Below are 59,451 nucleotides of genomic sequence, written 5' to 3' on the forward strand. Positions count from 1 at the left end.
GAAATTTTTAACATTTGCCTGTATGTCCAGAGCTCGAAGGCATCGATCCGTTTCTTTGTTTTTTGTGACATTGTCCAAGTTTCAGAATTGTATGAAAGGGTTGACCAAATATAGCATTTTAATATGCTTTGACGAATTGAAACAATGAAAACTATTAATACTACAAAAAGTGCTCAATGCTAGGCAAAAAGGCAAAGCAGAGCGAATTAAAATCTGAAGCCTTTACAAATTGTTTCACCTAACGGATCATCAGAAGGTCTTAATTTGAATAAGACCTTCTGATGATCCGTTAGGTGAAACAATTTGTAAAGGCTTCAGATAGTAATAACTAGGGCCATTTTTATATGACCTTAAAAAATCAATAATATGACTTTATTTTTTGAAAAATATGACTTTATATGACTTTATGTGAAAATCGTTTATTTTTACATGCGAATAACGTCACTCACCGAACTAAAGAGTAAAACATACGCAACATAACAGTAATACACATCCATTTTTATTTTAAACCACTGTTGTAGTACAGTTTCATGTAGTGTGGAATGTTAGAGTCTTTGAAGTTACGATTTGGACGTGAAATGACTTTAGTAAGGAAAATGAGCGCTCCACAGACGCTGACGTGGGTTGACACTTCTGCAGTTTTGCATAAAGCGCTGGTGAAATGTCTTGTCATTGTAGCTCCATAATTTGTTTCACATCGTTTTTGTCCAATCGCTTCTTAATGTAATTTTTGAGCTCAAGCGGATCTTTTCAGAAATCAAGGGCATTTAGATCAGCATGGGCCTCTTTGATGGTGTAGCCTACGTACAACTTTCCATTTTGAGTATTAAGTTTGAAATATTGTTGTAGTGGAGGCATATTTCTGTTAACTGACTACTGACTAGTCAACTTTGGATCGTTGACAGAATTTTTGACGCTCTTTACAGTGACTCTTTACTTTCTTAGTGGTTAATTGCTTCACTGCTTAAATTGGTACTTTTTATTTAAAGTATACAACGGTATGACTTTATAACTCAAAAATATGACTATATAACTTAAAAAGCTGATTTATGACCTAACCAGGAAAATATGACTTTATATGACTTCATAACTTTCTTATTATACCTCGTAGGGATGCGGTTTTTGCGTTAAAATTGATTTCACGACTTACTGATGCATAGAAAAAAATATGACTTTAATGACTTTAAATGGCCCTAGTAATAACTATATTTGATTTAATTCGCTCTGCTTTGACGAATTGATATATTTAAACGTTGATTGATTAAAATATTTTTCATTTTTCCAAATGTAGTTCTTGCAATTTCTATCCGTCTTAGAATTTCATGTTCACACCTCCCATCTTCAGTTATTAATGTCTAAGATATAAAAAAGATTTTGCTTTTTGTATAAATTCATTGTCAATTATAATTTGTAGTACTGGAGTGTCTTTGATGGTCAAATATTTTTCCTCTTTGATGGTCAAATGTTAGTAGCTGCATCATTTAAGGTTTCTTTAATTTCATTCCAACTTCTATCTATAGTTTCTTGTGTAATTACTTGAGGAATTTCTGTTTGCTGTAATAATTCAAACTTATTGTTTAGTGTAATACTGCATTTCTCTCGATATTGTTCATTTTTATGCATGGTCATTAGGGTGAATCGTTTTTTAACTTTTTTTCTTAATTGCTTATTAATAGTGCGAAGTTGTGCACGGAAAAGTTGTGCACTGAGATTGTAAGCACAACACAAAATTTTTTTTTTTAAATTGTGATATCTTGGAATGCCCCAAAAAAGTTGAAATATTAGAAAAAGTGGAAAATTTCCAAAAATTTTATTTTTCGTTTTAGTTTTTAATCGCTTCAGAAAATTTCCGAAAATCAATATTTACTTCGCATTGCTGATTTCATGGTTGTCTGTATCCTGTTCAATAACATGAATATTCACCAACGTTTGCTGCCTTCCCCCTTAGTGCGGGCTTTTTGTATGTTATGTAGGTAACACAGCACACACTTGACTTACTGCAGGTTTCAAGCTGTATCTCTCTCACTCAGCTACACGGATCGCAAATCGATCTCATGACGACGACCATAACTCTAATTTCGTACCACGATACCAGACTTGTGGCGATGCGTTCGATGGCACTTATGTGTGATCGCTATGCCATCACTGATCAAGCAGCGGCCGCTGTAGCGTCTGCTGCATTGCACGACGTAGGTATGGTAACGGTTATAATAATCATTCGCTATCTCCGCTTGCAGCAGATTGCGCATCAACATGGGTTACTTGATAGGGTTCCATGTGATTTTATGAGCCGTACTTCTTCCATGCTGGCTCAAGACAGATTGAAAGAGGGTGATATGTCACCAGATTATTACCCGATTTATCCTCACTGCGTTATGCAAGAAAGAACAAAATCGGTACCCTTTGTAAAGTCTTTGGTATGACCCGACCTGGAATCGAACCCAGGGCTACCAGCACCAGAGCCGAAGGCGATAACCACTGAGCCACGGGTGCTGGTTACGGTTACGGTTAGTGCTGATAAAACTGGCAGCCTATTATTGATAGAAACAAAGTTCGGGGATCAAGAAGTAGAAATCGAGAAGAATTGCAAGAGTCGGGGTCGGATGTTTTACACGGTTTGTATTTAGATGGCAGAAAAGACAAGACATCAAAGATTAAAGTAGACGATCATGGGGTGTCTCACAGAAGATCTGTTGTTGAAGAGCATGTGATTGTGTAGCGATCCATTATTTCAACATATAAGTTTTCCTGCCTTTTACTAAAGTTTCTGTAATTTTCCATGCAACTGCTCCCAAAGAAAATAGAAAAAAGGGCGCACACAATAAAATGGTTTGTTCGTCCTTTGACGAGAGCTCTATCACATCAAACCAGCTCAATTAGACAAAGAGCTCTATCACATCAAACCAGCTCAATTAGACAAAGAGCTTGATCACATTAAACCAGCCCAGTTAGACCAGTTCAGCTCTCAGAAAACATTAAATTGTTTGTTTACTTAAAATGTAATAATTCGTGATAATGTTTTACTGTTCTGCAATTTCACTATTCTGTACTGTATAAATTTAATTTGTGTTAGAGACCTACAATATTATACGAACACCTTCTGATAACTTAAAATTATAATTCGAATAACAATTGTGTGGAAATTAGATAATGGAGTCAGATAGCCAAACTAGCTAAATTAAATAAATAGAAATTTCATCAGGCAGTTAGACAGCCTTCATCTTAATTCAATTTATAAACAAACCATTCTCATACTTAAATATAAACTATCCTTACACTTAAATAACCTAAATATAATATTACCACATTTTTATAAGTTACGCTAAATAAAATATAACCACAATTGCACCATACCGCAGATACACAGAACATCTACAGTCAAATTATTTTAATGATAATTTTAATGCTTGGTTGATTGTTTATTATTCTATAATTCTACAGCTATTAAGCTTCTTTTTTCACTTCACGTTTCACTGTGTATCAAATTTAAAAGAATGCAAAGGCAACCTAAAGGCAACCTAAAGGAAACCTAAAGGCAACCTAAAGGCAACCTAAAGGCAACCTAAAGGCAACCTAAAGGAAACCTAAAGGCAACCTAAAGGCAACCTAAAGGCAACCTAAAGGCAACCTAAAGGCAACCTAAAGGCAACCTAAAGGCAACCTAAAGGCAACCTAAAGGCAACCTAAAGGCAGCCTAAAGGCAACCTAAAGGCAACCTAAGGCAGCCTAAAGGAAACCTAAACCGACAACAAAACAAACGAAGACGTTTCAAAACAAGTAGAACAAAATGGTTCACTCTTGAGACAATAAAGAAACAACAATTATAATTTTTTTACACATCATTTCATCTCAACAACTGGAAAAAGTTATTTGTGGCAAGATTATAGGCAATAGAAAACGTGCATGAAAAAGCAAAACATATACAGAGCAACTTACAAACTAAATATAAATAGTTAAATATAAATAATAAAAATCATTAAATATATCTGCCAAATAAGACAGCATTTCGTAGTTAAAGATCAAGGTTTCATTAAATTTGCTAGCTCAAACTAAAATAAGCTCGTTTTTGCATCAATCATACTGTAGATGAATTTTTCGTCGTCTCCAGGCTAATGCTGGGTGGTTGAAGATTTATATTAAGTGCATCTTCATCGCCATCTTGAAGCATTGTGTCGCCAATGATAGAGCCGAATGCCCTTGATGAAACCTGAACCCACGCCCTTCCGAACGTCGTGAGAAGTTCTCAATACTCAGCTACGTACATCAATCATACAATGAAACAAACAAATTCTCGAATACAGCATTGTGTGAACGGACAATGAATAGCCATTCAATATTTAATGCATAAAAATGACAGCATTTGGCAATGGATGATGACGCAAAGTTGTCAGTGTTTGTCCTTTGAATTACTTTTTTGCATGAATCAATTTCGCATGTTCATCTAAAATTGCTATATGGATCGAACGTTGCAATATGATCTTTCATTGTTGCGTAGCAAAGTCTATAAAGCTCCTGTGAAAGCACAACATTAAGTTTAGAACGACAACAAATTCTATCGTTTCTAGCACTATAGTTGCAACATTCATCAGATGAACGTTGCAACTAGTGCTAGAAACAATAATTGTCCTGAGGGGCACCCAAACTTTTCAGTATTCAACAAATTATATCACGAAACTTTTATCTTAATAGTGTTAGCTCAAACATCAGCTGTTGTTGTAAAATAAATATTTAACAAATATTTAAAAAATATCTTACAAAGGAAAACAGGTTTCTAGAAATTTAAGACAATCATAGACCTTTAGATTGATGCATAAAGCAACCTTGTAAAGGCTTTTGACTTCCATCTAACCGGAGGAAAAATCTCTGATAAAGAGTTCCTTCCAAACTGGGAGCCACTTTCAAGCCAGTAAAGTTTTCTTTTTTATATTTTTTCAACGTCTACCGATGTCAAAACGATGTAAAAAGACAACTTCTACTTGCTGGGTCATTTTATTGCGACTAGAATCCATAAAACCATGTAATTATTTTACCAAAGAAGGCACAATATTGGGCCTCATGTCTCGCAAGTCCTTGACAGCACGAAAGACATCCAACCTTTGTTCGTTGTTCCATCTTTCAATCAAGTTAAACAAGGCACAGAACACTCCAGTTTGCTTCAATCCGTCACTGAAAGTTTTGAAACAAAATTTTAGTCAACATATAAACACATAAAGTAATGTCAAAAAATAAGTGTTGGACGGTGTCCTAGCTGCAATGGAAAGACAACACAGCTTTAAACTCAAGACTGAGTTGGGCCACCCTGAGTGCACTAGCTTTCCGCTTTTCATGGATGAAGCGGACCTAGAATTTGGAAACGTACCAAAGAAATAACACATAGAATAAATCGAAAGTATAATAACAAACCCTCGCCCAAAGTAGATCTAAGGTCTTATTGCCAACCTTGAATTCTATTTCGATTTCAGTGTAAGTTTAGCACAAAATTATGCTACAGCAGTTTAGTGGTGGAGGGATGGGTGACTTCTGCTTTAATGTTGGTAGGTGTGAGTTCGATTCCAGGTCGGGTCATGCCCAAGACGGTTATTGGTGTTGATTCTGCTCTTTTTTGGTATACCAGGAACGATAACTCCGGGAATGATGCGATTGCATCACAAACAACAATAAATTGAAAAAGTACAATCACTAAAGATCATGGGCTGCCAGTTGTGGAGTGACAACAGATAAACAATGACATCATCTTCAATCTAGAACTATAAATTAGGGATTGTAGGGATGCGAAATTATATCCGCTTTCGGCTTATCCGCAACACTAGAAGGGTTACGTTTTCTTCTGATTTACAAAATAATGTACTTTTTATGGGTTATATAAGAAGAGTGAAGTTAGTTTTAAAGTAATTTAAGGTTTTTAGTTGAAAGCAAGCCAGCAGAAAAGCATAAAAAAATGTCAAATTGGCAATTGACTCTTGTAATGTTGGCGGAACAACGGAGTTGCACATCCCGTAATGTATTGTCCCTACTATAAACCATAACCTGCCAGTTCTTATCCACAAATATCCACTTGTGGATAAGAACTTCAGCTGCATGGAAACATGGGCCCAAGAATGGAACGAGCTGCCACATATCCCTCCCCAGTTTTCAGTTATGCCAGCACTCCCCATCCCTCCTGGAGCAGACCTCTCAAGAAAGGCATGGGTCACATTGAACAGGATCAGATGTGACGTTGGCTGTACTGGAGCTAATCTGTTTAGGTGGGGGTTGCATAATTCGCCGATATGTGTCTGCGAGCGGTAGAACAAACAATGCAACACATACTCCACGAATGTTCCATCTTACGACCCCCAAGTGGAATCACTGGTATTCGACAACTGGACCCAACTACCGTATCTTGGCTGCACGAGGAGGCATTGCCAATCTAAGCTACTACAAGTCAAACGAGAGAAGAAGAAGACCTGCCAGTTCTATTGAGAAGCGAAATAACAAAAAGTCAATTAGAAACACATGAGCAAGCTTCTGCTTCTTGCTTATGAGGCAGCAGTTCAGGCAACATCTCCTAATTGTTGTAACCAGAGTAATGTCTTCATATCAGGGTCTATGAGATCCACATGTTCTGCAGGTCGAAACACTGGACAGTGATTAATGATGTGCTGTGCTGTTTGATGGTCACCACAAACACAGGCTGGTGAGTCACACAATCCCCAGGTAAACATATTGTGCTTGAAGCGACCAACACCAGTACGGAGGCGATTCAGAGTCACCCATTCTTATCTTGGCAGGTCTGAGCCAGGTGGTACCGTAGTGTCTGGTGTGACTTGGAACTGGTTGGGCCGTGAGATGGTTTCCCAGCGGTCTCTCCATGACTTCATCAGGTCAAAGTGACCTTCATGAAGCGCCACAACGTGTCGAGAAAAAGGGTGCCTGGAAAGCAGGCGTTGACGTGTGAGCTGTTGTGCGTCAAGGACTACATTGTGGAGGAGATGGCAATCATTGACCTCTGTCTTTAATGCGAGCCGTACGATGGAGTTCTCTCTGCGTAGTTTTGGTGGGGCGATGCCTGAAAGCACTGGTAGTAAGTCTGTGGGAGTTGGACGCAGGCATCCAGTGATTATAGTGATTATTAGCAAGCTCACCTGCAGTGAATCAGTATGTTTCCTTCGCTGGTATCATTGCTCAGCGCTTTCACTGTATTTACTAAATGCAAAATGTCGCTGCGTCTCGGAGGCTTACCAAAGTTAGACCAGTTTTCGTAATGGACTTGAGTGACTCGCGCCTGAGCAAAATATATTATTCGATCAGTAAATACGGAATTTCAATTGGGTTGCAGGTAAGTTACTAGAACTCTGATCTTTAAATAAAAAACTTTCTGATATAAGTCAGAAAATTTTTGTAGTAGAAAGTTTTCAAATATTTTTCTACGACCAAAAAGTGGCTAGAAGAATTCTTAAGCTGGTGAAAATGGAATTCACTTCATATGCGGGCAATATGTGGCTAGGTCAGGAGCGAATCCAGCCGGTTACACACAAGAGCGATTTCAATAATGTTTAAAAGTAGTAAACCCAAGTTTAATTTTTGACCAGTAAAAGACTAAAATGTATATCGTACATTAAACCTTAAAAGTTCAGGCAAAACTAAAAAAACACAAAAAGCAATATAAGCTATGTTAAAACCTGCAAAGTAGGGTTGTCTACACCTAAAAATGAAAAGCAATAGCAATTAATAAAATTGCATTCTTCCTAAAATTAATTTAGGAGAAAAAAAGTTGTGTTTAGGGAATCGCCCCTAACCCTTTGTATCTGTTCCTGGGCTGAATTGTCCTATTCAGTATTGCAATTTGCAACCGCTAGCGTCAGACTTAACATCGGATTTTGTGAAGCGTGTAGCAATTATAATAACCGCCATTGCAAAATTACATGTAGCCTATAGTTCAGTTTGGTTTGTTTTTATTTCTGGCGATCACAGCGACAAACGATATATACCAAACTCCCAAACATAGGTCTAGAAAAAGATAGAAAAGTAAAGGAAAGTGAGGTTGTATTGACTTCACTTCTGTGTGAAAATGTCGGCACATGGCCTATTCAAAAGTATCAAGGACCCATACGTACGGTTACTGTTCGGAAAGTCAAATCAAACGTCCGAAGTGTGTAGTTTTCTAATTTCGTTTCTTTTATCAGCTTAATAGTCATTTTTCCGATCAATATATCAGATCCCAAAGGTCCAGAAGGCCAGTAACAGCTGCACATTTCCTAATGAACAAAAACAAGTATTTTTTGTAAAACAACAAAAATGAATTCGTTTCAAAAGATAATGCGAGTGAGAGAAAGAAATATCTTTATTTGCCAATCAGATTCTACAAAATAAGCTTACATCACAATAACATACAATTCCAAACAAATTACATCACAATAACAACTGTTGAATCATTCAATCTGATCAGCCAGGAGCAGCGAAAGACCATTTGGTCATCGACTCAGCTGCTCCCAGTTTTTTGGAAATTGGCAAATAAACATTTGCAAGTCAATTCAAATATTTCAATACCCAGAAATTTAAGTTCATATTATGCTTTTTGCTTGTATTTAACCTTTCATGTTCTGACGGTAGACTAGACTCCGACACCCTGTCAAGTCATATGTAACCCATATAAAAACAAAACTAAATTTTTTCTCTGATTGGTCGTAGCCTATATGTGAAGTAATAACGTACTCAGAGTCCGATGCGCCTACACCGTGTTCCGCTGAAACTATCTGCTTTAAAACCCCTGAAAACTGTGCTTACTCGCAATGGATGCTGTACATATACATTACTATTATTATTACTATTTATTATTTACTTGATCGCTTTCATCCAGGGGAGTGAGCATAACAATAATCTTCACGCTGTATTCAATAATCATCTTCCAAAAGTTTTCAGTTGTATTGGGCATTGGTCCTTGCGCAGCAATCATTTTCCCATCTGATGTGTAGTTCTAGAAATGTGAAGTGAAAAAAAAATACAACTCTTATACAGACAGGCCTATCTACAGTATAGGAGCCCACTCTTGCAACAGAGCGAGAGTACAGGCAAAGTACAGGCCCAGAGCCAGATCCGATCGGCTTCCTTTGTTATTTCTGGCCGTCAAACAATTCGACAAATGAGGTTTGCAGCTAATGATGAAAAGCACTGGTGTATCGATTGGGCAATCATCTGAGCATTCACAAAGAATCGAACACTTTTGATGCTAAATAAGTCAACGTGTCGTAAAGGTTTTGACTCGCATTACAAAACCCCTACCTACACACTTAAATCCAGCTACCATAAGCAGAGCACAAGAATTAGTGTTGACGGCTCAAGCTGAAGAAAATTTTATTTTATTGAAAAAATTTATAATTACACTGCAATTATTTAAACTTTGGTAGAGAGTTTGCCTTGTTGAATCATAGAGATATAAAACAAAGTAACTTCAGCGGGTTTAACATGATGTATTACTGTACATAGCCTACACAAATATAACATAATTAAAAATAAACTCTAACGTTTTCGACACGTACGTGTGTCCTCATCAGGAATTACATATCTGCAATATACATAAAATGAAAATTGTAAGGTAAATTTGACTTTGCACCATAACTGTAATTGTATACTAACGACACTCCAGACTGAAAAGCACAAATTGAGCGAGTGACACAGGAATGATTACAAGTAAATTATACGGTGGAAAACAGATCACATGAGGTGTAAACTACAGACATTTGACAAGCAATTAAAACACACACAAGAAAAACGATGAGCCACAGGCGAATAACTGCCGGTTGAGAGACAGATTATTACGTTTGATTCTTAAGGCTTTCATGATCTTAGTCTGAAATTCAGATCTGCCTCGAGTTTAGCAAATATTTTTAATTATGTCATATTTGTGTATGTAATACATCCTGTTAAACCCGGTGAAGTTACTTTGTTTTATTTCTCAATTAATTAAACTGTAAATAATTAAACTCTATATTTTTTGCTTTTGACATAAACTTTTTCTGGTTTAATATACTGCTAGGGTGCTTTTTTAATAATTGCTTTTTATTTATCATATTTATTTGGGCGGTACATTACAAAATAAAAGTAGAAAAACCTTCACCAGTGACACCACTCACCGCAACAAACGATGCATTGATGTATGGAGTGACGTCATCACTCCCGCCAGCTGTGAGAACGACTCTGGAGTGGTTGACTAAACAAACAATAATTTGTTGCGTTATAAACAGAATACTGGTCACTTGTCTTCATACGTCTTTGCTTATGATCAAAAAAGTGTTAAAAACACGGAAACCTTTAGATTTCCAATAATCTTTGTTAATTCACTTACATGGTATATTCTTGTCCGATCTATTTTGGTCCATATATTCCTCCCTTGAACCAAACTTACAAGACGTTTTTGTAGGCGATATCAGCTTCAGCATATCGAATTCTTCCGCCGAGCTGCAAAGCAAGTTTTGCAAATAAAAACATTTTTTTTTTATATTAAATCAAATATAGTTATTAAACCCTTGACAGCCTGTTTCACCTAAAAGAAGGATCATCAGAAGGTCCTTATTCAAATAGAATCTTTACAATTCTTAATTATTAATTATTCTTCACAATTAGTCTTTTATTTTAGTAATCGAAAGGAAAGTCATTTTATCACTACAAAGATAAAAGCAAATGTTGCTATTCCCATTATTATGCAAGCATGGAAATGTTCCCAAGGATGGGTTGAAATGACCTACTCATTCACACAACTACGCGGAGATGTAAATGTAAACACACTACAAGACTAAACTGAACGTCAACAGGGTAATGCAAAAGATGTTACAATTGTATTAGTAATGTGCAAATGTTTACTTTAAAAAACGTAATATTTTTCAAGACCAGTAGCCTATGACTAGTTGTTTGTATCAAGGTCCCCACACACGACGTTAAGTGTTGATGGAGGATTAAGTTAGAAATCATAGCTTTACTATCTTTACACTTAAAAAAAAACAAACTTTCTTGTGAGTCTATTCATATTGCCCTGTAGCTTATGACTTTTTAGTTTCTTTAACGAATATGCCTATAGTTAAATTATAGGCCTACTATGAAAATTTGATTTATGGAAATCTATTTTATTTGTTCCGAATAAAAGTGGTTTGCTGGCAACAATTTCTTTTGACAAAGTTTAAATAAAAAAAAACTGAATAACTGAATAATCATTTGCGTCTTGATGATGACATAATTCTTATATCCGCACAGCCTAACCAACTTCAAACAATGCTAAAAGAACTTAACCCTCTGTCTACCGTGGGGTCCAATGGACCCCAAAACAAATTTTGTTCTGCGATTTCTCAGGACATATAGCAGATACGATATTGATATACCTTGACTTTTCACAGCTTTGCTTGATCTTTAGGACAATATAATAATTATTGATCTGAAGCAAAAATTGGTAGCCTAGAAAAAAATAATAGCGTCTTGTACCGTGGGGTCCAATGGACCCCAAGCCTGCTGCATTCGAAGTAATCTTGTATTACAACAGCACTAAAAGTGTAGTCGACACTATATTGACAGAATGTTTAGGAAATATACTTCCAAAAGAATGACGAAAAGATGGCCGATAGCTCTATTTTACAATATAATCGATGTCACTGCTGTCAATGCTTTGTGATATGGCATCAACTGCAAGGCCAAAATAGCAGCACAACATTCAGCATGAAAGAGAAGAAACTTTTAGATCCAACTAGGAAAAGAGCTTGCTGGATTACTAGCTTCGACTTCAATATCAACAAGACATCTAAATCCGCAATATAATAAAAGAAACAGCTGTTGAAGATCAGGCGCTAAAATCAAAAAAGGCTAGGTGCTATCTTTGCGAAAGACGCAAACATCAAAAGTGCAGACAATTCTGTGCTACTTGCAAACTCAACGTTTGCCAAGAACACTAGCAATTCATTTGTAATAAATGCGATAATATATAAATTCACAATATTTCTTGTGAACTAATATGTAGGCCTAGGCCTAATATGCGTTTTTTAGCCAAATCACTCAGTAGTGTGGCCATTGCTCAAGAATAGACTAATTCCGTATCAGTTTGCTTTGTGCAAGGGCTACTGTATGATTTGTTTGTTAAATTTCGAGTATTTTTGATTTTACTACAGTGTTTATAAGTTATGATTTTTGTCGTCGGTTACGTCCTTTCCTATTGAGCTTTAATTTCACCATCAGAGCTGATGTTTTTTCTTCAAAACAAGTAGCCTACTTTGAAATTTGGGGTCCAATGGACCCCAACGGTAAAACTTGTATATTTTTTTTTCGGTAGACAGAGGGTTAATATGGAAAACAAAAAGGTTGGTCTTCAAATAAACATGAACAAAACAATAACCAAGATTAATACATTGGCAGAAACAAGTAGTAGGCTAATATTACAATTGATGGAATAACAATCGAAAGAGTTGATCAATGTATTTCCCTTGTTTAAAAAATTACAACTAACTTCAGCAAAAAAGGGGCGATTTCAGCAAAACACAATGCTGTATAAGTTTACATATACCGCCTGCAAATACACCATAAATAAAGTTACTTGTTGTGTTTTATGGGGGCAATCACCCCAATCATCCCCACCTCTGGTTCTGGACCCGCCACTGTGTGACATCATTCAAAAATCAGTCCATCTGACAAGGCATCATGCTTACCGGGCTGTGTAGTCTTTCAACGTGGCCACGCAATTGTTGACGTCACAGTCTGTCCATCCAAGGAGGTAAGTTTCCGCCACCATTTTGTGAATAAAATTGTATTGCACCTATAGAAGTGTTCTTGTAATTTAGTCAATAAAAAAGGTAAATATTAAATCAGTATTTTCAAATTTATTTATCGCAGTTTATGTAAGTAGTGGGCTATTCTATTGATTGATTGAATCTTTATCCTCGAACTGGGAAAGCTTCTTGCAGAGCTTAATCCTGGTAGTTTCACTTAAATGTAGAGGCTTGGATCACTGACGCAGGCCCGGCCGCGAAATTTCTTTTTTCCATGAGATTTCTGTCTCATTGATTCTAGTCACTCTCAAAGTGAGATTTTCCGAAAGTGTTTTGAGAGATTGGTTGATTCAGATTGCGAAATAACTATTTTCCAATGAAATTCTGCAATGATAGTAAAATAGAAACTTTCCCTAACCCTACTTTTTTGAAAAGCTCTTGTGCAACGCAAAAATTAATTTAAAGAAAAACAAAAGTTTAACTTCGACGGGCGTCGAACCCTCGTTCTCACGAACACTATTTTGTTTCTTTTCTTTTTTTCTTTCGCGCAACAAAATAGGCAGAGGATGAAACCAACGAACACTAGGCAGAGGATGAAACCACTGAACCAACCGTGCCAACGAGAAAATGTTGCATTCACACGGTTTTAATACAAACTTTTACCAAAATATGCAAATGAGACAGAAATCTCGTGGGAAAAAAATTTCGCGGCCCGGCCACGGAGAGTAAAGTCTCCGATTGTTGAAGTGTTGCTGCCGAGAAATTATTCCATCCATTAGATGCCGCTGAATGGAGAGTAGTCCCCCGTGTGTTGTTCAAGCGAACACCCCGAGAGTCGAACCTGCGCCGCTTGATCTTGAAGCTTCTTCGTTCCAGAAGTCATGTGCTAACCAACTGAGCTATCACGACGGACACTGAGCTATCATCAGCTTATGCACATGAGCAAAATAAATGTATTTTAACAAAATAGAAAAATGTAATAATTTATTGACTAGATTTACTAGAAATCAATCAATAGTTAATTGCTAAAATAAATCAAAATTTAAAACAAAACAAGGTGGAATCTTTATAGACTTCTCGTCAACAATACAAGTAAAAACTAAACTTTATTTACCTTTCAAGGTTACTTTCACCTTGAAAGTAACCTTGAAAGTAATGCTTTCATTTTAGCCATCCACGCAAACAGAAACCATTGCCTTTTATACCCTAATTTCTTAAAAAAGCGTCAGACAAATGATTGAGTAGAATTTTTTAATTGATTTATGAAATAAAGGCTAATGTGTTGTCAATGAATTATAGCAATATTTAACATCTTACTGATGTCTGAACCATATTGCAGCGATCCTTTCTCATTTCCATAACAGCTGCATGTACGTCAATAGAGTATTTTGTTTCCATTTCTCTCAGGAGGTGATCAATTGCTATGAAGGTTCCTGTTCTTCCAGCACCAGCGCTGAAAGTACGTATGAGGTTACAATGTAAACTCCAACCATACATTGTTTGGAAACATGTAGGCCTATTTTTTGCGTTTGGGGTTCAGGTAGTACTTGGTTGTTTTGGTTGGTTGGTTTTGAATCTTTATCCTCGGACAGATAAAGCCTTGATAGGTTATTCTTGGTAGTTTCGCATACTTTTAGGGGCTCTTGACGCAGGGCCGGTTACCGAGATTGGCAGGGTGAAGTTTTCCAATTGTTGAAGTGTTGTTGCCAGGGAATTATTCCATTCACTAGGTGCTGCTGAATGGAGAGCAGTCCTAAAATGCGTTGCTCAAGCGCACACTCCGAGAGTCGAACTTGCGCCGCGTGATCTTGAGCCGGGCGCGTAACCACTGAGCCAACGGGACTTTTGGGCCCGGGCCTGGAATCATTTCAGGGAAGAGGAATTTTCCACGAAAACCCTAGTGTGAAGAAACACCGCGTTCCTTTGGAGTTCCATTGTCTTCGTTAGAAGTCTCTTGCTTGGTGGTACGGTTAGTTGGTTATTCAACGGCCCAAGTCTCACTCCACCAACCCAATTATGAAAAATTTCAAAAGAACGTAGGCTAGCAATTTTTGCAAAAATTGTCTGACAAGTTAAGACTTTCCTTTTTTGTAAATTATCTTTTAAATTGACTGAATACAGAAAGTATCACGTTATTTCACATTTCCATTGAAAACAATTGTAGTTACACCCAACCCTCTCTGCAAAACCAACCTGCAATGAGTGACGATTGGACCCGAGGTTTCTTCTTTGTATGCCCACAACACGTCGCTGTGGAGTTGTATTATGCCTGATGTTGTCATGGGAACACCATGATCAGGCCATTCCGTGAATTGATATTGCGTCACAATCACTGGTTCAACCTTGTTGAAGACATCAATGTCAACGAAAAAACGCTTTTCGGTCTACATTTTTTATCAATGTGATGAATCATACGTTCTAAAGTCAGAAACTATGGCTCACTAAGAGAGCTTTTAACAACGCTATATATGATTTTAATTTAAGTAGCTCTCAGACTATGAGTCGTGACCCAAATATGGATTGCGAAAGGTCAAAAATGGGTCGTGCAGGAACGATGAAAATCTGCTGAAATGAGATAAGAAAAATTGTTGAAAATATAATAGTGTTGAACTTGTTTATCCATGTTGTCCAAGTCTTAGGTCACAGGATGTACACCAAACTCAGATTTGGAGTCGCACTTAAAAACGTTTGGGAACCACTGGTTTAGAATAACAAACTCGATGAACACCGAAACACATTGCGAACGATCATCATATTTGCGTTTTTTACGTGTTTGGGTGTCCTGGACACATCTTACATCTTTCTCTTTCTTTGATTTCATTTCCAGCTTTCGCACTACGTAGCTCCCCTTCACAAACTCCTGATTTGCTTTAATTGTGAAGTCAGTAGTTTCCAGAACGGATCCACTGTTGGGCCAATACTGAGCGCACTTTTTCTGAAAGGTTTCAACAACTTTGAAAAAAGTAATAATTAACTGTTTAGACAATTTTCAATATAACTTTGAATGGTATAAGTTATTTATGGTCGTCTATGACAACATACTGTAATTGATGTAGTTTTGATAAAAAATTAGTAGCCTACCTCACATCAGAAAACAACTCCCAAGCCAAGCAAACAGGTCAGTCTTTTTTGCATTGCTTCAATGTTTGCAAACGTTGAATCAACACAAACGAACTGATTTGCAGGCAGAGTTTTCATGAACAGCTGTGTGCAACTGGCGTACCGTAATTTTCAATAGACGCTTCCAAACATGTGACCACCACACGGAAATTGCCATCGAAATTGTCATCAAACAGCCTCTTGCAAGCTACTCGTTGTACTTACGTCATGCAGCAACGTATGGTGAAGACTTCTTTTGAATCTCAACTTCCGCGTCAGTTTTTACATCTTACGTCATTATTTTTATTAAGTCATCATTCAAAAAAACGTTCAACTTTCAAAAATTATTGGACAAATGCAAACTTGAAAAGGAGGTTTATGTGACATCACACCAGATTCAATTTCCCAGTCCATTTTTGTAAAAATACCACAATCCTCTCTGCGTGATTTGTATGACCATTTTTAAAATCTTTATTGAATGCACTCCAGTGTGTAATCTACTCCAAAATACTTCTATATTTACATAACATTGCAGCCCTCACCCTTCCTTTTTCGAATAGCTGAGCAAGCATTACTATAACTCGGCAATTTTCTTGCCATATCATGAACCAGAAATGCTCAATAGTGCTGTCCAGTGGGCCTTGTGTGGCAATAAAAAGCTTGGGACAGTCGTAACTCTGTAAAAATGAAACTTGGTTTGCAACATTGTAAAAATAATAATAATAATAAAATTTATTTATTTCACAACAGTTGGTTGTAGAATAGCATCATTATTCTGAAAACAATTCCAAATTAAATGCAAAAAATTTAAGCCAGTAAATGTAAGAAGAGCTTTTTTAATCGTTTTTACACATTGTGATCGAATGCTTTGCTTAAAATATAGTAAGTCGAACAATTTCACGTTCATTTAAATCTAGCAACAGTTTACGTTCAGATACGAAGCGTTGATGTAGGTGTTTCCTTCTTCATTTGCAACTTTCAAAATCACCCGAGAATGATCATCTGAAATGTATATGACAATAAAAACAAGCGTTGTTCAAGATAAGTGATTCATTGGTAGCAGGTATATCTTAACACCTGGAAGGTAAAAATGGAAGGCAAAAAGATATACTTTATGTTTAATCTAGAAAAATACCTTCTAATGCATTAAAGTTGTGCTAGCATGAGCAGGATCAGCAAGCAGTATGATTGTAGAAATGTTTAAGCTTTTACAATGACATTTTTAAACAAAACCCATGGCCAAATATTAGGGCTTGTGTATTAAGTATGACGAGACGAAAGGGGTGGGAAAATAGAAATAAAACTGTTTGAAAGACGCATTCGCTAACTCAACGTGAAGCTATACAGTTAAGTAACAGTGTGCAATCAAGTTGTTTGTACTAAAAAATACTGAAGCTTTTCGTTTTTAAATTTCACTTTTCTACAATGGTATAGTAGGTCTTTGAGAAAAGAGTTGTTTTTTCTCAAAGTGAAACCAAGTTATTTGCAAGGAATTTGCGAATAAACGAAAATAAAATATAGAATTTTGAGCCGAACATTAATATTCTGACATTTCAAAATATTGTTCTTTTTGCAGCCCAGCGTAATGAGATTATTGGTATCTAAAGAAAATATCTTATCAAAACTAGTCGAAAATTCAATTCAAATAGAAGCATCAAAATTGCAGGCCTATCGCATTTTTGCGTTGTCGATATCTTAATTTTGTGGATAACATGCCAAAGGTACATTAGAAAGAATATCTTGAGGAAAACAATAATTTGCTCAAAAATCTCTTTTCTCATATGCCATACTTACAAGGTACGATGTTCTTATAGCGATTGAACTTCCGATGTTTCTCCAATTGTCCAATTTGTTTGGAAGGTTCGTTGTGGCCTGTTGATGCTTCGATTGCCTGGGATTTAACAAAGGGTTCATCTTTGAGCTATGTTTCAACCGAATAACTTTTACTGTTACGACCAATTTTGGATACATTTAACAGATTCATTTGTATTATGCATTCTTGTATCCTATGGTTGAAAAGTTAAATTGATAAATGGACTAAAAAATAAGAAAATGTTGTCATCTCGTCTACTCCAAGGTCTTGACGTTGCCATACTGACGTCCTTTTGAGAGTTAGACAAACTTTGGAAAGACAAGGAATTGTCAAAGTAGCAAAACCGGTGCTTACCGCAAACTGGTTGCTTAAGGTTTTGTTGTGAGAATCCATGAGACTGTGATACGTGTTTTGAAAGCATGATAGTAGAATAGCAGTGTCACTTTTTGCTTTCGGCTTGTATTCGATGTTGATGTACGTGTCATTTCCTGAGCCATCTATATAAGACACAATGGAAAGTTAACAATAAAAATAGTAGGCTTATTATTGCGCACGTTATGAAAGCAACACTTGTCTGGGTCAGACATTTGTGCAGTGTATAAGCAACAACACACGAAAGAAACAAAACAACTTGAAAATAGCAACTTTGCTTTTCTTTTTTACACAATAACAAGCCAGAGCTGATACCGTCATTGATTGTCTTTTGGGCCAAGTGGCTATCTGTTAGCCAACCCAGATTAAGATGTTTTTCTATTACACTGAACGATTACTGAAAAGAAACCGTGAAATAGTCCGACGCCAGTGTGAGGGCGGCCGAGCCGCACTACTCATGATTAAGACAGTTAGAAAGAATATTTCGAAATTAGTCGTTTTGTTTCGATTCAAAACTCTTGTTTTGATTTGTTTATTTTAAATCTTTTTTTTAGACATGTACACTTGTTATACCCTGAAAACTGAAAATATTTTCATTTATCGATCAATAGCCAAATCAGTTTCTTTGAATCTAATCTTGTGTTTCTTGTAAAAATTTTAATTGTAGCTGAAGTGCACTTTAGAAGGGTTCTCATTATTGAACTTCACAACGTCAATAAATGACACTAATGAAAAACATCGTTCAAATGAAGATGTCAGTTACAGACTACTGGGTATCAAACTTAGATAGTTGTAGTTTTGTTCAGAGCCGATTGAAGCCAAGCGACATTCATGTTTGAAAGGGACTGCAAAGGAACGTTTGAGGCTCGAGATAAGTTCCAGTAAAACGTGAAAGCTTTTCCAACCTAAAAAAAACTTGCATTAAACAGATGGCAATTATGTTTGCTGTTGCTATAGAAGATGTTGTGTTTTAAGCCTTCTGACTGATGGTTGTCGACTTGTCGTTTGTGTCTTTAAAGCCGAGGATAAATCCGTCACCATTCTGGGAAAGCAATGTCTAGCCACAAGAAGAACCTTACTACTGGACACTGGACAGGACCGTAGCCAGCACAAAATTTCCCTTGTTCGGGGAAATACGAATTACTGCACATGTCAGTGAGCCCGGTCTGGGGGTCTCCCTCAGCAAATTTTGAAATAAATACCTAAAAATTGAGCATTCTAAGGGTATTTTAAGCCTAATTCAAGAACAAAAGTCTGTCAAATGATGCTGTAACAGAGATTAATATGCTTATTCAAAATATTTCGAGGGCAAGGGGGCAATTGTAGACTACCCTTTGCCTCACTAACTAGCGCCTGCTACTAGATAGTACTCCATTGCAGTGTATAGCTGCACCTTATCCGTTGCTGGTATAGGCTACATAGTGACAAACTTATAAAATATGAAAGGTCAAGGAAAGATATTCTATTAGAGTCCCGGATATTTCTTGGTGTAAAAAAATCTTTTCCAGTTGAATCAAAATTAAGAATCGTTGATTGATACCTTGCAAAGTGACCCCATTTGTTTGCGATGGTTCAATCAGATGCGAACTGGCGTTCTTTGTTTTGCCATTTTTTCTTTCAGTGAGTCGATAGAACGTAACATGAATGCTGTGTCTACAAAAACAATACAACTGTATGTAAAATCAAGTTCGTACTTGTAGGTAAACCAAACCAATAAACAAACAACCAAATAAATTAGCTAAATCTAGCATGTGGCAAGCATATTACAACCATACTGTGTATAATAGCAAATTAATACTTCTCACGTAGGTCTACGCCAACCTTATGAATAGAGTAAAGGATAAATAAAGGTCACAAAACAAAGTAGTCAGCCGAATGAAATGTATTGATTAGGAAAACAAGAACTGTTGCATATTATTAGCTAAGGTCACGTATAACGAGTTCTTCCTTAATAAGTTTTGGACTACCTTGATTCCGTTGTGTGCGACGCATCTGACCTGACGAGACTTATGATTACGCCGAGTAACCCATAACTTCAGTTGTGATGCTTAGATCTATAATGTGTAACCTTAAAATAAACTTACCGTTTCATTATTGCAATCACAACAATAACAACAACCACAAGCAGTGCCAACGCAGCAACCGACGCTCCGATTATTATGCCTGAAAACAGTTTTTGTTAATATAAGGAGATGATTCTCTGATATTAGTTCAACTAAGTGCTGAACTAATATCAACTGCATAGCCAAGTGGTGGTAGCTCCGGCACGACACTCGAAAGGGCACCGGTTCGACACCGCTCATAAGCACGCTGCTGTATTTTTGGCAGGACATTTAAAGGCATGCCAGAAAGTGGACACGAAGATTGGCTATTTTGCCTTCCGGTCCACTTCATCTAAATCTTCCACCACCGGGCGTAAGATTGGATACGATAAAAAACTGACAAAGTGTTGGAAAACGGAATTGTAAGTGGTGGCGCACAATGTGCCAAGTTACTGCACTACTAAGGGGTGGCTAATTATTTTTATTATCTCGGCTCATTTCGTGCGACGAATTTCCTCTACCAAATATATTACTATCACATTGTTATTTTTTATGTAAGAGAGAACCAAAGATTATTTAAAGTCGCAAAAATGTTTGTAAACTGCAGTGTTCTTTATAATAATAATAAAAATAGAGACAAGAATAAGTGCAATATAATTCAGCAAAAGGCAGTGAAGTTTCTAATATTATTTGAATGTTAAACTGCCAAATAAACCTTTATTACTTTCAATATGACGAATTAATTTAGTCTACCTGTGTTACTTCCTACTAGGGCTTCTTCGTCAGCCGTGTATGGAAAGGTGTATGGAAACGTGTATGCATTGGAAGGTGTGTTGTACACACTTGCCTCACCAGAGGTGAAATTTATGGTTCCGTCAGGCCGAGGTAAAGAAGAAATGATGTAAAATCTGAAAAAATTGTATACTGTAATATAAACAACAAATGCTATTAATACTACAAAAAGTGCTCAACGCCAAGCAGAGCGAATTACATCAACATTAGTTACTAGTTCATTAAAATCCTTAACAATAACTGGCTAAGGCAAAAAATATATTCATCAGTATTCTCACAACAAAAGTTTAATTTTGTAAAAAAAATAGCTATATTACAGTTATTAAAATTAGTTACTAATTTACTAAAAACCTTCAGCCTGTTTCACTTTTATAGGATCATCAGAAGGAACTTATTAAAATAGAATAATTAAATAATCCATTTAAGGTGAAACAGGCTGAAGGCTTTTAGTAAATTAGTAACTAATTTTAATAACTGTAATATATCTATTTTTTTACAAAATTAAACTTTTGTTGTGAGAATGCTGATAAATATACTTTTTGCCTTAGCCAGTTAAATCCTGCATGCCAAACAATCGATTTCGATCACTAATGCGATCCGCTTCAAGAAAAGCTCATTTAAATAAATCACATTCGAGTGATTCGGAATTTTGCATTATCTTTAAAACATATAAAACCGGGGATATTTGTCCACATTGTTTTATAAATCAGCTACCGATAAAAATTGTAGTAGTGTGGGACAGCAGCCCACGTCTCCAGTATGATGACAAGTATTTTCTCTTCATGGACTACTTTTTCACGAGAACGGTGATAGTCTCTGAATTGGTCTATTGATTATATTACCTGTAAAATTTGTTGGGAACAAGAGGATAATTCCTCGCTTGGTAGACTAATTCACTCTTTGTCGCGCTCCCTTTCCGCGTTGATAACGCTTCATGAGACTTCTCAGTGACGTCACAGCTTGTATTTTGTCCATTCCCAAGAACAAATGTGTTTGTTTGAGCTTGTTTATCACTGCAATCGTGAAGCATAGTTTGTGAGTTGTTTATTAATTGCATAATTAAACGACTAGAATCAACACATTATTTTATTATCTCTCCATGCACACCATCTTGTGCATGTGGCTCAGATTTTCAAACTGCAGACCACATCGTCTACCAATGTCCTGCATACCAACCCAAGGATAGACATGTGGACTTAACAACGCTCGATAAACACACAATTCATTGGCTGACGTGCCTGGATGTAACAGCGCGACATGCGGCGATCTTAAACGCAAGAAAATGAAAACATTCGCCTTTAACCATTGTTCCATCTTTATTATGAAAATCAATAGTTTAGAAGAATTTCTTAAACTTTCAACCACTTTTAAAAAGTGGGCGATGTTTAAAAATGCGCCCGTCAATATTTTGCAGTTTGATAATAATGATGTTGACTTCACTACTTTTTTCTTATAAAAGTAGTTTCATAGTTATAAAGCAGATTAATGAGATTTCATATCATCTTTATATACCGTACATATCGGTAGCATCAAAGCAAAAGTAGGCTACTTGTTTGAAAAAGCAAATTACGTTTTACGCTTAGATGTTACTCACAAAAAACCCAATTCACTCACTGTTTTACTGCTAATGCCAAATAAGGCTTTCCATTGAAAGAGTCAGATAATGTCAAGTCATCGAGGAAGGCTTGCGTAGGTGGCTGTGGTGGTTGTTCTGTCACTTGCTCAGTTGTGTACTGCGCAACGAGGAAATAGCAACTGCAAAACAATATTCAGGAAGTCTTTATTTTACCAGCATGTATAGGGGAGATGTGGGACCAATGAGCAGGGTGGGACCAATGACCATAGGCTCGATTTCGCCATCCTGTAGGCGTTTTGTTCTTTTATTTGTTGTTTTGGTGTCGAAATTTCTTCTTTGTCAAGCACATCTGTTTTGGTCAACTCAGACTTGCTAGTTTGATTTTAAGAGGCAGACGTTGTTTTTAGAGGAAAAAAGTAAGTTTTTTCGGGCGCATTCATTTTTTGTTTTCGAATAGGAAGAGAACATTTTTAAATACTTTTTTTAGTTTAGGCTATGCACCATGGATTGGGTAATAGAACTGCATTGGTTTCCGATAAAAATTCACACCAGATTTTTAACCATTGCATGAATACCAAGATGGGGCAGATGTGGGACCTTTGACCCATGCTTGCCATCAGGTGGGTTAATGGTCCCGCAATGTTATTTTATTCGTTTTTAGCTTCAATATGACTACTTTTAAGGTGTGCAAAAATAAATATTCCTTGTTTAACACAAGAAGAGTTGAACAATTCTTTGAAGGAAGTAATAGAACATAATGTCAGTTTAAAAAAGATTGCCAAAGAAAACAATATTTGGTGGCTGTGTTAGAAAGAGTACTACCGAGCCTACTTGAAACTTTGACATGCATGTATTATCTGGTCGTTTACAGTGATGAGTGGTTTGCTATAGGATTTTCCAGGGGCTGGTTGATACATTGCCTCTGTTTTCTTAGTGCTGATTGTTAGTCCAAAATTATCGCAAGCAGAGGAGAGCTTATTCATTTGTTGTTGGATTTCGCTTTTGGAGCAGGCGTTCAGGGCACAGTCATCCGCGTACAGAAGTTCTTTGATGACAGTTTCGGTAACTTTGGTGAGTGCTTTGAAGCGTCTCAGGTTAAAAAGTTTTCCGTCACAACGATAGCGAATTGGAATACCATTGCAGTCTTTTTTTCTGAAAGCATCTGTTAGCATTGCTGAAAACATCATGCTAAATAAGGTAGGTGCCAGGACACATAAGGTAAGGTAGGTGCCTGTTTAACGCCGTTTGTAACTGGGAAGGCTTCAGAGAATTCATTGTCATCAGCAACGTAGGCCATCATTCCATCATGAAATTGTCTTACAATGGAGATGTATGTGCTTGGGCATCCGTATTTGTGCATGATCTTCCACAACCCTTCCCTGCTCACTGTATCAAAAGCTTTTGTCAAATCGACAAAGACAGTGTAAAGGTCTTGGTGTTGCTCCATGCACTTTTCTTGAAGCTGTCTGGCCGCAAAGATCATATCTACAGTTCCTCGGCCCTGGCGAAATCCACACTGGCTTTCAGGGAGGAGGCCTTGCTCGAGATGGTTCAAGAGGCGGTTCAGTAAGACACGAGCGAGAATTTTTCCAGCAATTGACAGGAGGGAGATTCCTCGATGGTTGTCGCACAATTGGGGATTTCCCTTGCGTTTGTAAATGTGCACTATAGATGCATCTTTGAAGTCCTGGGGAGCTGAAAGAAAACAATATTGATAGAAACACTTTGTGTCGTTAGTCAGAAAAGTGTTACGTCATGACACGACGACTTCGCCAAAGCAGAGTGATGAAGTTGGTTGCTATGCGCTTGTGAAAGTGTATTCCAGTGCAGGAAGATGTAAGAGGTTTGCTGGCCTGTTGCTGAATGGTCCTGATGAGGATGGAGATTTTGAGATTTCTTTTTTGAAGAGGAGCGTAAAAATTAAAAATGCTTTTGTGTTTCCTGATATTGAGGACCTTACGTCTGTGAAGCGCTCAGAAATTGTGTGCAATCTTAACAAACCTACACAGGTAGCAGCTACCAAAAGGCTTTCTGGAGTTATGCAGTTTATCGAAGATTTATCTCGCCATGACTTTTAATGATGCATTGAGACTTTGTTTTGACAGTGCATAAATGAACACTTTTTTGACGCTAGACTTGAAATTTCACTTTTCGTATTGTATTGATTGTATTTTTTGTGCAAAATAAAAAAAAAAAAACTTAAAACCTGAAAGTATTGTGTAGTTTTCGACTCGATTGTAAGGGTGGGTCAATGGTCCCACGAGGGTGGGTCATCGGTCCCACATGTGTGGGACCAATAACCCATTTTTTTCATTTTTTGTAATTTCAATTTTGGAGGATAAAATTTGGAGATATTCATTTGGTTTTTGGCATGTAGGTAGATGGGTTTGCTGACAACTTTTTTGCAGATTTTGGTGATTCTGAGAGTCAAACTTTGAAAAATTGTGGCCAAAGTGTGCAAAAAGGGTCATTGGTCCCACATCTCCCCTATATATCCTTCAATTTGAATTTGTTTCCCGATCTCTTATCTAATAGACCAGAATAGTACTGTTTTGAAAACATGTGCAAAACTACGGCAGTGAAAAAACTTCCTATGGCCCAGGCCAGGTTAGTCTCTATTATCATCTTAAAGCTAAATCAAAAGTCAAGGACAAAAATTATTGAAATTGTAAAGAGACTTGTTAATGATCACATACAGCGAAATGTTGCCCGTGCTCGTTAAATTTGTAAGTTTGTAACACAACAAAGTACTTTCTATCAAAGCTCTGCCTTTGGGATAACCACTTTACTGGCGTGTGTGTGTGCTTTTTTTGACTTGGAAATCACTTTCTAGAAGCTGTTGCGAAATTACTTAGCCATCATTTCGAAGTACCTTAAGTACAGTAATTACATATTTATATCTCCCGTTGTTGCAAGTTCTTAGTAACGGTTGGTCATGCAGAAAACTACATTGGGAACATTCTTTGACGCTTGGGATCAAGCACGAGACTATATTTATCTATTAATACAAGGCTAAAAAATCTTTTAAAAAATACCAGTCACCTTATAGGTCCGTTGTCTTCGCAAGCTGACGTAAATGTGACGTTGGCTGACGTATCAGACGATCCGTTCAAGATGGGAAGCAAAAAAGTCGATGGTTCTTTAAAAGCATTTCAAAATGAACATTTTAGACATGTATTTTTATGCTATAAGTCTATGTTTTATTGCAATAATTTCTAAAAACAATATTTGAAAAATTTGATTATTTTATTACCGTACACATGCCGTACATTACAATTATTAAATCAGCTTTGGAACAATCTTTTTTCTCTATTAAAATTAAACTATTGCACATTTAGGTGATGAACAGAAAACAGTAAAGATTTCAATTATTCAAATGCAGTGGCGGCTCGTGCCATGGGGCTGCAGGGCTGCAGCCCCCCCTGAAAGAAAGAGAAAAAAGGGAAGATATGTTTTCCTCTGTGTTTGTCCGACCCGATTACTTTTTTCACTTATGGATTGCGGATTGAAAATTAAAATATTTAAAAATTTGTTTGGAAACATGGCTTTGGGACAACATTCTTTGCAGCCCCAGATTTTGGATTTCAAGTGCTCTGATTGGCTAAAAAATATCCTTGAAGCTCCACCTCTTTTGGTATTTTACAGAATACATAACAGCAATTTTTGAATCTGTTGGGGCTGCATGGAAAACAGCCCCCCCCCCTAACCGAATAATTCTACAGACTTTTTAAAGTTAAGTTTTGTTTCGCAGAGTAGCGATGAGACATGACTGTAAATGTGATAGCTGTAGGATTAGGGTATTCAACAGGTTATAGGATGTACCGTACCGGTACTAGGGCAAGAAAACAACAGTGCTAGGACAAGAAACAATAGTGCTAGGACAAGAAACAATAACTTACACTGGATCTCGAACCTCAATCGTCTTAGGCTACTGTGTGACTGTGATGTGCAGTCTGACCATAAAAAGAGCTCAACACCTGCTCTCCTGGGCCACATCGAAACCTGCTTTTGCCTGAGGATGGGTTTCTTTTATGTCCGGTTTTCTTTATCCATCCTATTATTGTTATTACAAAGTGGCTATTTTTACACACTTGTTGCCATAGTTACAATCAGGTGTTGCCAGAGTTAGGATTAAAGTTAGGTAGGGTTAATTAAGGTAAGGGTTAGAGTTAGGAATAAGGTTAGGGTTTTGATCTTTGCCCAGTTTTGATCTTTGCATGTGACTCCATGCTGCTGAGGGTTGGTATAGTATTTTCTAGGGCAAGGAACGATAATTGTTTCCACTCAGTGATCCGTCAGGAGTGATAGATAGTTAAGTTAGGTGCTTCACTAGTGTCTGCCCTCTAGGTCTAGTACCGGTATGCTGCAGAAGTGCATCTACATGAATGATTTATCTTCTGAATTAAACGGTCTTTCTGTTGGCTGCTGCATTGGCAACTCCTGTCTTCAATCATTTAATGTATGCTGAAGGCTTGTGTTGTTTTGCATCAAGTGTCAAGGGACTCCAGAAACTCATCAATGTTTGTCAAATGTATGTAGTTTCTCATGACATTATATTTAATTGCAACAAAACTGTTGGTGTTTTATATAAAGCCTAGATGTTGAAATTTGGCTATAATCCGATCATATATAATACGGTATTTAAATAAAAATCGTATCTGCTTTGAGACCCTTGAAATATATTGGAGTAATAATTAACGCTTCTACCTGATGATAAAGACATGAAACGACAATTACGGTCATTGTATTGTTCTGAAAACATGTTAAAAGCAAGGTTTTCCAAACGTTTGCTTGCTGTTAAAAATGTGTTGTTTCGTTCCTATTGTATGCCTTTATATGCCTGTCAACTATGGTGTAACTATCTTCTATCCAGTAGTAATCGCTTACGTGTTGGATACAATAATTGTTACAGAATGTTGTTTAATCTGCAGAGACGATGCAGCATCACCTCTGCATTCGTTGATAACAATATCACCATTTTTCAAGCTTTCATTTGTAAAAAATTATATCAGTTTGTAACCCGCTGTAACTTGTCTTCCAACCAATGGATATATGAACTAATGCGAACAGACTGTTACACTCAATCTTTGTATTTGGTACATTACGACTCAGCTCTTCGGAGTTGAGTATCTGCTTTGTTTCTACTTTCATCTTGAGTCTGATGCAAATAAATAAAAAAAAAATATCATATATATATGGATACTCTTATTTTGACTTTGAATCTACCTTCATTTAAAAAAATTGACAATGATTTCATTTGTCTTAACAGGTTTATGCTATAATAATTTACACTTTAATTGGAACATTTTGCAATTTATATACAATGGATAATTCTGTAATGTCATTGAAAAAAATTAGGTTTTCCCAGTTGTCTCTGCAAGAAAAACTTAGCATCAAAGCACAAGGAAGACCCACTCCAAACCTTGACATTTCCCAATCATCCACCAGTAGAGGTAACCCTTATGCAAGGAAGTTTAACAGAAATGTGTATGATGATCATGACTGGCTGTGTGGCTGCAACAGTGAAAATGCTTTCTTTTGCTTTCCCTGTTTACTGTTTGGTGGAGATCAAGAACATTCCTGGACCAAAGTAGGTGTGAAAGACCTGAAACATCTCAGTAGAAAGACAGAGAAGCATATTAGATCAACTTTCCACATGAACAATACTTTGAGTCTTTCAGTGCTTGGCAGAGTTAATATTGCTACACTTATAGATTCTGGATATCAACTCTCCATTACTAAACATAATGAAGAAGTAACGAAGAACAGAACAGTATTGTCAAAGATTATAGATTGTATAAAATTTTGTGGCAGATTTGAATTGCCATTAAGGGGACATGATGAAAGTCAAGGCTCAAAAAATCCTGGTGTGTTCATGGGGTTAATTGATTTTGCTTCCAATCTTGACTCACGCTTCCAAAATCATTTTAATTCTGCAAAGGTATTCAAAGGTACATCCAAAACTATTCAAAATGAGCTTTTGGAAACGATTCTTGAGCTTTGCAAAAGCAAAATTAAAGAAGAAATATCACAGTCTGAATTTGTAGCAATCATGTGTGATGAAACTACTGACATCTCAGAGAAGACACAGATGGTGATTGTACAACGGTATGAAAGTCATGGGAAGCCTGTTGAAATAACTGAAACCAAAGATTTCAACGAGAGGGTAATTGACCATTTTGCCATGGCAAAAAGTCGCCGAATGGAATTCATCTATAAATAAAGGTCCGCTGTCGTTTATATGTGATGCTCAGTAATGTGTAGCAAAGAGTAAATGTGGCACCTATGGCTTGAGCGAGATCAATGGTTATAATTACAATATGTGTGTGTGTATTTGTTTGTTTTTGTAATGTTAGGTTCAGTCGTGTTCTCATTGCTTTAAGAATTGGCGCTCCAATTGTTTCTGGAATGAGAAGGCGACTGATTCTTAACTAATTCATCTACTTGTTTTAAAGTGTCAGGTTTGGTGGCCGTGCATAACTATATTTATCGATGCATATACCGCAATATTAGATCCTTTCATGCACGTCTTAAACCATTAAGGTTTTGCCACCTTTTCCCTTCGTAAACTTGCCACCTTTTCCCTTCCCTTGTCTTTGTCCTTCTGTATTGTGATACATGCAGGGTTGCTAGCTGGCTTCAGCTGGCAAAAGATAATTTTTGTAGGAAAGAATAAAAAATGTTAACTTCCAAGCATTTTTAGTTCTGGAGCAGTGGGTGCATACATGCAGGGTGCTCCAAAAAAGATGTAGCTACGGTTATACTACATGTATACTGCAATATACTGTGTGTGTGCGAAGATTATGTACTTTGTAATGAGATCGTTTTTAACTGCAAAAAGTCGTTTGCTATGTATTTTCTAACTAATCACTTAAAGTTAAATTTAAATCCAATTTCACGGCTCAACGGAAGTCAAATCAAATCTGTAGATAGCGTCAGATACTTGGGTGTATTTCTTGACACGGCAATGTGTGATGGCAAGGATATAAACCGACAAGTACGATCATTATACTGTTTTACCAATAAATTAAAATTTTACAAGAGCTCCAGTGAAGTTAAAAATGTTCTCTTCCGTTCATATTGTACCCCAATGTATGCATGTCACCATGGGAAAATTATCACCAACGTGAATTAATCGCTTGCGTGTTGCATTCAATAATGCATTTAGAGTTATTCACCATTTGCCCAAACATTATAGCGTAGGCTACGTGAACATCAAGTCTTGTGTAACATTGTATGTCATATAACATTTGATGCATTACAACGGAAAAGGGCCTTTTTTTTGTTGGGTAATGTGAATCATCGTCAAACTCTATTGTTGATTCCCTGATAAGGTATGACTGCTATCGTAACTCAAACTACCTCCTTCATTATAATACCACTATGTAGGCTATGCCGTTACCTAGCCTTGATGGCTGCTATGGCACAGCAGTGATATCAACATTCATCGATTGATAAAGTTTAAATTTCTTTTTATAGTTGGGTGTTTGAACAGATTAAGTATGATATTTCATTTTGAATATTGATTTTTGTTTCGCATGTTTAATTTGTGTGATATGGATCGCATGATCTGAAATGGACGATTGATTAATAAATTTATTGCTTACTTCAGCGTCATTCCTGTGAATGTACTTCTGTTTGTCTTTTGTTTCTGTGTATTTTTTTGTGTGGATCGTATGTGGACAATCGTGTCCGATGCCGGCGATCGACAATAAATATTTGCAGACAACAAACTGAGCGAACTATTGAGAAAACGACGAAGTGCATAGAACATAGTTTGATTTGTATTTAGCACTGATTTTGAATATAAAAATTTGAAATATTAGTATTTTTCAAGCTCTACAGCAGCATTTTTGACTGTTATTCCACTCCCAAATTTCTTTTGAAAATGCTCTCAAAATGCACCAAATTAAATGTAATTGTAAAAAATTTTCTGGGGGAGGCCCCCCAGACCCCCCGCCGTGGGTGTCGCCTTCGGCGACACGCCCGCAAGGTTCGCCTGATATCGCCCTCCAACAATTCTTGGATATGCTGCCTTGCAGCCCCCCCAATTCAGGAGCCCACTAGCCGCCACTGTTCAAATGTAACTTATAGCCTATACATTATAACACCCCTAAAATTCAGGACCTTGCGACACACCTTGTATAGGGCACTTTTCGGGTATGCCTGTCGACTAAGTAAACAGACAATATTAATTAAATGTCTTTTTTTGAGAATACAACATAGAAGATCATGCAAACTCATACATCCTTGAGATTCAGAATAAGTCTTGGACACAAGATCGAGTTGCTTTTTAATTTTACACCAGATGGTTGCACTTGATTGAGAAATGCAAACAACCTACAAATCAGCCAAATATCTTAAAATTAACAACTCTCGAGCGAAGTCTATTTCAACAGCAATAAATTGAGGGCCTTTTTTCATATCTGTTAAATGCATTTCTTAAATTCTATTGCATTTATGTATTTCATTGTGTACTTTAACATCTAATACCTTACCATTGTTCACTGTGAATGAATGCATTCTCTTTTCTTTATTCATGTCACTGCTTGCCCAGCATGAAATGTTGCGTCTTCCAAGACACACTTCCCCATCCACCATCTTTAATTTTGCTTCAACAACATTTCCAGTCGTAAAAGTTTCAAGAGAGAATGGAGAGTCGGTTGAATTTGATATTATCTCATCAGATTGGTTAAATTTAATGTTTGTACTCTTCCAAGTTACTGTCGGTATTGGGTATCCCTCTACTTTACAAGCCAAGACAAAACTGTTGCTGAAGACATCTGATGGAGGTTCAGCATCAGCTAGACGAGGTGGAACTGCAATCGCAATTGCACCAATGCATTATTTTCAATATGCATAGTGACGGTTCAACTTTGTAGTGAGTTATTGAAATCTAACCAATCATAATAATTTATATCATCTAGTTGGTTGCTCTAACGTTGCTAAAACGTCTCTATGCTCGTTTTCACTGCAGCCAATTCATATTTTATATTCATTTTCTGGCACCCTTTCTACGCAAGTATTTACCGGAAACATCACCTATTCATTAATTATCGTTCGTGCAATGTTGGGTATAAAATGTGAATCAACCATCATGAATGACGAGCTAGCACACTTTCGTATTCAGTGTGTTAATAATTACTTTATAAATTCACAAAGTCATGTTTAATGTTAAGAAGGTAGAAAATTCTGCGATTTTTATTGCTTGCACAAAAGTAGCAGATTAATACTTTCATGGCATAACTTTTTTTTTAATAGTTCAGTAAAAATATGCCATAAAACGCACAAGCTTCTATTAAACTTCTATATTTTTTGCTAAAGTTCAAAAAATAAATTTTTTCGTAAAAGTTTGTTTCCAATTGTTCACTCCGGAATGAAGCAAACATAGTAAAGACTTGACAAATATGAGATTGCAATTTAATAAGACGTTCTGCTTCAAAGAATTTTACTCACACAATTTGCAATGACGACCTCTGTAGCCTTCTTTGCAAGAACAATAATACGAACAACCGACATCGTTGCATTGGCCATTGTTTTCACAAGGTGAGCTGTCACATGGCTTCCCTGAAACTGATGCAGGGAATTATAAAGTTAGTGTTTGGTTATTTCTTTTTTACAAACGTATTATCCAAGATGAGTGAAAATACAATTCACTCAATGTCAACAAAACGTAGCTTTAAAACTGTGTTATAGGGCCATGTCATGTAACAATGCACTTACATTACACTTTTGTTAACTATCAAATTGTTTTTATTTAAAATTATACGACTTTTGCCAATAACCGACGTACTATCTCAGTTTGATGCACCATGACGCAATAACAAAGCCAAAGCATGACATGAGATAGGTTTACCTCTTTTCCAAACAACGGTTTACATTTTTACAAGTCAGAAAAGATATCGACTATCGTTACCAGCAGGGCCGGATTCAGAAAAAGAAATGCCCTAGGCAATTTTCCTTTAGAGGCCCCGATCTTAACAGCCATAGAGACGAGTATTTCACACAAACAACCACCCATACCAGAGTGAATTAGTCATGAAGAAATATGCACCTAAGTGAATTAACCATTTGAAGATAACCAAAGCTCATTATTACATTGTAAACCTTTTGTAATATCTTGCTTCAAAACAGGAACAATATAATTCTAAGTTACTTTACTGTTAATGTTATGTTCCTTAAAGAAATGTTGAACTAACAAATTTTATATTGCCTGTATAAAAAATGCTATTACATAACATGATAAATAATACTACAAACTACATGTAAGCTACTTAATAACATCAATAGTATTCACATAACTCACATAGATCCATATACTTTCTCATTTAGTAGTCTGGTTTAAAACACATAACACACAAGAAATGAGCTATAAAATAATCAATAAATAAATCTTGAGGCCTTAGGCTTCAGCCTTTATAGTCTAATGACAAATCCGGCATTGATCGTTACGTTTCAGTTGTAACCAACAGGAGAATTTTACCTAGTTTTTCACATGCGTATCCATTGACGTTTTGATTGTAGTTTAGAAAATATAAAACTTTATCATAATTTGGTGGTCCTTGGGTCACAAATGTCGTCAAAACCACTTTGCTAGTGCTCGTTGTTCGTTTCGGCAAGTCTGATCTCCATCGAGGGTATTGATGGTTGTTTGTAGTCGTTGGTATCAAAGTGTTGTCGATCCATTTAGGTATTCCGTTAGCTCCCCACTCACCACCGATGAAAAATAAATGTTGCTGCAACAAATTCATATAGTTACATTTTCAGAGATTTACAAAACGAGTGATTTAGTTTTCTGTACAGAAATAATCTTTTCCACAAGAGGTTGTTGAAATATGATATAACAAGGGCCGACACAAAGCTATTCTGCACCCTAGGCAAGGTTCAATTTCTGCACCCCCATTAGCTCATCATTTCACTGCATGAAGTGAACAATGACAGTTATAATTTATTTTGGTTTCTGTAACCCAAATTGGAGTTGGTTAAATTATTTTACATTGGTAAGTATAAGCAGTTCAAAATTAAATGATAGTCAAAACTTACGCAATGTTGATAATTAACTAACTAACATTAACATATAGTTTAAGTTACGTCAAAACATCACATTTCATGCTAATTTGCCATTTACAAGTAACTTTACCAATTTTGACATATTGAGCGCGAAAGCATTGTCAGGCTCGATGTATATCGTAGCTACTAGTGTTGACATGGATGGTCCAGTGATTACATTTGGACCAGTGTCCTGGATCAACTATCTGCTATTTTCTGACCAGACAAGCCAATGCTGAACCACTGTAGAGCGTAAAGGCTACAATCGTTTTGTTGAGGTTCAGCTTTGAAAAGCTTCGCTCAGAGCTTGCCGCGGATATTGGAAGCGTCAGTGGAATATGCAAATCTATGGAGCATTTGGTAGCCTATATTGTCTGAAAGCTTTTATTCGACCAAAAACGATCGCACATTCAGGTGTCATAGGTTTTGGGAATTTTTTAGTTATTGCTGTTAGTTCACAGCTCAACTCATCGGTATCAATGTGTCTGCTTGATTGCAGCCTACTAACTTTTTCTAAAAGTTGCAACAATGTCAGGTTCTTGCGACGGCTTTGCAATGCAAGTTCCTATTTCCAGATGAGCTCATAAAATCTGCGGTTTTGATGTATCAGAGCAACTTTCTCATTTATCACCTTGTAAATGTTTTTCAACCTTTTTTGAGCCACGAACACTTTATGTATCAAAATAATCTTGTGGAACACCAAACAAAACTTTATAATAACGCAATGAAATAAAAGACACAACAGTCATTCAATCACTTTCAGTTTTTTCTCAGTGCGACATCTGGACCGATTTGTATGAGCACAAAGTTGATTTTGGGGCATGAACTACAGAAAGACAAACTCGATGCTGTTGTGATTTTCGCCCTGTGTTCCATGCAACATTAGTCAAACTAATAAATTTTTTGTAGAACATCTGACAATCTTTCAAGGAACACCGGTTGAAAATTGCTGTTGTAAAGTATAGGTCTGCAGTTCGTATACGACAATACTCGAAACACAAAGACATCTTTATTTAAGAAAAATCGCAAGAAAAGGGTTTTGCGCCCCTTGAAGGCTGCACCCTAGGCGGCCGCCTAGTTCTCCTAATGGACGCTCCGGCCCTGGATATAACGCTCTCGCGGATGGCCATCTCACCCACCCTCGTCTCTGTACTGGCAATTTCATCTTCCAACACATCGACTTGGGATACAGCATCACAACCTGCACAATTGTGTAGTGGTTTGATTGCTCCTCTCAGCGTCGGAAGATGTGGGTTTGATTCCCCATTTGGCCACACCAAAAACTGTTTGCTAATGGTACTAAACTACATTTCTATTTGACACTCAGCAAAAGAGTTGGTTTGGGTGCTTTCCCAAAATCGTTCGCAACCGCTGACCACTCTGCTCACGGTGTAGGGAGATAAGCCCGCTACCCAACGGGCTGAGTGAATTGCGTTTGGACAACAAGTAAGACTCCTTCGAAAAACCAGCAGTAGATTTTTATTCAAGACGCTTTCAACGTTAGTCCTCGCCCTGAGAAGAAGCCTAAATTGCTCAACAAACAAACAGCATTACCAGCACGTGTCTAGTTAGCCGAGTAACTTGTCCAGCAACAAATACGCCCCATTCCACCACCCTAGATACATAGCCATCTTCACATCTTGACGATGGGCACTGAAACAAACTCAGACATGACCTTTACAAGCACTGGCCACGTCAAGCCGCCTTCTTGCGGATTCACATGCGTTACACTTTTCTCCCTACACTGGTCTACAAAAACAAAATTTGATACAGAACATGAAAATAAGTGTTTTTGGCTGAATTTTGGCAGCTAATCTCAAATCTGAAGTCATATTTTCTCTATCTTCTCAAGTTTTCAAGATATCAGTAAGAACCATATATGGTTATTTTCAGTATGCAACAGAAATTCGAGAGCCAAAACCAATGATAAAAAGTTAACAGGTATGTTAAAGGGGCAGTAAACCCCAAACCATACTTTTCGATTTTTTTGTTTGTAAGTGCTCTAGACATGTATAATTAGTGGTTGTCGTTGAAATTTTCCCTTAATTTCATTGCGTTTCCTTTGTAGGGCCGTTTCTGTTAGCCCATAGTTTCAGAGCGACGTGTGCTCACTGAACCGTGCGATAATCGGACGTGACGTCATAACGGTACAAGCTGCTCATATGTTTACGCAAGATGCATTTGAAATGCAAAGTAAGAGATCGCTTATGGTGTCGTTTCCAGCAAATGCAATGAACTATTTATGTCGATTTTAAGCAGCTTAGTAGTTGATAAAATGAACACCGAAAGCAACTAGCTTCAGGCAAGCACCATATTAGTTTATAAAGAACTAGGAACATTTTCTAAAGAACTCTGATAGGTATACTTTACTGTACAAGTACAAAATCTCTCTCTATGCACACGGCAAAGCTTTTCTTGAAGCAGACTTTGAATTGTGACTTCCTTTTATTTCAAATCAGGATATTTAAATCTAACATATTTTCTATCTTCACTTGAAAATTTCGACCTAATGACCGAAACAACGCATGACGGCAGAGGCACACGGATTGAATGACCAAGGTAACCTCAGATCCACCGAACAAACTGTCTGTAGACAATGTGCCAATAGCGTATTTAAAAACAACTTTTGGTTACATGAATATTTTTTTGTTTTGTTTGTCGTATCCAGGCTCACACCCGGTGGTTGAAGATTTAGATTAAGTGGACGGGAAGACAAGGAAGCCAATCTTCGTGTTTTAATGCAACATGATTGCCCATTTTTAGGTATTGCTACATCATTTAAGACGGGTTTTGGTTAGAAAACCGTGAAAAATAAGATGCAATTGCATCAGAAACATCTGGATGCAAACGTCTGATCACAAATGCATGGGAACAGGTATGCTCCCCCATTCTTCTCGGTGTTCTGCCAATGTTTCCCTTTCGCACAATGCAATCTTCAAGAGGCTCTTGACATGATCTTTAAAAAAGATAATGCATTTTAAATCAATAAAAATGTATGATAGTCACAATGATTGCTGCACACATTTCACTTTGCCGCACATGCTTACCCAGTCAGCAAAATCAGTCCTTTTTACATTGAATCAACGTTTTGCAGACGTTGAATCAATGTAAAAATGACGGATTTTGCGTCAAATCAATGAATAATAAAAATGACAAAATTTGCGTCAAATCGTCATTTTTACTTTGATTCAACGTCTGCAAAACGTTGAATCAATGTAAAAATGACTGATTTTGCTGACTGGGTAATCACATACTACAACTACACATGGTATTATAAAGTAGCAGTTTTGGAATATTGTTAATTTCACAAAATTATGCTGTGTAGATAACTTACGGTAAGTGGGGTTTTCTTTGATCGTTTTTAGAGAATAGCCTCCTTCCTTATGCTTTGCTTTCGGATAGCTAACCGAAACCCAGCGGTAGACCTGCTGCTATTCTCGTTGGAATGAATAGCAGTTACAAGTTGTCTATAAAGAAATGCAGATCAAAGTGATGTTTGCACTCACAAGCCAATAAAAACTTGTCTGTAGGTGTGTTCATTACATCCATTATAACAAATCCATAACAAAAATGTTGACCAATAATAGGCCTTCCCACTCTGCCCCATTAGCTCAGTGGTTACGCGCCCGGCTCAAGATCACGCGGCGCAAGTTCGACTCTCGGGGTGTGCGCATGAGCAACGCACTTTCAGGACTGCTCTCCATTCAGCCGCACGTAGTGAGTGGAATAATTCCCTGGCAACAACACTTCAACAATCGGAAAACTTCAACTCTGCCAATCTCGATAACCGGCCCTGTGTCAAAAGCCTCTACAAGTATGCGAAACTACCAGGAATAACCAATCAAGGCTTTGCCTGTCCGAGGATAAAGATTCAAAACCAACCAACCAAGACACAAGCAGTTTTAGAAATGAAACTCATTTTGGCAGCATGACTTTCTGTTATAGTCGTCATTTACGTCAAAAGCAGCAAGCAATGTATGATGTATGAGGGGACAACATCGACGAGGGACGACATCATCGCCACCCGTTATTTCATATGTTAGTTTGTTATAGAGTTAAAATTTCTTACTTTTCGCCACACTCCTTGGCTTCATGGCATCCTTTTGACAAACAAACACGAAAATCCGATATGTCGTATTGTGTTGCGGCATTACAAATAACGATTTCTGTTTGGCATAACCCTTCAGAATACCAGGACAACTATGAACAGAAGAAGCACATTACAAAACAGCACAATGACAGTAATAAAAAAAACTCACATTTATGCACTGTTACATTACCGTTGCATACAGTGCTAGCCAGTAAATGAAATAAACACCAGTTTGTGAAGGACTTGTGTTTGTTATGGTAGCCTAATACACTTGGTGAGTTATAGATGGGTCATTTTAAAATTACATGTAGGCTAGCTAGGAATCGCTATACCAGCAGGCAGCAACAAAAATGTAATAGGCTTAGCCGGAAGATATTCTAAATTATATGAAAAACAATTTCTCAAGGATGGTACACTACTCCCCATTCCCCAACTTATGTACTGTACGGTACTTTATAACAAACATGTAGTAACATAATTGTTAACTCAAAATTACTTCAAGAACTTGACGTTTCCTGACAGTCGGTCGTATGGATGGATTGGAATTTTGTTGTGGAGTTGTCTCCCCACTGGACCTTGACTCCAAAGGGTGCAGAGTTGTTGAAATAAATTTTTTTGAAAAAATTGAAGGGCATGCATTGCGGTTTAATTTAAGCTGTGTGGCAAGTCCCATGTTAAATTGAAGAAGATTTTGAAAATCTGTTTCCTTGAAATGGAGTCGACATTATTATGCTGGTCTCTGTTGCTCCTGGCCATACTCTTGTGGTGTTTACAAACTTGTCCCATTTCAATTTTCTTGTATGCTTTTTGGAAATTTGAACAAAGAAATTTTATCGACAGAAGAACCACCAGATGAACACTGAACAGTCATATACAACACATCGACTTGTCATGATGAGTACAAAACTGTAACAGGTTTAGCTTAATCTATTTATGTACAATGTCAGTATAGCACTGGGAAAGCATGTATACTGAGGACCTAGGCATACTAGTTTAGCCTGTCTGATAGGCCTGTTGTGCACACAAACATGACTAAACATGAAAAATAAATAAATTTAAACCCCTACAACCCTTGACTGTCTAACTCTAAACCTCTTGTTATTAAAATCCCATCAAAACCATACTGTAGCACTGAAGGAAAATACTGGCATTTGCTTGTTTCCTGAAGTGCAAGGCCTAGTGTAAATGTGCAAAAAATGATGTAAGCTAGTATCAAGGCTACAATAAATTAAATCTGAGCTAAAATTGTTACTTGTGATATTCTTATCTACTGCTGCAAACGCCTCTAACCTAATCTACAGCCGCATAGCACATCTTAAACCAGCAAAATGGTTTTGCGAAACTCTGGTTATGACGTCACGTAAGCAAATGTTTTATTTCGACAACAGTTGAAGCGGTGTGTGTTTGAATCGCAAAACCAAAACTTTGTTTTAAGATTGCGTGAGAAAAAATGAGTATTTTTTCATAAAAACAAGTGCAACGTGTTTTTGAATATCCCCTTTATGTATTTCAACTCTCAATTTGCATTTGAAAATGGACTTGTCTGGCCCTTTAACAAGCAAACTAATGCTTCGAATATGTTCTCAACAATGTCACTAAACTGTTCATGTTTGAAATTTTCAAAACAATTGTCAATTACCGCCTTTAATTGCCAATTACAACTCTTACATCATAATGCTAAACTAATTGTTACCTCGTAAATGCAATGTTGGAGACGATGAACTCTATAAAATATTTTCTATTTGCTAGAAAAAGAACAAAAACTGATATATCATAAATGATTGTGCCTTGACAAGGTCACTAAATTTAAATCTTTACCAACCAGGCAATATAGCCTGAATGCGAAGAGCTAACTTGGTTTGCAATATCTTTGTATTGTGCACGCAAATGCGATACAAAACCTAAATGCATATATACACAAATGTAAGTTAACACAAAAGTTTTGTAACGCCAATCAACTCTCCAAATGTATATCACTGTATGCTTAAACAATTTACTATAATATTACTAGCTACTTGTAATTATTACAACGTTCTGCTTACCAGACTTTTACCATACTCTTCGATCAACAAATCGTTAAACTCATCCTGCTGTGTGTGATTTTTTATCATTGCTAAGCTGGAATTGAGCCTCACGCAATCCTGGCTTGCAACATCGTAAGTAACTACAAAGGAGGGGAAATTTGATCGGATATAATATTCACATGATCCTGATGACGATGGAGGAAGACGAAACTTGGCTGAAAAGAAAAAAATATTATGAGTACAAATCGAATGTTACTACCTTCATACAATCTAATAGATAATACTTTTTAATCAGAAAAATTTTCAATTTTTAGTTAGAGTTTGTGTTTGAAGAATTTTTATTTTAAATGAAACGCATTGATTTAGTTGGAGAAGCAACTTCAACTACAAAATAATGCCATGGCAATTACTTCAAATATTGTAATGTTAAAACTCCGTAATTTTTTTAGAATCGACTTCACATCTTACTAAAAGTCTATTACTATCAGCCCTGGTGTTTAATTGATTTAGTTACAGTATCCTACTTAATTAGTATAGTAAAGTTTGAAACAAAATTATAACAAAATAAAGCAATAAAAGCTTCAACCTAACATGCTAATACGTCACACAAGGTTAGTTGGTGCTTCAGTGCTTACCTTGTCCTGTTATTGCTCGCAAATGTAGAAGGAAGATCAACAACTTTATTGTCCTTATTGTTTTCATTTCATGCAACAGATCGAATTTCGCTTCTAGTAGTTTCGCTTTCTACATTTGTGAAGTTTTCAATTTAATTTGCAATTTTTACTTCAACAAATATCAAAAGACAGAAAAAAACATTGGGAGGAAATGTTTTATTCGGCATTACATTTTTTTACGTTTTAAAACACAAAAATATTAAAAATTGAAAGTGACAGATTTAAATGATCGTGAACATATTCTAACATCACGCCCGGACATAACAAAATTACTTTCTTTCTTCTCTTCTCAAACATTAAGTTTGATTAGTGATTGCAAACACATTGTCCATCAATGCATTTTTTCATTTCGTAGCATGCAACGTTTCTTATGCTTTATTATAATGTGCTATAGAATATGTTATGCATATTCAAATTCTGGTTCTCCAATATAGAGCCATTTTTATAAAAATAAACGAAAGCTGATTCATTCATGATCTGGATGGTGTATAGTTATATGGGCGTAATTAAGAAACGAATTTGCTTATATCTTTCTTTTTCAAACATCTCAGTAATGACACCTGTTCTGTGTTGATCGCAGAATGTTATTTTGAAAACAACGTTTCATATGAACTTCATTTACAGGTCATTCAAAAGTGAAGCTATGTCTTTTATTGCTTTGTCTTACTTAAGTTAATGCAAAGCATAACAGCATACATCGCATTATAAACAGCTAAACTCAGGTTATTGTTCTTTGTTTATTGTTTTTACGATTCATAAATAAACTTAATTGAAGACGATAGGCTAACCTGGCAAAGACTGAATGACCTGCCGATGACTGGCCAAACTATCTTATGATCTTCCTTTGAAAGTGAAACAGCTATTCAGATATCTTTATCCTACGCGGAAAATAACGTGTGCAGATTACTGTGCAACCATCTTGTCAGACAAGTGCTGCAATTTCCTTATTTGGACATATTGTTCTATTAAATGATGAAAACTGAAGCTTAAGCAATAAGATTCGTCATAACGTCTGCATCATCTGTGGCAAAATATTTCCTTCAGCAACTAAAACCCACGACTAAACCCAAGTTACGTTGTAATTTGAAATTAAAACACTAAATAAGTATTAGCTACATACTTTGTTTTGTCCTGTGTGGATGAGCAAGAGTAAGTCATTTTGCACATATTACTGCTGTAGAAAATAACAGTTAGCTCAGTTGTTACGCGCCCAGGTCAAGACCACGCGGCGCTGGTTCGACTCTCGGGGTATGCGCTTGAGCAACGCAATTCAAGATTGCTCTCCATTCATCCGCACCTAGTGAATGGAATAATTCCCTGGCAACAAAAAACTTCAACAATCGGAAAACTTCACTCTGCCGATCTCTGTAACCGGTCCTGCGTCAAAGAGCCTCTACAAGTATGCAAAACTACCAGGAATAACCTATCAAGGCTTTGCCAGTCCGAAGATTAACATTCAAAACCAAACCAACTAGTTTCCAAACTAACGAGGAATTATGTGTTGTGCTGGACTGAGACTTTCAAATTTTGTTCGGTTCTGAAATGTCGAGACCGGTTACAATTGTTCAGACTTCGCACATCAATAATGATATAAAACAAAATTACAAGTTTAGTATTGACATAGTCCATGCAGCATTGCACAGCAACTAAAGTCAAATCTTCTTTGTGTTTACGACATTATAGGCCAACTACTGAAAAACACCGCTCACTTCTTCCCAGGGTGTCATAAATTGGGTGGGCGTAGTTCCTGAAGGAAAGGCGATCGAGAAAAGGAAACTGGCCATTCTACTCTTAGTATAATGGGAACCTTATCTAGTTATCTTCTCATCTCTCGATGCTTGGATTCAAGTATGGGACTTACCTTTACCTTACCACTACTTTTGGGTTGCCATCTTAACTAATCGAGTGAGAATTTCTGTGCTTCAACGACTAGAGCTGGACCGGCAAGAACATCTGCTCCTATGTAAGGGTAGCCCATGCCAGGTTGGTCGAAAGCTAAACGTCAGACGAAGTTTATAGTTTTCCTAAACAGCGTAAGAGTGCCATCTAGTCCGGTAAGATTATCTTTTAGTGTTTGTGACACAAAACCTAGCTCCTCTCTTGTCTTCTGATTTTACTTGACAAGGAAGCAGTATTTCTCGTAAAATCATACTGGCTAGAACTTCGAAAGTCTATCTGAAGTGTCTTCACTGTTTTCTCGGCACATTTCTCTTGATAGCTTACTTACATCAACACTGAAATTTATCAATTTATTTGTTAATTAACTAAGGCTATTACAGTGAGCAGTGTTTACTTCGAAATATTACATTATGTTGTGAGTTTTTGCCGGATACAAAAACTTCTTACTACCTTAATCCACTTCTAAAACTATACATGCCCAATATCACCAATTAGGTAAATTAAATGTGGTTGAGCGAACAAAGCGATCAAAAAACAATTGCAAAATGGAAGAAAAAATTACATATTACAAGCCCAAAAACGCTGCACAAACTAAATATTTGTAGGCTCCAAGAGGAATGTGGCCACCCAGCCTAAAGTTCAGGAAGCATTAAATACGGCCTTGCATGATTTAAGGCTTTTGAGCCATTGATTATATTGAGCTTCTGTAGCAGCTCTCTTCTTTTTTAAGCTGTCAAAAAATATTAAACAGACAAAAATGAGTGGGCTCCTAAACAAGCATGCCTCTCCCCCCCGGCCACAAAATTTTTTTCCTCCGAGCTTTCTGTCTCATTTGCATATTTCTGTAACTGTAGCCATTACTATGGTTACCGCGCGCGTTAACTGCTTTTACCGATTCACTTTTTTTGCGCGGTTCTCAAAGTCAGCAGCCAATTTTCGCCCTCCAGGTCCAAATCTAAGCATTAAACTTGAAAAAAAAAGAAGCCTGGAGACATACCTAGTCAAGCCAAGTTTAAAAAAGTTGAGAAAAGAAATTGATTCTGGTCACTCTAAAAGTAAGATTTTCCAAATTGATTAAGAATTAACCCAAACCCATTAACCGTAACCTTACTTTTTTTGAAAAGCTTTTGTTCACCGCAAAAATTAATTTAAAGAAAAAAAATTGACTTCGATGGGCGTCGAACAGTTGTTCTCGTGAACATTAGGCACAAGATGAAACCACTGAACATGCCAACGAAATAATGTTTGCATTCACACTGTATTTAATACAAACTCTATGAGAAGTAACCGATGGATAAATTTACCGCACGCGGTAACCAATAATGGCTACACTTACCGAAATATGTAAGTTAAATGAGACAGAAAGTTCATGGGAAAAAAATTTCGCCTCCCGGCCGAGGAGAACAGGGGGCGGTAACACGATCCTGACTTTGAGTTTCCTTCAGTAGCCTCAAAATGGTTTTTCGGTTCAATCCATTTCGTTTTGTGCAATAGTATTCATAATATTTCTTATTTCTATGATTGGTAAAGCAGTAAGCTAAATCAAGCTGGTATTTTCTGAGTCAGCCTAAAGGTGAAGATTGATTGGAAAGCCATGCAGTTGTTACGTTATCTACAGACTACATGTCAACACAAAACTTGCGCTTTACTGCAACACTGTGCACTTATGATATTATTATATTAAAAGTATGTTGCTTTCACTTTTGATTAGAGAATTATCCATGGTTTATGATTTTAAGACGAAAAAGTTGTACGAGTTTCCAGACAGCAAAAACCATCATTTTTGCATTGATTTAACGTCTGCAGACGTTGCATCAGTGTAAAAATGACAGATTTTGCTGGCTATAGCTTCTTTTGCCAACAAGTATTTTACTAGTATACGAATTGGTCAATGTAAATTAACAAAAAAATAATAATTTACCAACGATTCCTCAGTTTTTTTATAGATAGAGCAATTGTTTAAAAACCATAAAATAAACCCTCAAGCAGAATATGGCTAATCTGTACTATATCTGTACTATATAGAATATGGCTCATCTAATCTTATCACTTGTCATCATCACTTATCAGCTCAGCAGCAGCATAGAGCAACAGTTAGCTATAGCTAACTTTATCGTTGTTATTCCTGTCCTGATGAAGGCACTATGATGGCACAAATGAGGGCACTATGATGTGTCGAAAGCATTCGATGGAAATCTTATAGTTTTCTGCGCGTGTTTAAAAATGAATAATGTGGAGTCCGGTTATGTGACGTGGCTTGGCGTTATTTGTTTGTGGTAAAACAAGAGGAGCTCTCTTTCATAGCTGAACAAACATTTGGAGCAGGCCTTTGCTTCATAATAAAGATTATTAAAATCAGTGACCTTCCAAATGGTTTCTAAGGCAACTTACATTTCTGGAAAGGTCAAGAAACTGTTCTATTGTCGCACAAAGGTTTATTATTACAGAATTATGCAGCACTGCATATTGATTTTTTTATCTTATCACTAACATTTCCAGGACAAGAATCACTATACACAGAAACGATACAGCTGGAACCAATTCTCAATCACAACAAACAGAAAAAATGGCAAAACGTTGCTGAATACATTTGAATGCACCAAATGCATATCTTTAAGTGGACTATTAAGCAAATCATCCGACTAGTTAATCGAGAAGCTATTGGCTTGAAATTAATCTGTGGATCCCTGATTGAAGATTCTAATCATCAGACTAAGTTAGTGAGTAAAGAAAATAGTTTGTGCCCAATCAAACTGTTTAATCAGCAGATTTTCTAAATCGGTTGATTTGCTTAATTGGAGGATTGAGAATGATCTGCTGTCGATGCATTGAACTCGTGAACAATTTCGGGTAAAGATACATTGTTAAAGCGCTCAATAAAACAAAGAGATACTAGAAGCAAATTTCCTTCCAAACATGAACAAATCAGCATGAAATCAACTTGCTTTGTGAAAATGTAAGGATGACAAAACAAAAGTGTGAGTATGTTTCGCTTTACAGACAAAAGAACAAAACTGACGAAAATGTTGTCGGTAGTTCAACTAAGAGCAAATCCAAAGTTTCCAAGATCAATGTCTTCGTAGATATTTTGTTCTTTCTGTAGATTTGCGTAAGCTGGGTTGGAATTCTATAGAAATTGATAACAAAAATTATGTAAAAGAAGGCGCAGATAGCAAAATGAAACTTATTATTAGCTGCTTCACACAATACCATCTGTGACTTACTGTTATGCGAGTACTTAGATCTTCTAATTCTTTCCTCAAATCAGAAAAAGTTGGTCGGTAGGAAGGGTCAAGATTCCAACACCGTCTCATGACGCCATAGCTGTAAAAGGAAAGATTGCAACATACTCCACAGACCATCATGTCAACAACAAGTTTCTAAAGATATAAAATGTCTATATGTAATGGAATATTCTGACACCGCTTTATGACGTCATAACTGAAAAGCGAAGACTGCGTTATAGTCTAAAGTTTAGACATCCAAGTTTATCTACTCTAAACATCTAACTCTAAACATCCAAATTTATCAAAAATTGAGCTTGCATCAATGACGGGCTATTCAACCATGCGAACTTACAATTCATCTGGGCAGGAACTTGGTTGCTGTAATCTGTAGTTTTCATTGAGTACTTTGTACTGCAGCTCGCGCCCACTCAGTCTCTTGTAAGGAGTAAACCCGAAAGCTACAATTTCCCACATTACGACCCCAAACGACCATACGTCACTGGAGCTAGTGTAGATTTGATCAAAGTATGCCTCTGGCGACATCCAGCGGGATGGAAGCTTTGCCCCCTTAAAAAATCGAAAAGTTATTCAAAGTTTTGGTTTAGAGAGCAGTTCCCATCTAAGCACTAGGTTGTGAAAAGTAAGCAACTTGTTTGAATTACATATCCAACTCATGAACAACTTGACCATAGAATTGACATGATTTAATGTTAAATAGTAATAGGGTAATGATAATAGTTTTCAAAAGGTTTTTTTATTTATAAATAACTTGTAATTTTTTTTACATGCATCTTCTGCAGGTTTCGAACATTGATTATGTTTTTACTGGATCACTATTTCTTTAAGCCAGCATACAAAAAATCAAACTAAATTTGCTAGTTCAGTTCAGCAGAGAATTTATCTTGGTCAATGACTAACTTATTTACCACAAGGTTGAGCTTGACGTAAGTTCCTTCTGACTCAGTGACTTCACGAGAAAGACCAAAGTCAGATATCTTGCATCGAAGCTTGCCTGTCAGCAGAACATTCCTGCAGGCCAAATCCCGGTGCACCAACTTCACACTGGAGATAAACTCCATTCCCTGAGAAACAAGAATGTATTGTACTTTAGTAAAAACATCTTCACGATTTGTATTTTTTGTATAATAACACAATTTGAAAGTTACTATGTTTAATGTGATTTGTCTTCGTCGGATTGGCGCGTTATGATCTTGAAAGAATTTCCTTAACTTCTCCCATTGACTGAACTTCATCCCTCGCATTATGACACAACACATTGCGACTGTAACTTTTGTTGCTGACTTTTTGTTTTTAGTTTACAGTTTGCTTGCATTTATTTCTGCCACAGAGAAAACGATACATGCCAAATATAACTGAAGTTTGGAAAAGGGAAAAGCGACCAAATACGAACGTTAAGGCGAGATTCACAATGAAACGAGATGATAAGTTAGAAAAATTGGAACGGTTGCAATTTCTATTCAGACGGTCTGCAATCATAGAAGTTGCAATGAGTGACTTTTACCAAAAGTTCTAATCAGTTTCAGATCAGTTTAGATTTCATTCACATTAACATAACGTTCATTCCTTCACCAATACCGTGGCTATGTCGCATGAAAACCTCAACATTGTTGTGGTTCCCAGCGGCACAGGAATCTCATAACCATTGTTGCTTCCATTGGGTGGACGATTGTTCACTAGGAACTTATGCAGGTCTCCATTTTCCACCAATTCAGTAATTGCTATCAGTTTATCTGCAACAATATGTTTGAACAACAGTAACAAAGTGTTTGTAAGCTTTATTTTAAAACTGTTGTAGTTGACATATGCAATAGAGTTTTGTGTATTGATTCTGAAAAAAACTTTTTTAGTGTTGAAAAATGTTTGTTTAGTGTAGCTTCATAAAATATTGTTATTCAACCCAATTAATTTGTTGTCAATATCTGTTTGTGATTGCGCAAAATTACCTTTCTTTCAACGTTGGCAATTGTAAAAATAAAACTTCAAACTAAAAGAAAAAAAACGTGTTAATAACTAGAATATTTTTTCACGGAAGGGTTTGCTGCAATTAGACGATTTAAAAAAAGTCATATTTGAACCCATTGAAGACTTAAAAATGTTCCTTTCTTTCCATAGCATCGTACAAACACGATAATTTGTTACACTTTTCCTGCAATCTACCATGAATGCAACATCAAATTCATGTTAAACAGATGCAAAGAAATCAAACAACTTAAAAGCGTAGCATGTTTTTTTTATAGTAGTTTATTTTAGTGGAAACCTACACAGACTAGACTATCACACAGTGTTGTAGGTGATATTTTCATTAAAAAAAGGAACCAGGCTTTTAAATCAAATACTAGGTCAACAGGCTCAATTCATTCTCACTCTAATGGTCTGTTGTAATTTGATACGACTCTCTTACCTTGATGTTCGCTGATGCCGTAAAGTTGAACCACGAACGGGTTCTCACCAACACGGTGCATCAGCCTTAATTCTGTTTGAAATTCTTCTCGTTGCTTTATTGAAAGTGCAGAGCCTGGAATAACATTTCTTTGCATTGTCGATGGGTTAAGATCAGCCACATATACACCAATGTTAAATAGTAGTCTAACATAATTTAATAAATAAAGTGACTTGCGTTCTTCTGGTGATTATAGGCTATTAGGTTACCTCCTGATGTTAAGAATGATACCTAGTGTTTATTACGTTTCGTCAATGAGCGCGACTGACTTTATCAAGTGGGCCGAAACAGGTAATCACAACCTGTTCAGCAACGATTGGCACAACACAAAAACATACTGACGAAAGGAATAAAGTAGCGAGAATCAGAATTAAAAACGCAACAAGATTACCGCTCATTTTCACTCTGTTTCTAACATAATTTCATACGAAAATGTCATTTCGTTAGCAATTAGTTGACGCAAACATTTACTCGATTACGTCGTGACAAGAATAAAGTAATAACTTGATGTTTGGTCTTGTTTCTTACCTTTAATTATTTTAGCAGCGCTATCCAATGACTGAAAGGGTTTATTTGAAATCCTGACTTTCCAAACTTCACTGAATTCTCCTTCTCCCAACTTCTCCAATACCTTGATATTTTCAAAAGGAATCTTTGTTGGTTGTGAGTCTTCAGATATCAACGATCGATCTGCTCCAAATTTCTTAGTATAAAAATATTTCAAGTTGAATCAAAATTAAGAACAGTTGATTGATACCTTGCAAAGGAACCCCATTTGTTTGTGATGGTGCATTCAGATGCGAACTGGTGTTCTTTGTTTTGCCATTTTTTCTGTCAGTGAATCGATAGAACGTAACATGAATGCTGTGTCTACAAAAACAATACAACTGTATTTAAAATCAATTTTATACATGTAGGTAAACCAAACCAATAGGACAAACAACCAAATACATTATGCTAAATTTAGCATGTGGCAAACCATGACCATACTAGTAGAGATGACCGGCTATGTCACATTTTGAAGCCTTAAAATACCGGGCCGACTGTTTCGTAGCAGTTCGGCAGACAAAACACATTACTTTTGTCTTAAGAGTATGTAGATATGAATCGTAGGTTTGTGGACGTTGACTCAGTGTAAAAAAAGTTTGTAAATTGAGAGCTGAAACATTGCGCAGCTGGACATTTTGCTTGATGGGAGTGAACCATGAAGTAAACTCATACGCAGTTATAGTCACAGCATAGGCAAGTCTAGCAGCTAGAGTGAAAAGGAAAACAATAAAGTCGCACAATATGTGCACTTCTGCAGTTAGTTTTCATGTGATATTCTCAAGCAACATAGCACAGAAAAGTAATGCACGGTACCGAAATTATGCAGCTGATTACTGAGCAAATCAAGCTTCTGATATGCAATGGCTACAGACCTAGTTGTATCTTCACTTCAGCATACTTTTTAATTGCTACTGTAGCCTACTTTAACTTTGTAGTCAGTTGACGAAAGGAAAGCAGGTTAACTTCATGTTTGCAAAACTAAACTAGATAAACCAATCGTTTTCTGTCAGCAAAATATTGTAACTCTTTGACCAATGTATGAATCGTACTGCAAGTCTTGGCATGTAGGATAGCCTATACAATTATACATGACCACGAATCGGTCATGATCTGAAGTTCACATGTTCAAGTTGATGATGGACTTGTTTCATTGCATTTTATAGGAATTAAGTGACAAAATGCCTAACAAATGCGTTGCGTTTGGTTGTAAATCATGCTACTTTACTTCTGTTACCAATATTTCTAAGTTTGCTTTTCTTCTGGATATAGTGTACCGTAGTGTTGCTGCCGCAATGGATAAAATTTGTTAACCCATCTAACTGGGGGCCTACAAAAAAGTTTGTTTTGTGTATGAAACATTTTGAAGAGAAATTTATAAGTTATGGTAAAAGAAATAACCTCAAGTGGCATCTAAATCCAGTTCCGACAGTTCACTCAATTCAAGCATTAAAACGCCATCACTCCATCAGCTTTACCAACTCCAGCACCAGCAGCACCTCCACGAAAAGCACCCAAAATTCATATAAAACAACTTGATGAACTGGTAGACTTCTCGCAGAAAAACAGAATATCTTATTTTCAGTGACATAACTGAGGCACACTGCCCAAATGGTTTCCAGTAGGCTACTGTCGGGAATAAAACTTTTTGATTTTTTATAACATCATTTCTGACAAGTTGTCTGGCTTTTCCAAGTTTGCTGAAGTTGTTAGTAGATCGAAATTTGCATGTGCAAAAAGATTTGTTGAAAAGGGATATTCAATTTTGGAAAGAGGATCTAGCTGCAAGTGATCCATGCATTTCAAGCTTTGAAAAGTTTCAGGAAGATGTGAATGAAGTTGCCAATGAAATGTTTATCGCAACATTATCTTCTAATAGTGCAGAAGTTGGCTTTATAATAGCCGGTTATATTGCAAAAAAAATTGATAACGCTCCAAATGTGCAATGTGCAAAAGTTTACTTACAGCTGATTCTGCAGCTAAAGCTCCTTTGTACTTTCAGTTTTTGTCAAGGGGGGCTTCAATGTGCCTTCTCAGCCACTTTCTGATTTTGTTTATAGTGCTTTTGCTGGTTTAGATGTTGTTGAAGAAAAGTTGCGCAAATGTGGATTGCCTTGTCGAAAAGCTATGCAGTAGCCTATGTTTTCAAAAAATATCTTTTCTTCGGTGTAAAGTTTACATGTAACACACAGGTGATCTGGCGCAACCACTTTGCATCGAAAATTGTTGTTTATATTTATTATAATAATTACCAAAAGATTATAAATGAGTCAAAAAGAAAGGATAACATTGTAGCATTTAAGCAAAGGCAAAAGCAGTTTAAGATTCTATTGTAGTTATGGGATGTCTTTTTTTCCGATCACTATCGTCTTTGTAGTTCCCCCCCACTTCATTGAATAAAACATATAGGCCTATCATTATTTTCGCATATCTTTACACTATTTCTGTTGTAACAAAATAGTCTGTGCTGTTTGTTATTGCTTATTTTGAGATGTTTGTTCACTTACAAATTGTTAATTTGCACCATTCATTATGTAGTTTGGTAATGCAATATGTCTAAATGTAAGGTTAGGCACCTGTTAAATGCATTAAAAACCCCTAACAAGTCTGAAAAATATCTGCTTTGTTGTACCTCATGCCAGTAAAAGCAGTTTCTTTGTTAGTCAAAATTTCAAGTATTTTTCTATCGGCCCGTTGTAAAACGGCCTTCATATGTGACATAGCCGGCCATATTCTACTAGGTGGCCATGGGTAAACATATCACAACTATACTGTGTATAATAGCAGACTAATAATTCTCACGTAGGTCTACGACGGCTACCTTGTGAACTGAGTAAAGAATGAATAATAGTCACAATCACAAAACAAAGTAATCAGCCGAATAAAATGTATTAATTGGGAAAGCAAAAACTGTTGCATATTGTTGGTTAAGGTCACTTATTACGAGTTCTTCCTTATTAAGTTTTGGTCTACCTTGACCCGTTGCGCTGCGACGCATCTGACCTGATGAGACCTGTGTGATGATGCCGAGTAACCCATAACTTCAGTTGTGATGTTTAGATCTATATAATGTGTAACCTTAAAATGAACTTACCGTTTCACTATTGCAATTCCAACAATAACAACAACCATAAGCAGTGTCAACGCAGCAACCAACGCTCCGACTATTATGCCTGAAAACAGTTTTTTTTAATGTAAGGAGATGATTCTCTGATATTAGTTCAACGAAGTGCTGAACTAATATCAGGTACATAGCCGAGTGGTGAGAGCTTCGGCACGATACTCGAAAGGGCGCCGGTTCGACTCAGCTTAAAAGCACGCGGTTGTACGTTTGGCAGGAAATTTAAAGGCATGCTTGAAGGTGGACACGTAGATTGGCTGCTTTGCCTTCCGGTCCACTTAATCTAAATCTTCCACCGCCCGCCTAAGATTGGATACAATAAAAAACTAACGAAGTGTTGGAAAATAGGATTGTAAGTGCCAATATTGTAATAAAATAATAGGATTCTAAGTGCCAATATTCTAATAAAATAATAGGATTGTAAGTGCCAGTATTCTAATAAAATAATAGGATTGTAAGTGCGCAAGTAGTGCCAATTTACTGCACTACTAAGGGATGGTTAATTGACTTTTTATCTCGGCTCACTTCGTGCAACGAATTTCTTCTACCAAATATATACTGGTATTGTATCGTTATTTCAAATGTAAGAGAGAACCAAAGATTATTATATAACGTCTCAAAACATGTTTGTAAACTGCAGTGCTCTTTATAATAATAATAAAAATATTGACAAAAATAAGTGCAATATAATTCAGCAAAAGGCAGTGACGTTTCTATTATTATTTGATTGCTAAACTGCCTAATAAACCTTTATTACTTTCAGTATAACGAATTACTTTAGTCTACCTGTGTTACTTCCTGCTGGGGTTTCTTCGTCACCCGTGTATGCATTGGAAGGTGTGTTATACACACTTGCCTCACCAGAGGTGAAAACTATGGTTCCATCAGGCCGAGGCGAAGAAGAAATGATGTAAAATCTGAAAAGATCGTATACTGTAATATAAACAATAAATGTATTAATACTAGAAAAATTGCTCAACGCCAAGCGAAAAGCCAAACAGAGCAAATTACATCAACATTAGTTACGAGCGAACTAAACACCTTAACAACTAACTTCACTTTTATAAGATCATCAGAAGGAACTTATTAAAATAGAATAATCAAATGATCCATTTAAGGTGAAACAGGCTGAAGGTTTTTAGTAAACTAGTAACTAATTTTAATAACTGTAATATATCTATTTTTTTACAAAACTAAACTTTTATTGTGAGAATACTGATAAATATACTTTTTGCCTTAGCCAGTTAAATCCTGCATGCCAAACAATCGACTTCGATCGCTAATGTGATCAGCTTCAACAAATGCTCATTTAAATAAATCCCATTTGAGTGATTCGGCATTTTGCATTGTTTTTAAAACGTATAAAACTGGAGATATTTGTCCACATTGTTTTATAAATCAGCTACCTGTAAAAGTTGTAATAGTGTATGGGAAAGCAGCCCACGTCTCCAGTATAATGATAAGTATCTTCTCTTTCGTGGGCTACTTTTTCACGAAAACGGTGATAGTCTCTGAATTGGTCTTTATATTACCTGTAAAATTTGTTGGGAACAAGAGGATAATTCCTCGCTTGGTAGACTAATTCACTCTTTGTCGCGCTCCCTTTCCGCATTGATAACGCTCTATTAGACTCCCCAGTGACATCACAGCTTGTATTTTGGCCGTTCCCAAGAACAAACGTGTTTGTTTGAGCTTGTTTATCACTGCAATTGTGAAGCATAGTTTGTGAGTTGTTTATTAATTGCATAATTAAACGAGTGGAATCAACACACTATTCAACTATCTTTCCATGCACACCATCTTGTGCATGTGGCTCAGATTTTCAGACTGCATACCACATTGTCTACCAATGTCCTGTATACCGACCCTCAGGATAGACATGTGGACCTAACAACGCTCTTTAACACACAATTCATTGGCTGCTGTTTCTGGATTTAACAACGTGACATGCGGCGATCTTAAATGCAAGAGGAATAAGACATTCGCCTTTAACCGTTGTTCCATGTTTATTATGAAATTCAATAGTTTAGAAGAATTTTTTAAACACCACTTTCAAAAACTGGGCGATGTTTAAAAATGCGCCCGTCAATATTTTGCAGTTTGCTAATAATGATGTTGACTTTACGGGTTTCTTCTTATAAAAGTAGTTTCATAGTAATAAAGCATATTAATGAGATTTCATATCATCTTTATATACCATACATATCGGTAGCATCAAAGTAAAAGTGCTTGTTTGAAAAATCAAATTAGGTTTTACGCTTAGATCTTACTCACAAAAAACACAATTCACTCACTGTTTTACTGCTAATGCCAAATAAGGCTTTCCATTGAAAAAGTCAGAGAATGCTAAGTTATCGAGGAAGGCTGGCGTAGGTGGCTGAGGTTGTTGTTCTGTCACTTGCTCAGTTGTGTACTGCGCAACAAGGAAATAGCAACTGCAAAACAATATTCAGGAAGTCTTTATTTTACCAGCATGTAGGCTATATATCCTTCAATTTGTTTCCCGATCTCTTATCTAATAGACCAGAATAGTACTGTTTTGAAAACATGTGCAAAACTACGGCAGTGAAAAAACTTCATACGACCCAGGCCAGGTTAGTCTCTATTATCATCTTAAAGCTAAATCAAAAGTCAAGGACAAAAATTATTGAAATTGTAAAGAGACTTGTTAATGATCATATACAGCGAAATGCTGCCCGTGCCCGTTAAATTTGTAAGTTTGTAACACAACAAAGTACTTTCTATCAAAGCTCTGCCTTTGGGATAACCACTTTACTGGTGTGTGTGTGTGCTTTTTTTGACTTGGAAATCACTTTCTAGAAGCTGTTACGAAATTACTTAGCCATCATTTCGAAGTACCCTAAGTACAGTAATTACATATTTATATCTCCCGTTGTTGCAAGTTCTTAGTAACGGTTGGTCATGCAGAAAACTACATTGGGAACATTCTTTGACGTTTGGGATCAAGCACGAGACTATATTTATCTATTAATACAAGGCTAAAAAATCTTTTAAAAAATACCGGTCACCTGATTGGTCCGTTGTCTTCGCAAGCTGACGTAAATGTGACGTTGGCTGACGTATCAGACGATCCGTTCAAGATGGGAAGCAAAAAAGTCGATGGTTCTTTAAAAGCATTTCAAAATGAACATTTTAGACATGTATTTTTACGTGACCCGACAGTTTATCGAAAGACAATTTATCGAACGACAGTTCATCGAACGACAGTTTATCGAAAGACAGTTTATCGAACGACAATTCATCGAAACGACAATTCATCGAAACGACAGTTCATCGAAACGACAGTTCATCGAAACGACAGTTCATCGAACGACAGTTTATCGAAACGACAGTTCATCGAACGACAGTTTATCGAAACGACAGTTCATCGAACGACAATTCATCGAAACGACAGTTCATCGAAACGACAGTTCATCGAAACGACAGTTCATCGAACGACAGTTTATCGAAACGACAGTTCATCGAACGACAATTCATGGAAGGGGCTAGGGGCTAGAGGCTAGGAGTTAGGGGCTAGGGGCTAGAGGTTAAGGTTAGAATTAGGGGTTAGTGGTTGGGAGTTGGAGTTTAAGGGTTAGGGGTAGGGGTTAAGGGTAGGGTTAGGGGTTGGAGGTTAAGGGGTAGGGTTAAGGTTAGGGGTTAGGGGTTAGTGGTTAGGAGTTAGGAGTTAGTGGTTAGGAGTTAGGGGTTGGGGGTTATGGGTTAGGGGTAGGGTTATGGGTTAGGGGTAGGGTTATGGGTTAGGGGTAGGGTTACGGTTAGGGGTTAGGGGTTAGGGGTTAGTGGTTAGGGGTTGGGGGTTAGGGGTTGGGGGTTAGGGTTAGGGTTAGGTTTTAGGGGTTAGGTTTTCGATTAACTGTTGTTCCAGGCCCCTAGCCAGCAGGGAGCCAGAGAGGCCTCGCCCCCCTTAAAAACAAATCCGCCCCCCCCTGGCAAAATCCAAACATTCAAGAGCAACAGCTACATTTATAATGATTTTGCCCATTTAAATTTTTTCGGCCTCCCTTAAAAAAAGTTGGCCCCCCTTGCTCTGCGGTCTGGCTACGGCCCTGTGTCGTTCGATAAATTGTCGTTCGATAAACTGTCGTTCGATAAACTGTCGTTTCGATAAACTGTCGTTTCGATAAACTGTCGTTCGATGAATTGTCGTTCGATAAACTGTCGTTTCGATAAACTGTCGTTCGATAAACTGTCGTTCGATGAACTGTCGTTCGTTGAACTGTCGTAGTACCGTATTTTTATGCTATAAGTCTATGTTTTATTGCAATAATTTCTAAAACAATATTTGAAAAATTTGATTATTTTATTACCGTACACATGCCGTACATTACAATTATTAAATCAGCTTAGGAACAATTTTTTTTCTGTATTAAAATTAAACTATTGCACATTTAGGTGATGAACAGAAAACAGTAAAGATATCAATTATTCAAATGTAACTTATAGCCTATACATTATAACACCCCTAAAATTCAGGACCTTGCGACACACCTTGTATAGGGCACTTTTCGGGTATGCCTGCTCGACTAAGTAAACAGACAATATTAATTAAATGTCTTTTTTGAGAATACAACATAGAAGATCATGCAAACTCATACATCCTTGAGATTCAGAACAAGTCTTGCACAAAATCGAGTTGCTTTTTAATTTTACACCAGATAGTTACACTTGATTGAGAATTGCACCCAACCTACAAATCAGCCGAATATCTTGAAATTAACAACTCTCGAGCAAAGTCTATTTTAACCTGCAATGAATTGAGCGCCTTTTTTCATATCTGTTAAATGCTTTTTTTAAATTCTATTGCATTTATGTATTTCATTGTTTACTTTAACATCTAATACCTTACCATTGTTTACAGTAAATGAATGCAATCTCGTTTCTTTATTCATGTCAGTGCTTGCCCAGCATGAAATGTTGCGTCTTCCAAGGCACACTTCTTCATCCACCATCTTTAATTTTGCTTCAACAACATTTCCAGTCGTAAAAGTTTCAAGAGAGAATGGAGAGTCGGTTGAATTTGATATTATCTCATCAGATTGGTTAAATTTAATGTTTGTAATCTTCCAAGTTACTGTCGGTATTGGGTATCCCTCTACTTTACAAGCCAAGACAAAACTGTTACTGAAGACATCTGATGAAGGTTCAGCCTCAGCTAGACGAGGTGGAACTGTAATCGCAATTGCACCAATGCATTATTTTCAATATGCATAGTGACGGTTCAACTTTGTAGTGAGTTATTGAAATCTAGCCAATAATATTTTATATCATCTAGTTGGTTGCTCTAACGTTGCTAAAACGTCTCTATGCTCGTTTTCACTGCAGCCAATTCATATTTTATATTCATTTTCTGGCACTCTTTCTACGCAAGTATTTACCGGAAACATCACCTATTCATTAATTATCGTTCGTGCAATGTTGGGTATAAAATGTGAATCAACCATCATGAATGACGAGCTAGCACACTTTCGTATTCAGTGTGTTAATAATTACTTTATAAATTCACAAAGTCATGTTTAATGTTAAGAAGGTAGAAAATTCTGCGATTTTTGTTGCTTGCACAAAAGTAGCAGATTAATACTTTCATGGCATAACTTTTTTTTTAATAGTTCAGTAAAAATATGCCATAAAACGCACAAGCTTCTATTAAACTTCTATATTTTTTTGCTAAAGTTCAAAAAATAAATTTTTTCGTAAAAGTTTGTTTCCAATTGTTCACTCCGGAATGAAGCAAACATAGTAAAGACTTGACAAATATGAGATTGCAATTTAATAAGACGTTCTGCTTCAAAGAATTTTACTCACACAATTTGCAATGACGACCTTTGTAGCCTTCTTTGCAAGAACAATAATACGAACAACCGACATCGTTGCATTGGCCATTGTTTTCACAAGGTGAGCTGTCACATGGCTTCCCTGAAACTGACGCAGGGAACTATAAAGTTAGTGTTTGGTTATTTCTTTTTTACAAACGTATTATCCAAGATGAGTGAAAATACAATTCACTCAATGTCAACAAAACGTAGCTTTAAAACTGTGTTATAGGGCCATGTCATGTAACAATGCACTTACATTACACTTTTGTTAACTATCAAATTGTTTTTATTTAAAATTATACGACTTTTGCCAATAACCGACGTACTATCTCAGTTTGATGCACCATGACGCAATAACAAAGCCAAAGCATGACATGAGATAGGTTTACCTCTTTTCCAAACAACGGTTTACATTTTTACAAGTCAGAAAAGATATCGACTATCGTTACCAGCAGGGCCGGATTCAGAAAAAGAAATGCCCTAGGCAATTTTCCTTTAGAGGCCCCGATCTTAACAGCCATAGAGACGAGTATTTCACACAAACAACCACCCATACCAGAGTGAATTAGTCATGAAGAAATATGCACTTAAGTGAATTAACCATTTGAAGATAACCAAAGCTCATTATTACATTGTAAACCTTTTGTAATATCTTGCTTCAAAACAGGAACAATATAATTCTAAGTTACTTTACTGTTAATGTTATGTTCCTTAAAGAAATATTGAACTTACAAATTTTATATTGCCTGTATAAAAAATGCTATTACATAACATGATAAATAATACTACAAACTACATGTAAGCTACTTAATAACATCAATAGTATTCACATAACTCACATAGATCCATATACTTTCTCATTTAGTAGTCTGGTTTAAAACACATAACACACAAGAAATGAGCTATAAAATAATCAATAAATAAATCTTGAGGCCTTAGGCTTCAGCCTTTATAGCAGGGGTCGGCAAACTGCGGCCCGCGGGCCAAATGCGGCCCGCGGACAAACTTTTTGCGGCCCTCGAACAATCTTACTTTTAGTGCATAAACTAAAGTTTCATCTTTATCTACGCGTGAATTTATTTCATATCATAACAAAAAGCCCTTTAACATGTGTCCCGACATTACTCGGTAACTCCCATGTAGCCTACGCTACAAAGTTTTTTGCAAAGTTAGATGGCTAAGTGGCAGTGCTATGTTACAACGGTTTTATGACTTGCTAAACGAAATAGTGAGTTTCTTGAAACAAAAGAATGCAGGTTTCGGCATTGATGAACTTAGTGATCCTGATGGGTTAACAGATTTAGCCTTTCTCACTGATTTCACTTCTCATATGAACAAGCTAAACTTACAACTACAAGGATAAGAGCAATTTATTAATCAGATGTATGATCATATTACTGCCTTCGTAAACAAGCTACGTCTTTGGGAAACTCAACTAATCAATTCCAACTTTGCTCATTATCACAATTAGGGCCTTTTTGAACCTTCCAACCCTGATAAGTACATATCACTATTCACTTATCGTTTCCACTGAAACTAACTTTGAATCTCGTTTTTGCGATTTCACAATCAAATAGGCTAAACAGATTCGATTTATTTGCCATTCCATTTTCAATCGATGTCAATACTGTGCCACATGAGATGCAAATGGAAATAATTGAACTTCAATCATCCAACATATTGAAGGCCAAATACGATTCAGTTCCAATTGCCAACTTTTATAAAGAATATGTCTAGAAATCCACCTATCCTCACCTGTATGACAATGCAAAACGTGTAATGTAGGCTACATGTTTGGAAGTTCATATCAGTGGCGGATCTACCGGGTGGGCCTGATTGGTACAGGCCCACCCAGATTGACAATGGGCCCACCCAAAATCAAAATCGGCAGCCGTGGCCGAGTGGTTAGCGCGTTGGGCTCGCAGTCGAGAGCCTGCATGTTCGACTCCAGCCACCCGCACTTGCTGTTGTTTCTCTGGGCAAGAAACTTAACGATAATTGCCTCTACCTAGTGATCGATTTCGAGTAATTGGTAGTACCAACTTTAAGTCATAAGTAGAGTAGACAACCGGAAACTGACATTGCCGTCGGCTGCAGCGTGGGTCAG

General features: G+C 36.7%; 3 protein-coding genes across 4 annotated transcripts; all 3 read right to left on the reverse strand.

The window, feature by feature from the left end:
* Window positions 1-2,602: 2,602 nt before the first annotated feature.
* LOC145786601 (receptor-type tyrosine-protein phosphatase epsilon-like) lies at window positions 2,603-31,049 on the reverse strand. Of its 2 annotated transcripts, XR_014291303.1 has the most exons (23): window positions 30,915-31,049; window positions 25,459-25,555; window positions 22,455-22,595; window positions 21,683-21,853; window positions 20,802-20,956; window positions 20,091-20,169; window positions 19,547-19,659; window positions 17,989-18,131; window positions 17,616-17,712; window positions 16,750-16,823; window positions 16,364-16,498; window positions 15,520-15,657; window positions 14,916-15,064; window positions 14,040-14,175; window positions 12,663-12,769; window positions 10,325-10,437; window positions 10,113-10,189; window positions 8,822-8,956; window positions 8,097-8,237; window positions 7,125-7,264; window positions 5,031-5,166; window positions 3,585-4,512; window positions 2,603-3,507 (listed from the first exon to the last, which is right to left on the reverse strand). XR_014291303.1 is itself a non-coding variant. In XM_082598285.1 (22 exons), the coding sequence occupies exons 1-22, from the start codon at window positions 31,015-31,017 to the stop codon at window positions 4,438-4,440; spliced, it is 2,655 nt and encodes an 884-aa protein (XP_082454411.1). In that variant the 5' UTR covers window positions 31,018-31,049; the 3' UTR covers window positions 2,603-4,437. The 2 variants fall into 2 exon arrangements, 1 of the variants encoding a protein (XP_082454411.1); XM_082598285.1 differs by having other exon boundaries at window positions 2,603-4,512.
* Window positions 31,050-35,909: 4,860 nt separating this feature from the next.
* LOC145786611 (uncharacterized) lies at window positions 35,910-40,343 on the reverse strand. The gene is made up of 5 exons (XM_082598298.1): window positions 40,215-40,343; window positions 39,598-39,794; window positions 37,535-37,665; window positions 36,800-36,932; window positions 35,910-36,421 (listed from the first exon to the last, which is right to left on the reverse strand). Exons 1-4 carry the CDS (start codon window positions 40,279-40,281, stop codon window positions 36,827-36,829), a joined length of 501 nt encoding a protein of 166 aa, XP_082454424.1. The 5' UTR covers window positions 40,282-40,343; the 3' UTR covers window positions 35,910-36,421; window positions 36,800-36,826.
* A 4,237-nt stretch (window positions 40,344-44,580) lies between these two features.
* Window positions 44,581-56,486, reverse strand: LOC145786274 (proto-oncogene tyrosine-protein kinase receptor Ret-like). Its single transcript, XM_082597915.1, has 14 exons — window positions 56,378-56,486; window positions 54,537-54,633; window positions 53,802-53,942; window positions 53,040-53,210; window positions 52,294-52,424; window positions 51,481-51,559; window positions 48,598-48,710; window positions 48,369-48,530; window positions 47,802-47,915; window positions 46,976-47,130; window positions 46,306-46,461; window positions 45,732-45,946; window positions 45,377-45,476; window positions 44,581-45,279 (listed from the first exon to the last, which is right to left on the reverse strand). Exons 1-14 carry the CDS (start codon window positions 56,478-56,480, stop codon window positions 45,190-45,192), a joined length of 1,827 nt encoding a protein of 608 aa, XP_082454041.1. The 5' UTR covers window positions 56,481-56,486; the 3' UTR covers window positions 44,581-45,189.
* Between the last annotated feature and the right edge of the window lie 2,965 nt (window positions 56,487-59,451).

This window comes from Aplidium turbinatum, chromosome 17 (assembly GCF_918807975.1).
Source record: "Aplidium turbinatum chromosome 17, kaAplTurb1.1, whole genome shotgun sequence".
Taxonomy (NCBI): Eukaryota; Metazoa; Chordata; class Ascidiacea; order Aplousobranchia; family Polyclinidae; genus Aplidium; species Aplidium turbinatum.

Bases quoted from the DNA above. Each gene is read 5' to 3' on its own strand.
- LOC145786611 (XM_082598298.1), bottom strand. From the start codon at position 40,281: ATGAAAACAATAAGGACAATAAAGTTGTTGATCTTCCTTCTACATTTG. The intron at 39,795-40,214 runs GTAAGCACTGAA...TTTTCTTTTCAG, and splicing joins GCGAGCAATAACAGGACAAG to CCAAGTTTCGTCTTCCTCCA. The intron at 37,666-39,597 runs GTAAGCAGAACG...TTCTGTTCATAG, and splicing joins AAGAGTATGGTAAAAGTCTG to TTGTCCTGGTATTCTGAAGG.
- LOC145786274 (XM_082597915.1), bottom strand. From the start codon at position 56,480: ATGGTGGATGAAGAAGTGTGCCTTGGAAGACGCAACATTTCATGCTGG. The intron at 47,916-48,368 runs GTAAGAAACAAG...ATGTTATTCCAG, and splicing joins CGCTGCTAAAATAATTAAAG to GCTCTGCACTTTCAATAAAG. The intron at 47,131-47,801 runs GTAAGAGAGTCG...ATATTGTTGCAG, and splicing joins CGGCATCAGCGAACATCAAG to ATAAACTGATAGCAATTACT.
- LOC145786601 (XM_082598285.1), bottom strand. From the start codon at position 31,017: ATGGTGGATGGGGAAGTGTGTCTTGGAAGACGCAACATTTCATGCTGG. The intron at 22,596-25,458 runs GTGACTGGTATT...ATTGTTTTGCAG, and splicing joins GAAGACAACGGACCTATAAG to TTGCTATTTCCTCGTTGCGC. The intron at 8,238-8,821 runs GTAAATAATAAA...TTTGTTCATTAG, and splicing joins CCCTGGATGAAAGCGATCAA to GAAATGTGCAGCTGTTACTG.